The following is a 72,089-nucleotide window of genomic DNA, read 5'->3' on the forward strand; positions in this document are numbered from 1 at the left end:
ATGTATCCAAATAACACAAAGCTGGACAACATTTATTTTCTTTAGATTTATAGTAATATTTATAAGATTCATTTTTAATCTCCAAGTATATATAAAGATGATTAAAATATATATATTATCAAGAATAAAGATTCCCAAAACAATGAAAATTTTCAGGAATATTTTGGAGTGCCAAAATAGAGACATTCTTGATTTTTCTCTAATCGATACAATACCACGGGATGAGATTCTAAACTCCATGAGAAAAAAAAGACATTTTATTAAGATAAGTCATTAGAAATGATCCTCTACAAAATACACTGAATTATTGTTTCTTTCCTCTCTACACCAAATGAATCAGTAATAAACCATAAAATTAGAAGAATTGACAAGATATACACTACATAGTGAAGAGGCCCTCTAAAAGGAAATTTAGGTTTAAAAAAATAAGGAAATTAGATGAATAGAGGGAGGAGTTTTGAATTTTGTATGTAAATATGCTTTAGTTAGCTAGAAATTGTGCAGGGCTTCAATAACCAAAACATGTCCAATGATCTAGCTTCTTTACCAGCACCACCAGCTATAGAAATATTCTTGTTCTTGGATATATCTGCAGAGGACTCCTTAGTGGCTACTCTGTTATTTTGCTCTATTTCTTGAAGAACACTCTTCTCCTACACAACCCAATCACAAAATAAAAATCAATAATTAGTAACTAATTGATCTCGTGATCGGCGTTATCAAATAAAAATATCCATCATCATAGAAAAAAAAAATTTATTTTTCATAATGTGCAACAGAGTAAGTTTCGAGAACATGCGATCAGAGACAAAAGTTTCTCAATGTGCAACAGAGTAAGTTTCGAGAACACACGATCAGAGGGAGTGAAACCTTTTGCTAGTTTTACCGTAGAGATAAGCCTGACTTTTTCGAGAGTTTATATTGCCACACCAACTTTTTTTTGATACACCAAACAATGAAATTAAATATAGTGCAAGTGTTACACTGTCAATTTCTAGAAAGTATGATCTAACACCATCTGATATATTGCCACACCAAAGGGATCGTTTGGTTGGAGTCAATACTCTACCCTGCTTGATGTACTAAATTGAGTTAAACCTTCAATCCAAACAGCCCTAAAGGAATGATTCTCTTGTAGTTGTGTGTGTGTGTATGCCTTTACACCAAGTGCACTAGGGGCTGAAGATTGGTGTAGGCCAAGTTAACTCAATTCGATTACAATAAGCAGGGTAGAGTACTCACTGAACTAAACAATCCCCTTGTGGTACATGATAGCTGGGACATGGTTTCAAAACTCGTCCGAGACTGAGACATATCGTCTGAGTTAACTCGGTATTAGGGCTGAACGATACAAATGCACAAGTCACTTTTTTGACCGAGATTTATTAATTTCACGTTCAATTTCTTGATTTTTTGAATGAGATATCTCAAACGTATCGGAAAACTCATCCGAGACAACTCGGTATCGGGCCTGGACGAGACGAGAAGTGAAACCAAGATTTAAAACCATGAGCGGGGATGCTTGTTACAATAGTTCCATATAGGGCTATCAATGGATCAGATCCCGGACCAGGGCTTGATCCGGAACAAATCCAAAAAGGATCATATCAAACTCAAAACCAATCCAATAAGAATTAGATAGAACCATCAATCTAATTTGATGTACATATATAGTTCTCACATTTATAATCTCGGGGTCCTACCGGATCAGGAAAGGGTTGATCCAAAACTGATTCGATAAATTGTCAAAAATCGAATCCTTATCCAAACCCAAAACCTTGATCCAAATACAAGTTGTCATAAGGGAAAGAAACCAAACAAGGTTAGAGAGTACTCACCGACGGCATGAAATTGGAAGGTTTAAGAAGGGAGGTTTTGGTCGGACGAAGAGGCTCACGAGAGGCCGAAAAGCATTGAGGAGACGGAGGGCAGGTTCGAACTTGCAACAAACTCTTCTCCTCGACTCGACCAATCACCTTTGAATTCAATGAAATTTGAATGTTCTCCGTTCCATTGATTCTTCTGTAATAAAAAATTTCAAATAATCAAATCTCATATCAATAATTTATAGGTAATATTCATGATATTAATCCAATTTAAATTCATAAGAGGCATTCAACTCATCGCATCGAATTTACATGTGAGAGATTTATCATCTTTAATGAAGTTTAATCGCTAAATTATTATATTTTACTTTGAAAAAAATCCCACAAACCATTTAAGAAAATATTCGATACTAAAATGAAGTCAATCAAGCAATTCTAACATGGTTTAAGAACTCGCCCGAGTCTAACATGACTTGGATGAGACGAAATAGAATCGTCCATCATATTGACTCATTTAAGATCTGGGATGAGTTATCCGATATTTCCAAAATATCGAACAAATTTGATGGGATTCAATTGGGTGATGATACCAGAGACCTGGGTTCAAATCCCGCCAACACCGAATCACAAAACTCATTAAAAACAGGCTTACCGATCCAAAATAAAAATAAAAATCTTCTAATCCCTTATAATAAGAAAAATAAAATCCGGTTAGGGGCACCCAACGTATTATTAACGACGCCCATGAACTATTGATAACCTAAGTTTTATCATGATTAGAACACCCCACCGATGTCAACATATTCATGTTGACATCGCTAGGTCAATGACGACATATTCATATCGGGAAAAAAAAAAAAAACAGGGTGCTGAAATATATTGGGGGTGCTCAAATCAAAGAAATAACTTCGTGGGTGCCCTTACTAAGAATTAGGGTGCCTTTAACAAGGCAAAAAAAAAAAAAAAAGTTATTACTTTTAGATATTAATAAATGATTTTAAAACCAATAAATAAATTATTCTCTAAGAGTTGTTTTGGTATTTCTCTTCCAATCTCAGCCGTTGATCAGACATTTTTTTCAAAAAAAAAAAAAAATCTAATATATGTAAATAAATAAATAAAAACTTACATTTTCCTCCTTTGTTTCTCCTTCACATTGTTCTTCTTCTCCCCTGCTTCAGAGTTCTCTTTCTGGACCTCAAGTAATGGTTTCTTCTCTTTCTCTCCCTCATTAGAATCTCCCAAATTTGCATCCGAAAACGCCTCTGAAACCCTCTTTTTTGCCCTAATTGGACTCTTCTTCGAATTCTCACTCTCCTTTGTTCTCGTCACCAATTTCTTCAATTCTTGACAGAACTCCGTTATCTGATTCAAGATCTCTGGCTTAGAAAACAGATTACTCATCGAAAGAGTACTCTTTAGCTGAGGTTTTCGATCTTCTAAAGGAGATTTATCAAATTGTTTCTTCTTCTCTGCACTTGATTTCATGATTTTGCTCTGATATTTCGGATGTGTGGAGGTGAAATTCGGATTCTCGTTCTCTTGATCTTCTTGGAGATTATCTGGAGGTTTCAATGTTGTTGATTTGTTCGATTTCTTAGCATTTGTATCTCTGGAAAAAAATAATTTCAACCGAGTTATGAAACTTGAATCGATTGAAAAAGCTCAAAAATTAGGGTTTTTAATTAGTACCTGAGATTTCGTTGACGTAAAGGGAGATTTTCGGAAACACTAGCAGATCTTAGATGCTTCACCTGATAAAATTGATACAAAAATCTCTCAATAATTAAGATTTATAGAGAAAATATCTATAAAGATTGTTTTTTTTAAGAGATGAGAACCTTAGGATTAGGCGTCCATCTAAGAAAATCTTCTGCGGTCTTCGGGTGCTTGCAATCTGCAACAAAGAGAGAAACAAATTTAGCTGAAATTTAAGAAATCTTTGAATTTGAATTGAAGTACGGGGAGATGAGGTTCAGATCTAACCAGACTTGCAAAACCAAGCTTCATCATCAACAAATTCTTCTGGAGCGGAGAAATCGATCCATTTTGGGGCATTTATGTGTTCGTAGAGATTGTCTTCCACGAATCTGGACTCAATGTTCTTCCAATCGATGTTGGCTGGTTCCATTTCTCTGAAAAAATCAACAAAAAGTAACAAAAAAATACTAGAAATCTAATAAAATAAGAGGTGATGTAGTAGAACAACAGAGGATTATTTGAAAAACCAGGAATTATAAACGAGCTGTGGTGCTAGAATTAGAGATCTTTGATTGTTTGTTGATCGTTAAAATTTCAACAAAGAAGATTGAATCTTCAGTAGATGTGAGAGAGAGAACAGGGTTTTGAGGGATATTAGAGAGAGTTTTGTAACGTTAGAGTTGGTCCAATTCACATGAGTTTTTTCGACCGTTAGAGATTCTTCATTTTTAATGAGAAGTTCTATTGGCACACCAACTTTTACTACTTACAACACACCAATCTGCTCCATATCGTTAATCCCAAGAGATCAAAACCCGAAGTTGACTTCAGAAGTCAAATGGGTATTTTTTTTTTCCACATAAGAAGGCATGAGATGAGTGGGTTTCATTTCAGCTCATCAATCAACTGTTTGAGTTCAACGGCTAGAAATTAACAAGGAATCTGATTATTGGAATGTAGGTCCACACGCAAAGGCCAAAAGTCCATGAGAAACCCTTTTCTTACTAAGATAGTGAGGAAAAATGCCTTACTAAGCCTCATTCATCGTCAAAAAACCTCGAGATTTGTTATGAGTCTCAATGACTTCTTTTATGACTCTAGAGTTCTTTTTCGATGGTGGATGAAGTTTAGAAAACCCTCATCATTGAGGTGGCGAAATTACAAAGATTTGAATTTTTTTTCGGTTCCATTATATCGATTTGATCTGATCTTTTGATCATGTACATTTTTGAGGAATTACATCACCATTCACTTCTCATCTCTCATTCTGACCTCCACAAAGCTCCATCCCCATTTTCTAAAGAGAATCTATTTCGAATGGAACATAAAATCCTCATTCCCTCTCAAAAGTGAAGGGAGAAACTAGATATTTTTTTTTTTTTTACAGAACTACTATTGCCGCACGAACTTTTACTAATGCCACACCAATGAATTGCACACAATTAGTATGGCGTTAGTAATTTGTAGAGAACTTCTATTGCCACACCAACTTTTACAAATGACACCCATAATGTGTGCTATTTCTTTGGGGCGCATGTTAAAGGCTCCTGGCAATTTAGCTAGTGCACCCGCGACAAAGCTAAAGTTGTTTGTCCTATACAGGCTAGAAGTTTCGGAATAAGCTAATTTTTGGTGAAAATGATCTGTATGGTGAGAATATCATCCTCACCAAAAATCAGCCCATTCCGAAATTTCTAATCCCATAAAAAATGGTTTACAAAAAAAGTGAACACTCCATGATTCAACTTGTTTTAATGGGAATAGGAGCGTATAGACCATCCTCACAAAAAAATCAGCTCATTCTTAAACTTTTAACTCATATAAGACAAAAACAATGGTATATGTTGTGGGTGCCCTTACTACGAAGTGGGGTGCTTATAAAAATACGCTTTCTTTGGTGATTTACATATGAACGGGGGTGCTCTTAGCAAAAGTTGTTGTGACAATAGAATCTCTCCTTTTGCCCCATGCACAAGTTTTCCTCTAGAATTTCTGCAAAACTTTCCCAGACTAAAAAATTCATGAAATTTCACAAAACTATGCAAAATTTTCACCTTTTTCTGCAAGTGTGCCTGGCAGAGCAAAATGGTTTTGAAAATAATCCAACAAAAAGAATGATACAAATCCGATATAAACTAAGAATTTAAACTACTTGATACAACAGAGATCTCCTAACAAACTTCCTCATTGTATATGTTGGGGTAAACAAATATAAGCATCGAAACATAGTAAACAAATTTCCAAAGAAATCCCAGTCTTAGTAGTCCATTACATTCATTTATTAAAAAAAACCTAAGACAACCGACTCTTCAATGTGTCGGAAGGTAAAAAGAAGCCACTGCACTGCAGTCCTAATCACCGTCCGTGTAGATGTGTGTGTGTGTGTGTGGGGGGGGGGGGGGGGGGGTGGGGACTGAATTCATCGGGAGAAGCATCTGAGATAGATCAAAGAACGTCTTTCCTTCTTGATTAAGAGTAGTTTAATTCCTGGAATGCTGGCCAAATACCTCGGTGTAGCACACTGGGCAGGCCTGAGAAAATAAAACATACAGTTGAAGTGGAAGAATTAGGTTCAGTAACTACATATCTTCACTAATATAGTTATTGCAGGCATAGTCACAAAGTTGGGGTTCGGGAATAATTCGGCAAGAGAAAGTTTTGGAAAAGTCAGTAAAACTTGATAGAGCCGGAAAAACATCAGATAAATTAAAAAATAAAAATAAGCTTTTATAATATATTAAATGATAAAAATTACACAAAAATGTTTGAAAAATCGTGATTTACTTTTTGTCACTATGATCGCGGGAAAGGATTTTATTAACTGACCTTGTTGATGTTAAGCCATCTGGTGCCGCAGGCAGCGTGGTAGACATGCTTGCATGGCAGAGTGATCTGCCGTTCCCCTCTTTTATATTCCATTTGGCAAATCACACACCTGTTTGCCAACGACATTCAGAATTGTTATCATCAATCTTCAAAATAGTAAACATAGAAGAAACGATTTTTAGCAAAAAAAAATCTCAAGAGCCTCAAAGATCAAAATAGAGAAAGATCCCCCATAAGAAAGCCCATATATTTAAAGGTTACAGCGATCACTCATATTGCACGGAAACTAGTTTTCTCGTTCTCCCTACCATGATTCCAAGTTTTATGCTATTTATGTGGAACATTCTGGTTTTGGTTGACACAGGAATGAAATATTGACCCTGAAAAGTGTTGAGTTTAGTCCCACATGTGACACTCATTGCCTTGTCTCTCTCCTTATAAGCTCTTGGGCCTCTCTACTCTTTGCTAGTTGGTTTTGATTTGGACCCTCAAATTTATCATGGTATCAGAGCAGGCCTTTCTCTCCTCCACGTCACCCAGTACATATCACCACGTGCTTTGGCTCTGTCCGGCCCACACGTGCGGGGGCGTGATGAGTTTAGTACCACATCGGACACTCATTGCCTTGTCTCTCTCCTTAAAAGATCCTGGGCCTCTCCACTCTTTGCCAATTGGTTTTGAGTTGGACCCCCAAATTTATCGTTTCCATGTTTCAGAAGTGTTTCGGATTCTCTCCGAATGTAACTGTTGAGACCATATTGGTTATTCTCCTGACTGAAACTTTGTATGAAAACGAGATTTTAAACCTTGTTACAATAAACAATTTTTTTTTTTTATCGTTTGTTGGTTATTAATTACAAGATTAACAAGAACAAACATGAAACTAGATCATCCTAACATCTCTCAAAAGTGTCAAAACAAGTATTACTGCAAACACCAAATTGCTATTAAATTACTATAAATAAATAGAAAAATTCCTTCCAAAACAATTAAACCATGTCAATTGTAATCATTGCCAAACTTTCTATGATTAGTCTAATCTAAATTTATCTAACCATAAGCCAGAGACCATGTATGCATTAATTGACCAGCTCTTATGATTCACTGTTTCAAGTCAAGGACAACCTGAATTGGATTACCCAAGTCAACAGAAGATCATTTGGGACTGGAATACAAAACCCATGTAACTCGACTTGGCCGTTGGCATGCCTTCAAAGTTTTCTTTGAATCCCGTGAATTTCTTTTGTCCTATTTCTTTATTTTTCCTGACAGTAAGTTTATAATGTCACCTTTTTTTTAATAGGTAAATGCTTGATTAGTGACAGGTAATATGGTTAATGGTTAATGGTTAGCATCAAGAAGTATGGGTTCAAGCCTTCAAGGGGTTTTTTTTTATGAAAAGCCTTCTCTTTCCAAAGTTGAGGCAGAGAACAGAGCACGTTCAACTGAACTATGGCTCAACCCTGGGTGCAGTTGAATAATTATCATATTATAGGCTTGTCAGATAAGAGAAAAGATAAAATCAAGATGTTTTTTTTAACCAAAAACAGAAATACACATTTTAATACATTGACCTATGCTACAGCCACAGTTACCAAAACAGTTTAAAAGAAAGCGCAGATAAGAAGCCTGAATGTTACCGTTCGCCTCTAGACTTCTTTCTTGAGAAGAAGAAACCACTCTTGTACTTGGAGACTGGAAGTAATGAAATAAGTTCTTTAGAAAGACCTCGGCTATGAGTTCCAACTGTCTCACCTAAATCAAGCAATTCCTGCAGACGAAAAGTTCGTTACTTACAGACTATGAAATGTAGCTGCTTTTAAGGTTTAAGGTGATTTATGTAATTGTAACAACATTTTAATATATTTTTTTCACTATGTAGTCATTTTCTTGTAAAAATCATCAATATTTTATTAGTCATTGTCATTGAGGACATGAATGATCAACATCGATTTAAGAAAGAATAAGTGCTTAATATGGTAGATGGACTGAGGTCTTTCATGATGTAGACATTTTGAGAGCAACGATTACACTATTGATGACTTTTTCTTTTGTTTTGATAAGCAATACTAGAAGTCATTGAAAAAGAAAAAGAAAAAAGATTTCCCATCCATTCCCCCATATTTGGTAGTTTGAGGGAATGGATTAGGACAGTATAATGTAAGTGTGGCTGTTGTCTAAGATTCCCCTAAAGAGCATAAAGCAGCTCTATGATGATCGCTTGAATCCAGCCTCAAATCTCCGATGTACTTATAGAATAAATATATAAGTAAATACTCTATGATGCAATCATCGTCTTCTCTCATTTGTTCAATCATAAACGTAGCAATTTTTCAAATACTGTTTATGTACCTAATATGTATATGTATTAGTTAATAAAAACGAAAACAGTTTGTTTCTTGAAACAACGAGGGATAGAATTACATATCCAGTAATCCAGGCCTGGGTAAAAGCCCAAATATATGGTGCAGGGAATGTTGGTGCAATTTCATTGAAATTATACACTAAATTTCTAAATGAAAACCATCACTGTTGAAGTCTTATTCCAAAGATTTGGGATCAGGTTAAGTTTCTAAATGAAAATGCATAAAAGGAATTGCTTCTAAGATACATAACTTGAACAACACAAAGTTTGAACAATTTTATCTTAATTTATTGAAGAATTATTAATAAATCTAGCATGAAGAAACTGCATTTGTTTTAAATTTCATTAAATCAAATTTTTTATATGTGTAGTATATATTAATGAAATGTTCTTTTTAACATATCAAACTATTGAGCTGTCAAGCAAGCTTGGATCACTGTCTGGCTCCATGCCAAATCCCAAACGAATTTCCATGCTTCATATTACGAAGCAGCCATCCAAACCATCAGGAAGTGTATACCTCAATGTATACTAGAAGAGAATGTAGCACATTTTTCACCGACAACGCTATATGACCAAAAATTTACAGTAAATCTATGTCATCAAATTTCAGTATAGACTTCACACATTATTCCCTACTTTATAAACAGCTCCCTTTTAGGATCGCTCCAAAACAAGCAAACATACATTTACATTTCAATTTATCCCATAACGCACCCGAAATGTGATTCAAGATAAGTTAGTTTTAGATGTAAAAACATTTGAGTATAACATAAGGTCTGTATCATTGGAAAAGCATTTCCTTCCCAGAATGTAAGGCCATAGGTTGGTGTTACAATTACTGACATTATATTCTTAAGAAAACCTAAAATGAAATATCAATTTGGCTCTTAAAAAATGAACATGTAAAATAATATATAGTATACCTCGTAAGTCATATTGTCTGGGTCAACATTGTCTTGCCAAGTAGCCTGCAACTCATACAGAAAAAGGAAAACAACTTAATTAATTACCATTGCGAAAGAGATTTATAATAGGTTCTGTAGATTAAGACTTTGAGGAGAAGAAGGAGTCAAAATTGGCTCCAACCCTAACCGCACAATCTATTATATGACAAAAGCAACAACAACAACAACAACAAAAAAAAGACAATACAACTCATAATAATAATAAAATATACTCCTAGAAGATTCTAACTCAGCCATGAGAAAGTCAGACCCAAGACCTTGTTCATACCTACTTAATGGGTCTGGATCCTGTGCTGTAATAGGGTCCATGTTAAAATGGGCCAGTAATGGTTTGGCATTTGAGATCTGACTCATAATCTGGATAGATCCATATCCATAGCTAATATCCATTTTGATTCTTCCTATGATTGAAGTCTCACGTTCTTTACAGTATGTTCCCCTTTTGATGAATACATGCCATTGTCTGGGTATAAGGATATTGGTGGTTTTTTTAACCTTTTAACTTCATCACCACCGGAAGAATGAACCCCATCCCAGAAAATTGGTAAAATAGCATAATGTATGTTCTTTTTCATCTTCAAAACCTAACCTTATTGTATCTAGGACACCATATGATCACTTTCCAACCTAATCCTATCCTTTGCTTTGAGCACATTTTTGTTGGGTTGTCTCATAGGGATTTGAGTTTGTAGATACTAAATCGAAGCTTGAGATGAAAGAGGGGTGGTGGGATCATAGGAGAGTGAAATTGGGAGCGTGAAGTGAGTCGCTGCCTTGTTCCACCATTTATTTGTAGTGGCAAGTGTGTCAATAGCCACATTGGGACTAGAATCTGTGATCCTTCATTATGGAATTCTGTCACTAATGATGTTTGTTTGAGCTTCTGTTTTTAATTTTGTTCTCTAAGTTCTTCAAAAACTTTATTCATTTGTTCTGCAAATATCCCATTCAATTGTAGAATTTGGGGTTGTTTAGGCTCGGGATCTGGATCAGATATTGAATAACAATTTTGAATACAGATCAGATGTCAATCTCGATTGTTAGATCTTAGTCACATTCAGATTAAGGTCTAGTAATGTAGATGCAAATTCGTACTTGGGGCTCCAATTCACCTAAATCCAACCCATTCCATGCTCTAACACTACTGCTCGTCGTAAGCATAATAAATGTTAAAAGAAAAATCAACAAAAACTAAGACAAATAAACATTTAGATTGTGCTGTATTTATGCCGACAAGTATTTATGATCCTTGAAACAGAGATTGGTAATTTATAGATACAAACACAAATATTTCACACTATGACTACCAATATGTAAGATTCATACCTGAGAGCTGCTAGAATTGTGATAACTTCGAATGCCTGCAAAACATGAAGGAGAAGTAGTAAATATTAGACTAGGAATAAAAATTTTAGTTACCAAATAAACACAGGAGTGAAAATAGTAGCATATACTAATAGCTACAAAAAAAAGTCTCAAGATAAGATATCACAACTCCCTGTACAAGCCATTATAGAAAATTCTCAGAATATAATATGAAAATTTTACCTTCTTCTTCTTGGAAAGCATATAGTTTGGCCATATTATTTAAAGATAAAGACCAAAGCTTTTAACTGAGTTCTATAGTACTTATATTACACATATCTTTGTATAAAACAGCCGAAAAGATTGGAACATATAAAGACAAGCTAATTGAAATATACCTCAAAATAAAAAATTAAAACCACGTTTTGAATTGAGAAGATGATGTGTTAAGAATCAATTTGAAATATCACAAGCATATACATTAAAAAAACCAATCTGCACAACATCCACACAAAGTAAAGAAGAGCAAGAAACAAGTAAGACAAAATTTAAAAAGAGACCTTTTTAACTTCCAATTCTTACAAAAATGGATATAGCAATGTAGACTCATCCAGTCAATCCATAACAGCTATGCATGTTTTGGGGACTTGGTAACCCCTCCTACCCCAAACCTTTAGCTGGGCCAAGAAATTTCAATCTTTGTTTATTTCTTTCTTTTTTCTAATCTATTTGCCTTGACCAAACTGACATGAACCCTTACATCTCAAAATGATTCAAGTACACGGGAATCATCCGTTGGCCCAAATTTGAAAAATACAGCACAATGAGAACACATATTCACAAAATTTATAACTGGAGACCACAACCAGTATACTAGAAGTCTCTCATTCTGCTCTAAACCAAAACGATGGCCTCAATGTGGGCTAAATGGCTAGAGGAATGCTTCATCCAAAATACCACACCTAGAAAGTCTCAATTCTAATTACTAAGAAAAATGTGCCATAATCTGGAAAGAGTTGTGCTGGAGTGACCTCAAGCTGGAACCGCATATCGTACTTCTTGACGTGAAGGCAGAGTGGAAGTAGTTCAACACCAAAATTTGGATCCCACAAATGGCCTCACTTCTACATTTAAACTTAACATAATTAGGGTCATTTTGGTCAAAAAGAAAGAAAACTGTGGCCCACAATCCTTGAATAATTTTCAAAATTACAAAATAACCTTTTTACTATGTAATATTCACATACACTCCAATCAATGCTTTAAATTACAGATAAGTCCTTCTAATACATGTGTGTTTCACATGCCACCTTCTTGTATAGTAAAATAACAGAACTCAGAGCTAACTTACATTCTTCTGGGCTGGCATGTGTAGCTGTGCTAGAATTTCCACCCTCAACCCCAACCAATGGCGTTGGCTCTCTGTTATTCATGGTTGAAGAGTCCTCTCCAACCCTCCTGCCTCCATCCATTCTTGGTAGAAGATCATCTACCTCATAAGCATGATTATGGAAATAATATGGAGTACCCCAAGGACTAAATTTATATGAACCCGAATTCAATGTCCAGTATGCATTCTCCTGCATAAAAAGCAGAAAAATCAGATTCAAGAAAAAAAAAGACAGAAATGAATCAAAAATACATCACAAAAGGTGATTTTTTTTCCAGACAATAATTTCAATAATACATGTAGTTCAAAAGAAACAAGCAATAGAATTGCAAATGTAAATAGATATAGTCATCACCATCAAAGCCTTATCTTAAAGAGAAAATCTGTAAACGATTATAAAAAAATGATTAAAAGGCATCAATGAACACAATTGAATCCCCCAATACACATCAACCTTGCCCTGATCCAGGGAAGCTTGCATTTGCTATTTATGGATTTGATTGCCATCAAAAGTGTAAAGATGAACCATGGTTTAAAATATTGTATCGATTGAATGTTTCGGTTAATGGAAAAACTGATACAGAGGTATCAGTCGATACATTCTCAAAATATTTAATGTTTTGGGGTCTATGTTTACAAGAATAATAGCAAATAAAAATACCTGATCATGCATCGCAGCTGAAACCGGAAAATCTGAATGTCCGTAAGTGAGACCTTCAAACAAATCCATAAAACTTTCAGTAATTGTGTATGGGAATCCAGTATTTATGTAATGAAGCTCCATTTGTCGATTTCCGTTCATTGTCGTATGATATCTGCAGAACATCAACACCATGAAAACATTTTTTTTTTAAACAATAACCAAAATGGATGAAACATATCACAAAGATCAATGACCAAATATTAATTCTTATCCAAAAAACAAGATACCAGATTTAATTAATGTCAACTAAAATATAACGCTGGTCCACATTACTCTTACAATTCCAACAACAAAATAGCCTAAAAAGCAAAATTATTGCCATTTGATCTTATTTCACTGTTCATAAATAATAAAATTTTCACGGATCTTACTGTAAGAAAAATTATACACCAAAATTTTTACCTTATCTTCTTGAAATTGTAGTAAAAAATTTGAAAAAGAACAAAAACGGATGGTCAAGTAATCAAAAGTGACACCTCAAGTTACTATATTGTTTAAAGATTTGCTTCAGCCACCTTATGTTTCTATGATTTATACAACAGTAACAAAGAACAGAACAAATTTCTCAAAAAAAAAAAAAAAACATATTTTAATCGAATTTCTAGCAATTAATTCATCAGTGCTCCTGAGTTAAGTAATTTAGTTTTTAAAAAAAATTAAAAATTTCAACACAATTTCTCAAAGCAACAGAAATCTAAACTCCAAAGAACTAAAACCTACATTGATCGCTCTCAAATTAAAGCAACATTGATTATAAGGAGAAACATCAGAACGATCAAATTCTTTTAGGGCAAAACGAAAGGCAGTAAATAATACCTCATTAAACAGTCAGATTTAATAGCCTAAAAGACAGGATTCAAAGACGTCAATGAACTCGATTTCAATCGATCTCTTCGAAATTTTTGATCAAAATATCGATTTCTAGGGCTCAAAAAGGCCATAACTGCAACTCATTGTCCATCAATCTTCATAGAAATGTTCCAAGAAAGAAACAAAAACAACAACAACAACTCGACTTGATCGATCAAAATCAAGAAATCAAATCGAATTGATGGACAATGTGGATAAGTTCTTGATCACTGAAAGAGATTTAAAACAGACATTTTTTTTGTTTTTTTTTTTTGTTCATGAATGTGGGTTTTATTGTTGGGAGCAGAGTTTATAGTTTCTGAAGAGCGCATGTAAAGAAAGGGATGGCCCCTCTCTCTCTCTCTCTCTCTCTCTCCATTAACAAGGCAAGAAATTTCCAATATCTCGCGATATACGAGATATTACAATAGGGCAAAACTGTAAATTTCTGTTCTCATTAAAAGAGAGCTTCTGGAGTGACTGACTCAACTTGTTTACTGGATTAGCAGGTTTTCTTGTAGAAATTCCAAAGTGGCAAACCCTATCCTTTTTTTTATTTGATGTATAAAGGATGCTTGAATGTGAGAATATGGATCCTCTCCATCATCATCAAAGTCTTATCCCAAGGATTTAGGGTTGACTATCAAATTTAATTCCTCATTTCAATTGCAGAGAAGTTTTGCTTGTAGAATTTTTCGTCAAAGCATCGTGCCTATATATTGAGGATAATTTTGTAAATTGGGGATTTCGTTCAATATATGAAATCTCGTCTCGTGTGATTGGTGGATCCCAGATTCTATGACTATTGTGAGCAAAACTAAATTCTTTCAATTCTATCCAGAATCACGTCTTTTGTTGTTGAATGTATGTTTAGTATCATCTGAAAAATATATGTATGTTGTTTTTAAGAATTTTCAATTTAAATATTTTTAATTAGAACTGTAATTAGCCATCGACGAACATAATCGAAGTATTTCAGTCAACTTTTTTCTTAATTTATTGCGTATTGGAGCTACTCCTGCATTTTTTTCAATTCTTTTATTTCTAATTTCATTTTTTATAATATTTCTTCTCATCCATCTCAACTTCCTCATCTTTATTATCATTTCGATTTATTAAAGGTTAGTTCAATTTTTTATACTCATAAATAATATTCTAGCATCATTAATCAAACTAATTTTCATATGTATATAATGACAATATGAGCCAAATATTCATGGTGCATTGGGCTCAAAAGGAATTATGCTAAAAAGCATTTTTTGAGAACGAAGTCGAACTCCTTTGCATAACCATAGGAATTAACTCCATTCTCAAACTCTAAAAATTAAGGCTAATGATTTTCGAACTCAATTTCATTCAATAGACTTGTACTCTCAGCTGACACGTTAGCTGAGTACAGATCAAGTGAAAAATAAATAAATAAAGTTCGAAAATCACGACTCAAAAATTAATTCTCAAAATCAAGCATTGTTTTTTTCAACTTAAAAGTATTAATTGACAATGGATTTCTCCTTCAAAAAAATAAAGAGATAAAAGAAAAATAACTTGCCTAACTCCCATGTGGTGTTCCATTGAGTTGATGTGAGCCCCTTGAATAATAAAAGTGATGTGAAACGCACAAAAACCAACATGTCAATGCATGTGCTTTAAACAATAAAGTTTGATGCCCTCTCCCTAAACTACTTGTGGCACACTCAATTAGTTTACTAATCCCATAATATTCAAACCATCTCTTGTTAAACCTCATCATCATCGTCTTTTGAGAGATGTACGGTGAATTTTGTTCCTCCTTTCAAATTTGTTCATATTCTTTTTTTCTTGGCAAATGAGATGTACGATGAATTTTGTTCCTCTTTCTGTCTCTCCAGAATCTTTTTTTTTTTTTTAACATAGCAAGCAAGATTAATAGTTAATAATTAGCTAGTGAAGGCAGGTTTCGAACCTAATGCTAATCTCAACACTTATGGACTCTAGTCTATTTACCAAGTTGGCACCTTATATTATTTGAAGTATTTTCATAAAATTAGGATAAAAAGACGATCAAATCAATAACTATGAAACAATCTTAAAATCTTATCAAATCTAATTAGAAGAAATTGACGATCAAGTTGACTTTTGTTAATAGGACATACAATAAAATATGTCTATAGATTATTGGGCCAAAAGATATTCCACCATAGATTACAAAGTAGGACATCAAGTTTTTCATGTTTAGATAAAAAACAAAGTAGTGTTAACCAACTAACTACTCTATTTAATCAATTTGTTAGGGGGAGGGGGGGGGGGGGACTATGAATATAAGAGAGTACGGGGCTTGATTGTTAGGGGGAGGGGGGGGGGGGGGACTATGAATATAAGAGAGTACGGGGCTTGATTGAGATGTAACAGACCTCTGAGTAGAGGAAAATATATACTCAACACTCCCCCTCACCTATAAGGGTGGAAAGAATTGAATCAACCTGAATGAAACTATCGTTCTAATTCCATATTAACCGACCAACTACTCCAAAAGATTGATATGGTATGTTAGAGAGGGAGAGAACCATGACTATAACATGAAGAACTATGAATATAAAGAGGGTCACCAGACTTAATTGCGATATAATACATCCGAGAGTGGAGAAAAATATACACTCAACAAATAGTGCCTATGATGATGCATCTATTGATGGGAAGAGTTGACATAATTTTGCAAGAATCCTGATAATCTGACTATCTCACGTGGCATACTCAATCGAGTACTTGACATGACAAGTTAGAGAATCGTAGATCTGCATTACTCAGGATACATGATTCTCTCGAGATACATTTTTTTATAGAGAAGTGCAATCGTGTATCCCGAGAAACACAGATCTACGATTCCTGAACTTATCATGTAAGGGTAGTCGATTGATAGTTCATTTTGCAAATTTAATGGAACCCTTTGGAGCAAGTTTAGATGCTACTCCACCAAAGATATGTGAAGCGTCCCTCCAGAGAAAGCCATGATGTACTTATTGTGTCTCGGCGCGCGTGCATGAGCTTGTTTGAGTTCCTCACGTGATGAATCGTTATAACGGACTTTGACTTTCTCACTCTAGTATTTATCACCTACTGCACGCTGGGCTCCATCCATCTCTTAAATGTGTCAACTCTGCCCATGATTTTAAATAACGGCACGTAACGGCTGTTAAAACGGGTATTCATATAATTGTTGCATGGTTTCGACAACGAGACCGAGTCGTCTCGGATGAGTTTTCCAATACGTTTGAATCATCTCAATCAACAAAGAAAAAAATGAATCGTGATTTTAAATCTTATTCGATGTGTTTGACTTGTCTATCCATCTTGTTATTGGATGATACTATTGGACGAGTTATCTCGATCTCGAAAGATATTTAAAATCATGAATTGTTGATAATAAATCATGGTTTCAAATCTCATCCGAGACCGAGTCAGTTGTCTCAATATCGTTCACAAACCATACAAATATTCGTATCATCTCGCATGTTGTCACATTTAACAATTGAGATGACTTAGGATAATATTTTGAAATTATTGGTGAAGTTGTTGGAACTCGATTAAGTGAATCATGATTTTATATTTTATGATTAATTTTTTTAAATTATAATTTAATATATGAATATACATAATTGTAAATCAAATTAAATGATTTATCTCATCCGAGACAGCTCTGGGTCTCATTCATAAATGAGATGAGACATCAAATCGAGATTTGAAATAATTTAATAAATATCAGTTATTAAAATGTGATAGAAAAACATGGGTGAAATTTATATAATAGTAATATATTTTACCAATTTTTTAAAATCTATCATATGTTTTAAATATTTATAAAATGAGTAGTAATGGAGTGACCTCAGGATTGTACCTCATATTGCACATTCCTAACGAGGAAGTGTGCAGGAACCATAGATGCTTTTTCACTTGTATCTCAATTAAAAACATCTATGGTTCCTGCACACTTCCAAGTTAGGGGTGTGCGATATGAGGTACAATTTTGAGGTCACTTTAGCGTTATTCTTATGAAAATAGGCTCACATCCACTTCCGTGATTATCTTTCATTTTATTTTTAGCCTTTATATACTTGAGTTGAATGCTATACAAGTTCAAAAATGGGTAAATGAGTAAATGATAATGTAATCGTGTATATAAATAAGGTGATATGGACATACCCCTCTATGTTTTTAAATATTAGAGATACCACCTATATTTTGAAAATGATGGCATGCATCCCTTGACCTAAGTCTTCTACATAGATTAAGGGGAAAAGACTCAAACACCCTCATCTTTAACCTCTAGTCAAAAACCAAATTTTTTCTTCTAAAAGGATATATATAGGGTCCCGTTCGCCACCCTTAGTTTTACCACACACTTTAACAAACGTGTTTTGTCTTACATGGGTTAGAAGTTTCGGAATGAGCTGATTTTTGGTGAGGATGATCTCTATGGTGAGGAGATCATCCTCACCAAAAATCAGCTCATTCCAAAACTTCTAACCCCATCAAAATTGATTTACAAAAAATGGACGATCCACGATTTTTCAACGTGTAAACATGGGGCTAAACATTTCGGAATGGGCTGATTTTTGGGGAGGATGATCTTCTAATCAAGAGATCATCCTCACCAAAAATCAGCTCATTCCAAAACTTCTAACCCATGTAGGACAAAAAACGTTTGTTAAAGTGTGTGGTAAAACTTAGGGTGCTGAACATTTCCCATATATATATATATATATATATATATATATATATATAATATATATATATATATATAATATATATAATATATACTGAAATTTTAGGATTTTCTACAAAAGAGGAAAGGTAGAAAATAATGGATTAAAATAAGGTTGAATAGGTTAAAGTTATCCTACATGTTGAAGAGCTTAAAGATTACTCATTTTGGGAAGAAAAAATAGGTAAGATTTTTGAAAATGATGAGATTTTGGATAGAAAAATCTAAGATTTTATGTAAAGGGTTAGTTCTAGGTAGAAAATGAATTGAAAATTAAGTTGAGTAGATATACCATGGAGGTTGAAGAACTTGAAGATAACTAGTTATAAAAGGAAAAATCTAAGTTTTTGGCTAAAGGTTGATGACGAGGGCATCTGAGTCTTTTACCCTTTGTCTATTTAGAAGACTAAGGTCAAGGGATGCATATCATCAATATAAAAACATAGCGGGGTGTCTCTAATATCCAACAAAACATAGGGGGCATGTTTAATTCACCTTAATAATCATTTTGGTAAAAATAAATAATTATGAAATTTAATATATGATTATTTTTGTGGAATGTTAAACAAAATGACTAAAATTCAATAATGTTTGTAAAAGACACGAGCCATTTTAGTAAAACACCCAAAAAGTTCTTTTGAAATTTTATATTTTTGAAAATGACTTTTAAACTTATAACTCTTTTAATTATAGAAAATGTTTTATTGTTTGTGTTGGACACTAGGTCCAACACTGAGTTGACTTGGTAATACAAAGAGAACTATTGATTTTCCAACTTGTATTTTGAGGAAATAAATCTATGGTTATCTATAAGGGTCTACACTGGATTGAGTAAATCCAAGAACCGAACAAATCCGAAGTCTTTTGGATTGGGTTGGTTCAGATTGAGTATGGTTTGGTTCGAGTACGAATTGTAAAAAAAAAACTAATTGATTTGATTTGGTTTGTATTATTTAAAAATAAAACATAATCTTAAAAGATAAAAGTTAAAAACATTCAAACAATATAATCTTAAATGAATTTATTTATTCATTTAATATTTTTATTTACTAATATATAATATTAATTAGCATAAATGCATTATTATCTTCTCTATGTTGTTGTAGATTGATGTATTTCCTTGATTGATGATAGATTCGATTTTAAACAAGTAACATTTTGATTCAAGTTCTTAATATTGGTTTTAAGAATGACTTTAATCTTCAATTATCCCTTACAATGTAAGTGTTAAAATTGACTTTCTTACTTTATTTTCTAATTTTTTCATAATTTTTATTTTTAATGTGTTATGAATGATGCTTTGTTTATATTGAAATAATAAGTATGTTGATACTTTGTTTATGTGTGTTATATGTTATGTGTGATGCTTTGTTTAATATTTATTTTGCTTAATTTTAAGTTGTAACTATTTTAATTTTACTATTGAAAATAATAAGTATTAGAACTGGGAATCGATTCGAAACAAAGTTGGTCTGAATTGGTTCAGTTCTATAAGGTTATTGGATTGGTTCGATTTCGAATTTGTAGAATTGATCATATTTAGTTCGATTCGATTTTGGCACAAATCCGAACCATGTGCACCCCTAGTTATCTGTGCACTACCAGGTCAACTTAGTTTTGGACCCAGTGTCCAATGCAAGTAGTGTAGCACGACCCTTTAATTATAGCTATCATTAACAATTATTTTTTTAATTTATTCAAAATTTTAATATTAAATATAAATTATTACTCTTATTATTTTTGTCCACTCAGCCAAATGAGAGTATGAGATGATGTTTTTTTGGTCTATAAATATTCTAAAGTGGGCCCAATTACTCTACTATCCAAATCAAGAAGAATGTGCACAACTAATAATCTACTAGACCCATGGTATTTTAATAAGCATAATGTCAAAACCTTCACATGTTTCCATCTATTTTTATTTACATTAAAACTAAAACCATCATCAATAATTAATGGAAAATGTTTTTCCACTAATGTTTTGCTCATGTGCACTAATCATACCGAAATAAAAAATAAATGGTAGACCACTTGTGTTTGGTTGTCAACAAATATTTTCTCAAGAAAATTAATTTTCATAAACATTCTCGAGAAATTGTTATCTAATAATTGCACTTAAGAAAATGTTAAAAAGATTTTTTTTTTCTTTATGGGTGGAGTAACTATGAGAGAATGACATTAAGATTTTTATTCTTATGAATCAATAACTTTCTTTAAAAAAAAAAAAAAAAAAAAGACATGGTTTTCTTACTCCCCTTTTGACTTACTTCCCCTCTACTCTCCTGACGTGGCATGTGCATAGAACCATAATTTCCTCGAGATATACAATTGCACATCTTCATAAATATGTGCAATTGTGTATCCCAAGAAAAAAAATATGATTCTATGCACATGCCTTGACAAGAGAGTAGAGGAGGAGGTTTTTTTTTTTTGAAAAAAAAAAAAAAATCTCAACTATGTTTTGAAAGAAAAAAAAAAAGGGTTGACATGTGTAAGTCTCAACTCAACTCATTCTTGTAATGGTGATCATGTGAGATAGGTGTTAGTTAACTTAGTTGGTAAAATCGATACCGAAGACTTGGGTTCAAATCCTACCAGCACCGAGTTATTGAACTCATTCAAATAGGTATAACGATCGAATAAATAATGACCACCTGGAACAGGTGCAAGTTGACTTAGTTGGTAAAATCTATGGGTGATGATACTAGAGATCTGTGTTCAAATCCTGCCAGAATCAAATTACTAACTTCTTTAAAAAAAAAAAAAAAAAATTCTCCATATAAAAAAATTAAATAGTGACCACATGGACATTTTCCCATTGGCCCACCACATCAGGTGATGTATCTACATAAATGTATTTTGATTTTTTTTATATTAAATATTTTTACCATATATAGCAATACCTATGGATCCATCATTTCATATGAGGGTCCCATTTAGGATTTTTTTTTCAAAGGTGTCGTTTTGTTAGATAGGTACATTGGTAAGCTGCTCTGACCCAAAAGCATGGGGTGTGTGTGTCGGTTGAGATTCGTTAGGAAGCGATTCTCGTCCACTCATGTATAAAATATGCTTTTTAGAAAGAAACGCTTATCTACTGAGACTAAGAGGGTGTTGTTTGTTTGGTTGGGGAGATATGGCTACACCTGACGTGGATATCTATGCTTTCTGACTCATATTAAATTACAAAGCAAACTAAAGTAACAACTTCTCAACCTAAATTTCTTACTTTTTGGTGTGTGAAGGATGACCCACCCCACCTGATTCATCACTAACTCTCTCTCTCTCTCTCTCTCTCTCATGTATTACGTGGGGTAAGCAACCTGGCGTGTAAGGCAGGGATCCTTAATTCTCCACTCCTTTTGTGCAGTACACGTGGCACACATGCATGAGAGACATTTTTTTTTTAATATTGAGAATTGTTACAAAGCAATTATGTATTAACAGTATGACTTATCCACGTGGCATACTCAGTCGACACCCCTGACTGACTACGATTCTAATAAAAAAAATATATTTTGTATCCCAAGGAGATCAGATCTACGATTTTTGAGCTTGTCATATTAAGGGTGTCGATTGCGTATGTCACATGAATAAGTCAGATTATCACGACTCTATATATTATTACATGTGTAATTGATTTTTGGTTAGAGGTTGTAGAAAAGGATATTTAGGTCATTTTTTATTAATTTATAAGAGAAGACCTAAGTTAATCGACAATGTCATCAGTGGGGGTGAGGGCAATTGCCAAATATTAACCAAACAAAAAGATTTTAATAAATCCAAAAACTCTAGCAAGGGTAGAGGGGTATTTTCGTAATAAAAATGTATTGACCTTGGATTCACATTTGCAATGGTTGCTAAGCAATAGTAAATCTTTCGTCACAAATTATTTGCAATGCAAATCATTTGTAGTGTGCTCTTATAGTCTCTGAAGTTTTTTCAAACGACTTATTATCACTTTGTAATGAGAATTTATTGACTTTTGGATTCTACTTTGAATTTCTACTTCGATTTTTTGTTGTCTTTTACATTCTTCCATGTAAAACCTTCTTTTATTTTGTATGCATTTTTTACCACATTTTCGTGATTTATATTCGAGATCTGATGTTGACAAAGAACTTCAAATATAAAATCAAAAAGAGAGTTTTTGAGCAAAACTTGGAAAATCAATCATCTTATATCGATAAAAAAAAAATTAAATCATTATACTTTACATAAAATATAAAATCCGAATAACATAGCTGAATTTTAATAAAATTATTGGTATAGAGGATAATAATGATAAGAGAAAGGATCTTTTGGCCAGGAAAATAAAGGCTGAAACTAGTTTTCTTTAATATTGTTATTTCTGCACCTTTAACTTGGGCATCGAAGGATTATTGACAGGTACCACACCGGTGCTTATGGGAGGAACTTAGGAACTACTTTAGATTAGTAGAGCAGAGTTGATCAAGATAAAACTTGATTCTGCCTCTACAATTGGATTAGTAGATACTTAATCACAAAATCTTTTTTTTTTTTTTTATAGATAATAAATATTTAAATCCTTATAGTTTATATGAAAAAAAAAAAACATAAAAATTCGACAAACAACTTGGCCGAATTTTTATAAATTAATCCAATATTTTAAAAATATGTCATATCTCACATAAATCAATATGATGGGTGATTCACATTGACTATCTTTCTTGGTTGGCTGAGTTTATAAACCATGACATGGGGAGACAAACAAGTGTTCATAAGTTCTTAGTGAGAGAAGAATAATAATGTTTAAAAAAAAAGTAGGTAAACTAAATATATTATTGGTTGCTTTCAAAGGCTTCTCTATTACTACAATGGCCACCTTTTTCATAGCTTGGAGATCAAACAATGGGTGTGAGAGAAAATAGCATCAAACACTTTCCTCAAAGGGGAGATCTAAATGTCTTTAATAATAAGGCCCTCATTCTTTCTTTCTATAGTACAACTTCTCATAGAAAGCTGGTCAAAAGCTTATATATGGAATAAATCAACAACATCTTTTTCAAGTCATTCTTCTAGTGTGTCCAAAACCCTAATTAAACAATTACATCAAGTGTGAGGGATCAATCCAATACATAGTGACAAAAAATCTATGATTTTTTTTTAAATCACAATTTTTTTCAAAAAATCATCTATTATTTTGTTTTTAGCATTTTTTTAAGTATTATTATTTTTTTTTCATTTTCTCTAAAAGACCATTTTTCTTGAAAATTTGATATTTCAAAGAAAATATTTTCACTGCAAACATACAAACAACAATAACAAGAAGCCTTTGGGATCTTCTTTCCACTCTATTCACATGTCTATTCCTATTGAAAATTAGTATATAGCAACCTCTTCTATCTCTATCCATATTCTTATGTGTCTTTTTATCAACCATGTCCTGATCCGATAATATGTTAGAAACTATATGAATTATATTATATTTCTATTGAGATGTATGGAGTTTATTTTGATTTTGTAGATAAAATTGAAGTTGGCTCGATCCGATTGTTAATGGATTGGATCTAGATCTTTTTTTTATTGAGTTATGATAAAAACCCGATTCAATAAGGTTCTGATCTGATTCTTATCGGATCAGTCCCACATCCAATCTAATTCGATCTTTGTTGGATCGGTAGCAAATAAACATTGATCCAATCCAAACCCGATCGATGGACTGCCCTAATCTAACGCATGTTAGAATCATTCCTACATTTTTTTGGCGTACAAAAGTAACTAACTTTATCTTTCCTAATCACTTTACGTATTCGAACTAGGGCTACAACTTGGGCGGGTTGGCCAGGACTCAACCCTATTGATAATATGGGGAGTCTGGGCCAAGTTATGTAGAATATGAGTTGAACCTAGGTTAGAATAACTCAACGTAACCTTAATTTAGCTTGATCTTGGGATGAAGGGCAACCTAACTCAATCCGATCTGAGGCTATTTAATAAGAGAAGCTTTCAAACTTTGAAGGGCCTAAAGAGAGCCAAACATTTTTCAAAATAGGGGTTAAAAGTTTCAGAATGGACTGATTTTTTGTGAGGATGATCTCTATGGTGAAGATATCCTCATCACCAAAAATCAGTTATTTTCTGAAACCTTCAAACCCTAATTTAAAAGTTGAAGAATCATGGAATGTCCAACTTTTGTAAATCACTTTTGATAGAGATAGAAGTTTCAGAATGGGCTGATTTTTTGTGAGGATGATCTCCTCGTCATAGAGATTATCCTCACAAAAAATCAGCCTATTCCGAAACTTCTAACTCTAATCGAATCACTTTCGACTATCCGATCAATCATATGGGTCAATGATAGGTCCAATTTTTAAAACATTGATTGAAAAGCTTTTAAATCATTTTTTGCTACATGTGTAGGGGTGTCAATGGGTACCACCGATTGAAATCAGTCTAAAATGGAACCGAATCAATAGGAACCAAAACCATTTGGTTCTATCCAATGGGTACCCACGGATACCCAAAACCGATTTATTTTGTCATTACTTTCTATACTATTGATGATTTAAGGTATTTTTTATTTAAAAAATAAATGCATGTTATATAAAATTCTTCAATTTTTCATATAAATTACCAATTGAAACTTAAAATGAATTACAAAGATAAATTTTTATTTTTGAAAAAAATAATTAATTTGTATCTTAAGTATAACAAATTACAACTAAATTAACAATTTTGTTAATAATATATTAATTTTTTAAAAGATTTTTTTTTAAATTTTTTTATTTATAATGATTTGAAATACATTTTTTGTCATTCAATTCTTGAGAAGGTACCCATGATTTTTGATAGTTTGGATTCCAATTTCATTTATTTTGGAACTAGACCCAGAACCGACAAAAATCGTAATCGTACTAATATAATGGTTATGATTCTAAGTTGCTTACGAACCCGACCCATTGACACCCCTACACATATGTATACCAAGTGTAATGATTTTGTAACTCAACCCAAAAAACTCAACTGATGTGTACCCTACAAGAACCTTATATTTTTTCCCTTGGGATACACAACTACCCATCCCCATAAAATATGTAAAGTGGTATATCCCAAATGTTAAAAACTAAACAGTCTTGCACCAGCCCGTTAATGAGTTTTTGGGTTACCCTGTCAGGACTCAAGGGTGAAATCAGCACTCACATAGTAAAGTGCTAGCCTATTGAGGCTCTCCTCGATCATTGAGATGTAAGAATTCCAAAGAAAACAATTTCCCTAGAAAAAAAAAAAAAAAGCATTAATCCCAACATGATCGTAATTGATCTCTGGGAAAACTGCATTTTCCGTGGTTACGTTGATGGAGGGATTTAAGGCTCAAAAAGTTCATTCTATTAAAGTGTTCTTTAACAAAATCAGTATTGTTTAACCAAATAATATTACTATTATAATAATATATACATAAACATAGCTGATAGTGCAATTAATGAATCAAAGTTCAAATCAAAGAAATTCTGATTCAAAATTTTGAATCAACCCTAGAATTTATGTAAAAATTTTAATTCTAGAGTGAAATCCCAAAAATTACCAGTAAGGAAGAATCTCTATGTCAATCGAAACAAATTAAAAACTTAAATCTAGATTTGAAATTGATTAAAATCAATCATACACACTATAGTTAAGAATCAAAATCACTCTTCCATTATATTTGGATTGAAAGAAATGGAGAGAAGAGGAGAGAAATCATTTTAAAATATTTTATAATTTCAAATCTACCCTTAGATCTCTTTTAAGATATTTTAAAATTCTAAAATTGTTTCAAGTGCTCTGCTGTCAACATGGTGGAGAGAAATTAAATTCTCTTCTCTTCTCTTTAATAAGTTTCTTTTCTCTCCACTTCTCTTCTCTTTTAATGAGTTTCTCTTCTCTCCACTTCTATCAATGTAAACCTGCTAAAAAAAACCAAAGAAAACTCTCTTCCTTGTTCTTTTATTAATCAATGTTCAAAAAAAAATTACTGTTAATCCATTTATTTGAATTCCTTATAACAACTTAAAAACCTTTAAAATACTCAAAAAATAACTTCCTAATATTTTTATTACGTATTATCATCGTCCGAATCCTATTAGAACTCAATTTAGACATCTAAAAACTTTTAATTATGACCTAAAAAATATGAAGACCTAAGAGACGCTGGGACTTGGTCTTAAGAATAGGTCAAAGATTTTGAATTGAGTGGTCAAACCAAATTGACTCAATCAAATCAAGTAGACTCTGCCAAACAGATTTGAATCAGTCAATGTCTACAACGGTTCTTAACTCGATAAGTAACCATATCCCGATCTCATATAAACCTAATCAAATATGAGAACAATAAATAAATAACATATTCATATTGCCTATGTATTAAGATATATTTTCATCAAATCAAATCAAATCAGGCAGGATCCACAACACCAAAGAATCCAATCAGGTCCACATCTAACTAATTGGTTTGGCACCAACCTTACGCAAGCCTGATCCATTGGCAAGAATCAAGTCGATGTCATCACCAATTCACACTTTCACAAACAAATATTGCCGGAGGCATCTAGAATAATCAAATGTGTCAATGGCATGTAAAAAATCACATTACACATCTCATTCAGTTGCCTTTCAAGACCAGGACAAGCCGCCCATTACATTTGACTTGTCCAAGATCTAGGATGACTCGCAAAGGCCTCGTTTTCAAGAGCCAACACTCATCGCTTGGTGTTGAGCAGATGAACACCATGACAACCCATCGAAATATTTGACTAAATCAACAGCCAACAGCAAGCAAGGTAACAAGATCGCTAATGTCATAAAATTAAAATGCTTAATTTTAAATTAAATAGTATAATGGGCAAAATAAATTCATTACCCTTGCATTAATCCATTAAATGCAGAGGCGGCACTTGCGATCGATCTCTTTGGCCAATAAACAAGTTTACGAAAGAGCAAAAAATCCTCCCAACAAAAAATCAAAAAATGTTTGGGAGAAACTCATTATTCAAAAAGGAAGATAAAATCTCACCTGACAGTCTAAAATGGAACTCAAATTTTCATCACTATCCATGGGGCTTTGATGGGGGGTAATTAGCCGCCGCCAGATCCGTACTTCTTCCCGAACACGATCAGCTGAAGTTTGTCATAACCAGCAAGCACACCAGCACCTGCAACAGCACGGAGAATGTTTGCACCAGCACCCTTGAAAAGAGACTTGGCACCCTCGTTCTTCAGAATCTGAGAAAAGGCGTCTAGTGAGCTCTTGTACTTGACAGCTTCACCGGATGTCATCATCATTCTTCTACGTACAGTGTCGATAGGGTAAGATGCAAGGCCAGCACCATTGGTGATCAACCAACCAAGGGCGAAACTCGCAAAGAAACTATCCTGAAATTATCCAAGCACAAGCAACGAAAATATCGTCAATTACAACATTATAAATTAGAGAACTGCTACTGGCACCCCAATTAAAGATTACACCATTCAAACGTTACAAAGGTTTGGTTAAAATTATGATCTCAACATTTGCTTCAAACAATTTCAGTAGTTCAATTAGAGGCTCATATAAAATCCTAAACCCCAGATATAGAAATCTGGCAAAAAGGAAAAAAAAAATGAGAGCTTCTATGAGGACCCCAAACTTTACTTATTATCAACCATTCACGTATTTTTTTATTATTTTGATTGGGTGTAATAAGTAAAAGTGGGGGTGCCAATAGCAGCTCTCTTAACTAAACTAAAAAGAAATTTATACAAAGATTCTAACAATATTATTTCCGTTTTCGTAATAATTTTTTTTTTCCTTTTCTTTACCTTTGACTGCATATGCTATTGTGCGTTCACACAATCGAACATACATGTTGATCACAGATCAATATAGCATAGCACATGCAATTTAATAAATCAATATCTACTAAACCATTTCACAAGGTTTGGAAAGAGTGGACAACGAACATCTTACTAACCTGTAAATCTCCAGTCAGCAACACCGGTTTTAGAGAATCATACATTCCAAAGTAGAGACCTCGATAAACAATGATCCCAACACATGAGATGTTGAATCCACGATAGAGTCCAGCGACACCATCTGTCTTGAGTGTCTTTCTGTAGACATCAACCAAACCATTGAATTGCCTCTCTCCTCCTTTCTTTGCGGCTTTTGCGTCATTAGCAAGACGGGTACGGGCATAATCCAGAGAATAGACAAAGAGGAGAGAAGAAGCACCAGCAGCACCTCCAGATCCCAAGTTGCCAGCGAACCATTTCCAGTATCCATCCCTATCTTTCTTGAAGTTAAACAGCCTCTTGAAGTAATCCTTGAATGCAAAGTTCAAGGCCTAGTGCAAGTTTCATAACGTAAGAATTAGCATGAGTATTCACGAAAGAAGAGAAAATATTAAAGAACCAGACTAGCTCACCTTTTGGCATCCAAAAACATGACCTGATGCCAGTGTGATAGAGGACAAAATTCTATGAACTTTGAAAGAAAAAAAAAAATCAAAAAACATTATTTTTCACCGATGGATTTTGTTCGGTAGCCACTGCCAATTTTCAAAACTTTTGACCAAGCCCAAAAAAAAATTTATCTGAGATTTTTAATGAATTCTAGAGGGCTGTGGTATTGGATTGCCAATGTGGTAACTCATTTGAGATTAATGACCCTTTAAAATCTTGCTAAGTAAGGAAAGTCTTTTTCAATATATAATCAGAAGGCTCATAAAAGACTGAATACCAACCTGAGTGGGGAAATAACGGATCACATTAGCAGTGTTTCCTCTCCACAATGACCCAAACCCTTCATCCTTGATGGTTCGCCTGAAACATTCTCCAATTCCCTTGTATGGTTCAGAGAGTCTGCCAGTCTTAATCATCTCATCTTGGTTTTGGATCAAGAGCTTAACACGTTCGATGGGAGCTGCAGCTGTTTTGGATACGGCGGCAGAGACTCCACCCATAAGGAAATCAATGGCGAAGCTGGTAAAGCCTTTCTCTGAAGGAGCTTGAACAAAGACAGGTGAGGCAGTGTAGTTAATCATGGATAGATCTTGGCTAGCTCGGCAAGCCTGTGTCAAGGGGTATTGCAATCCTGCATTGCTATAGTTCCCATATGAAAAACGCTTTGTCTGATACATGGAAGGTCCGTAGAAGCCACCTTTGTGAGTCATCACACCTTGGGAGCTTGAACCAAGATGAAACTGACCCGCTACCTTTTGAATGACATTTGGGTGCTGAGGCCGTTCAGCCATCATGTACTGTCAAAAGCAGAAAAACCTACAACCAGAGAAAATAATTTTGATCAGAAAGTGATGGGACTAGCAAAGGCATACCATTTACGTAGATATCATAAACTGAGACCAATTTACAAATAAGATATTTTTTGAAGTACCAAATGTATCTATAAACACTGGGAAACCAGGAAAAATGAGGTGAAACTTGGGTGGGCTCAACACTAGCCCAACCTTGTGTTTTTTAGAGCTCAGATTCAATGTCTAGGAACCAAGTAAAATTGGGTTGATCTTAAACTGGTATGGGCTTCAGGATGATCTCTCAAGCAACCCAATCGGGCCAAGCATTATCACCATCTTTAATTAAGAATTTCTTATTATCATTTATCATAAATAAGTAACTAATATGTAATCTAATCTGTATAATATGAATGTATCAAACATACAAACCATGAATTTGAAAATTATGACCATATATATGCCTAAAGAATCACTGTAATGGATATCAATTTCCATTGGCCATCTATAGTCAATTACTGAAAAACATACTATTGAATATTGTACATTATAACATGTCTCCACACATAATTATACATGCTATAATGCAAAAGAACAAAAAAAAAAAATTTAACAATCAATATATCTTTTTTTTGGAACCAAGGTATCCGGGCCTCTTAGAGCACCCCAACTAATCCTTGGGGTATGTGCAGTCCCTTCCAACCATAAGCACTAAGTTATTTTTGGGATAAATCCCTGAGAGAGCCCCTAAGGGGGGACTCGCACCCAAGACCTCCGCTTTGGTCTCAGTCATCTCACCAACCCTTGGGAGTCAACAATCAATATATTTGTTGAGTAAAATAACACAACTTTGAAATTTTAAGTAATAATAAATAAATAAAAACCATAATATCAAGACATTATCATCAAATCCCACAATAACCAACATTCATGAGAACCAAATCACAAACCATCATAAGGCCACAAATTAACCACAGACCCCTAAAAAAAAAAATGTAACAAAATGTTTAAAAAAATCATCTACTCATTTGATTTGCTAGACGACAAAACAGGCTTCAGATGTGAGATTATATATAGCACTTATCTTTTGGCCTAAATTTAGAGAGTGAAGTAAGATTATCTCAGATCTGGGTTCGGCTAATCATCTAAGACCAGAAATGGGTTGGGCTTTGCCAATCCCTAAACCTAATCCAACCTACATAACCCACCTTGGGTTTAATGTCAAACGTCACAACAAATCAATATTTGACATTTGCCACATGTACTCATTGATTAACAGTCTAAACCAAACATGAAGCAAAGGATGCAGGCAGCAAGAGATAGGAGACAACCAATCTATTACCAGGATCCTTGAAGTAACAAAATGTACAATGCCACCAATTTTCCAAATACAAATCTAAATGACAGGCCAACCTTAAAAGTAGCATGAATAGGAAAAAATATCAACAGATTGAAAAGTAAGAAAACCACGAAATAAACAAAGTTAATCTGGAGGAACTCAGAAGTAAACCACAATGAGCTACACCTCAGACACTAACTATGTATGGAGATGTAAAGTGTTAAAAATAAAAAGATAATAAAATAAAGCATCTGACAAAGGGTTATCTTTACATTGAGTTGACTTTCTGAACTTCATATTTTATCTTTCAGTTGCACATATAGATAATTTCAGAGGGCAAAGGGAGCTAAATGAATGAGATAAACGAAATATCTCTAGATACATTAAATGGCAAAAAAACAAAAGATGTCACCAACCCGAAAATTATGATTAAGAGTAGATGATGACAACACTAAAATGAAAAAAGAGGTACTCAACCAACATACTTCACAGATAACAGTTACATAACCAGCTGACCCGAAAATCAGGATAAAGAGTTGATGATGTCAGTAAAAAAACAAAACTACCAGAAAAAGAAGATTAGTTACAGGACTCATTGTCCTCAAGGTACTAAACCAACATACTTTACACATGGCCCATAAGCACAAGCTGAACCTGATCTTTCAAGTGGTGGGACACCTCATAAATGAACATGAAGGAAAAGTTAAATGAATGGATGACTCAATATATAATACCAACCACTCAAGGGATGACACACTCATTGCATTTCCAAGATAAAAATAGGTAATAGCAGCACAACAACATCGTTCAGGAAGGGAGGTGATGCAACCCTAACTATTTAAAGGAAAATCACTACTAGTTAGTAGTAAATATAAGATCCATTTACAGTTATTTTAAATCTTGGACAAGATCAATATGAATTGGGCAAGTCATCTCGATCTTGAAGGCATCTGAACAAGATTTCCACGGACTTAGCAATCTCGATGATTCGCATGAGACCTGAGCCATCTCCTTGGGGATTTGAAAATTTAGGCGGAGTTTTGAAAACAAACCAAGTTGGCTGGTTTTGGAGTTTTTCATATAAATATACGGGTATTTTAGAAATATCCAAAATGCAAAATTAGGTTTACCCCCATTGACCGTAAGTCAAGGTTGCATTTTCTTGATGATTTAACGGTGAAATTTTATTTTATTTTTTCAAAATGCTCTTCAAATACTTAAATTACAAAATCAAAATTTAGAAGAAAATTTTTAAAAAAATACGGTTAAATCATCAAGTAAAAAAAAAAAAAGCAACGTCAGCTTCCGACTGGAAAGGTAAACCTAATCTTGCATTTTGCAAGGGAGAAAAACCTTATATCACCAATTTTACATGGGGGTAATTCTAAAATACCTTAAATATATTTGATTTTTAATAATTTAAATTAAATGTTTTTTTCTCTATACAAATGAAATTTAGAGATTGAGCATATATTAATCCCGTAAATAGTATAAAAACAATTATTATTTATTAAAATATAAATGAAACGAAGAACCGATTTTAAAACCATGAAATTAAGAAATTTATAGATCTATTATACAAACAGTATAAACAAATATCACAAAGACAACAAGATAAAAAAAATCCTAAAAGATCAGATTCTAAACTCAGATCCATAACTATACAAGCACAAAATCAACAAAAAAATAGATAATCGATGGTTTCCTTCCACGGAATACGTCTCCTCCTTACAAAGTTCGAAACTTTGGATGGTCCAAACGGATCCGTAGAACCATCCAATAATGTGAACCCTAAGGAGGACGGAACATCATCGCAGCTCGTAGATCTAAGAAAACAGAGTTAAATATTACTATATCCAACAAACCTACAATGGATCTGATCAAACGTCACTCCAAATGCTTAGAAATAAAATAATAATAATAATAATCGAAAACAAAAGAAAGAAGAAAAAAAACACAGATCTTAGAAACTAAATAACTAAATTTGAACAAAAAAACCCTAAAAGCTAGCCTACGAAAAAGAACAATTACGAAACTCAAATCAACAACACCAATCGAGATGAAGATCAAGATCCAGATCGAGCCACTATAAGGCTCTTTTGATCTAACAGATCGAACAAAATGAGAGAGAGAGAGAGAGACGGGTTAGGGTTTGCTTACTTTGGAGCTAGAGAACCCTCTGCGTCGCTCCGCCTCTCGCTTTGTTGAAAATCGAAAGGTGGAGAGAAGAGCGAGAGAAATGGGGAGGAGGTCTAACTGGACGGCCAAGGTCTCATTTAAAAGGCCAAAAGGCTGCCTTTAAGGGGGTTGATTTTGTACTTCGCGAGATACCGAAGTAAATGGTATTCGACGTTAACTACCATTGATCTTACGTCCTTGACTGAGTCCTAACCTACCAAGACAAGTATAAATCGCCTTTGGGTGCTGTTTTTCAAACGTTACAAAATTGACTAATTATTTTTAAATTTGATTAAGTAGGTGTAGGTGGCATATTATTTAGTATGATCAAATTTTTTTTAATAATTATTTTAAAATAAATATTTAAAAAATTTAAATAAATAATATAATTTTTTTTATTATACTAGACTTTGCCCATCCACATTGGTCTCATCTCTGAACTTAGGAGGTAAAAACGAAAATATAGGTACACTTGAAAAAGGAGATAAAAGAAGAAAGATACTCTTCGGGGGACAAAAATAAAAATAAAAAGGACAATCCTCAAGATTAAGATTAAATCTCAACCTTTCTTCGTGTAAGGACTGGAGAGTGTGAATACACCTTTGTCTTTTATTATATAGACTAGCGTTCACCTGTGTTTAAGGTTAAAAAAGTAAAAGATTAAAGGTAGTAAAATTAGAGGGGTATTATTGAAAAAAGAAAATGAGAATGAATATAATAAAATGAATTTTGATAATATGACGCATTTTTTGGTTAACGTTATTTTCTGTCTCTTGCCCCATAGTGAAAAAAATAAAACTTTCTGATCTGATTACTTGTGATATTCAAAAACATCATCCGATGCAATGGAGTTGTAGAGGACAAAATTATATGAATTTAAAAAAATAAAAAATGAAATAGTTATTTTTCACTATTGAATTTTATTTTTAAATTTGGGTGCTCACTAGTTGTCCATTTTCAACGCCTTGAAAAAAGTTCGAAACACGTTTTTTTTTAAAATATAAATATGCATATTTTTATAAAAACTAAAAGACTGTGTTGTTGGATTGTAAATGTGATAATCAATATGGGCCCTTCGACCCTTTTTAAAATTTGAAATCTAAACAAATAAATATATGGGCAACGAGCAAGAGTAAGAATCTTTATATTGTTGATGTCATTCGCACCACATATTAAACATTTGTTAGGCTATGAGCAAACACATCAAGGTCATGCGTCAAAACCACGTCATATTATCAGCACTCTAATAAAATTGAAGGGAAATAAGAGGAAAAACAATAGAATGAAAATTTTTGAATCTCATTCATTTGTCTCAATCTTTATACTCACAAAATTATAATTGAGTGAGGTCTACGTTCTATTTTATTATATATATATATATATGTATTTTATCATTTAATAAATATAAAGACTTTTTTTTATATATAATTTAAAAATATTAAGTAGGGTGACTGGGAAATATAACATAATAAAAGAATAATTTGTAATAGAAAACTAATGAATTGTAATTTAAGAAAATTGGGAATAATATTTATATTTCTAAGAAATTTTTTTTCTTCATAATAGTAAGGTTAAATATGAATGTGGTGGCATTCTGATTTTCCAAATTTTGGTGTTGTATCATACTTTTTCTTCTTATATGGAAAAGTTACTGATGGATTCCTTTAATTCATCATTTGATTGATAGTTTATTGTATGAGTTTTTTTCAAATAAACAATAATAGTAGGTTGGGACATATGCCTCAAATAAAATAATATTAATTAATAAAAATAATAATGAAAACAACTTCCATAGTGCATGGGAAGGCTCTTACAAATGTTGACCCACTTAACGATGAGATAATCCAATAAAGTGGACGATTTGGGAACATGACATTAGCATTTGACTTTGAATCTTCATAACCTAACTATTTGCATATGGCAAACTCAATCAACTACCTGACGTGACAAGTTCGAGAATCAAGGAGTGCAGATCTACGATTCTCGAAGTTGTCACGTTAGGTAGTCGATTGAGTATGCTATATGGGGTAGTTAGATTATCATCACTTGCTAAGAAGAGATAGCCCAAGCCAATAAGGGAATAGTCAAATGTCTACCTTGACGGAATTACACTTGACGATGCGACCCTGGCGGAACTACACTTTAAAGGAGTAGGCTGAAAAGTCGACTTCATCCAATGGCTCAAGAAACAAAGATTTGCTGGATAGAGAGGTGAGGAAGTCTTCCTTGGCAGTGGGAATAAAGGCACCACTCTTGCTAGCAAAGAGAGAAGGTGATATGCAACGAAACATCGTGGATCACTTTCTGGATCTGATCTCCCTTATCGCGTCAATCGACTCCAAGTTCAGTCTTCGCTTAAGAGTTCTTACTAATAAATGGAGAAGAAACTTCAGTAGAATCTATCTTGACGTGACAAGTTCAGGAATCGAGGAACGCAAATCTACGATTTTCGAAGTTGTCACGTCAAGTAGTTGATTTATGCCACATGGGGTAGTTAGATTATCACGACTCTTTGACTTTTTGCCCCTATTAGTGAAGATGCTCTCAAATTTTGAGAGCATGGCAGATTTACAATGGAGGCACTTGCCCCTACAATAATTTTCAAAATCTAAAGTTTAATTAGTTATTGCGACAGATAAAAAATTCCACCACTATTGCCCCCACAAAATAAAAAATTCACTCTTAATTGTCCCTTCAAAAAAATTTCCACTCTTAGTTGCCCCTATGTGGGCAAAATCTTGGCTCCGCCCTTGTTTGAGAGATCTTATTGGCTAACCAATTTGTACTTACATCAGACCAATCCTTTTGAAATTAAAGGATTGTATATCTATAGATTTTTTTTTATAAGTAAAATTTTGTGTGTTAATAGAAGGTCTAAAAAATTTAACCTCGAGAACAACTCCAACCCATCTTCCAAAACCTCTTCCATTTCCCTCAACTGCCATTTTGGAGTGCAGAATTGAGTAAAGACTGTAAAGTGGTCTCCAATGTAGTCTTCCAAAATCCCTTCCAATTTTGGAGTTTGGATCATTTTGGAATTTCAAGTTTTCAAACTCCAAAATGGAAGATAGGTAGAGCTATTCCATTTTTTTGGTTCAAAATTTTTGTAAGTTGGTTAGGATTTTCATAGGGGATTGAACTAAAAAAAATACTAAAATATTTATGGATCACCATTTTGGAAGACACTATTGGAATGCAAACATCTTGAACATCTAAAATGGTGATCCATAATACTCACATCCACCACTATGAAATATCAAAATGGTGTTTCCCCTTAGAGTTCCTCTAAGAAGTGTAAGATTGAAGATAAGCTTTTCTTTTTGGAAATAACACTTTCTTAGAATGCTTTTCTTTTTTGAATGTTAAATGGACGTCGTTTTTGGCAACACCCCATTTCTCTCTCCTGCCCATAATGAAAAAAGCAAATTTTCTGATTTGATCACCTTGTGACATTTAAAAATATGATCTGATGCAATGGAGTTGCAAAGGACAAAATTATATGAACTTAAAATGATAATAAAAAAATAATTATTTTTCACCATTAAATTTTATTTTTAAATTTGGGTGCTCAATTGACTGTCCATTTTCAACACCTTTGATAAAGCTCGAAAAATAATATAATTTTTTTGTTAATATGAATATTTTCATGAAATCTAAAAGATTATGTTATTGGATTGTCAATGTGATAATCAATGTGGACCCAACGACCTTTTTTAAGATTTGAAATCTAAAAAAATAAATATGTGGGTAGCAGGCAAGAGAGAGAAGCTCTATCTAGTGTTGATGTCATCGTGCCACATGTCAAACTTTTGTTGGGCTGTGAGCCAACATGTAATAGGGTGTGCACCAAAAACAATGTCCATTTAGTAATTTTTTTTTCATCAAAATTTATTTAAAAAAAAATTCGACACTTCAAGTGCCGATTTGATAATTATAAAAAATGTATTATATTTTTATAAGAATTAAAAAAAATTGATAATTTCCCAAGGGATAAAAAGAAAAACAGTAGAATGGGATTTTTTAAACCCCATTCATTTGTCTCAATTTTTATACTCACAAAATTATAGCTGAGTGGAATCTACGTTTTATTTTATTACATATATTTTATCATTTAATAAATTATAAAGACTTTTTTTTATAATTTAAAAATATTAAGTAAGGTGATTGAGAAAATATAACATAATAAAAGAATAATTCTGTAGTAGAAAACTAATGGATTGTAATTTTAGAAAATTGAGAATAATATTTATATTTCTAAGAAAAATAAATATTTTCATCATAGTAAGGTTAAATATGAATGTAGTGGCATTTTGATTTTCCAAATTTTGGTGTTGTATCGTAGTTTTTCTTGTTATAATAGAAAATATACGGTTGATTCATTTAATTCATCATTTGATTGATAGTTGATTGTATGAATTTTTTTTTTCTTCTAGAACTTCATTTGTTTATACTTATTCTTTAATCACTATTTAAAAAAAAAACAACAATGGTAGTCGGGATACATGCCTCAAATAAAATAATAATAATAATAATAAAAATAATAATGAAAAAAAATTCCATAGTGCATGGGAAGGTTCTTACAAATGTTGACCCACTTAACGATGAGGTAATCCGATAAAGTGGACGGTTTGGGAACATGACATTAGCATTTGACTTTTAGCCACTATTAGTGGGGCCAAATTTACAATGGGGGCACTTGCCCCTATAAGAATTTTCAAAATCTAAAATTTAGTTACACTATGTTTGGATAGAGTTTCTTAACGACTTCTGTTCTTAGGAAGAATTAACAAACGTTTAGATAGATTTTTGCTTTTGTTGAGAAAGGTTTTTTACTCATTGTCGAGAAGCTCCAAAAACTTGTTCTTGCGTAAAGAGATTTTTTTTTCTCTTGCGAGAAAAGATTGGACTTCTGCTCTTGTGCCGAAAGGTGTATCCACATAGGGCCTTAGTTATTGCGATAAATAATTACGACAAATTAAAAATTCTACCACTATTGCCCCCACACACAAAAAAAAAATTCCACTTCTAAGTTGTCCTCATGTGGGCAAAATCGTGGCTCCACCCTGTTTGATAGATTCTATTGGCTAACCAAATTTTACTTATATCACACCAATCCTTTTGAAATTAAAGAATTGCATATCCATAGATAAGTAAAATTTTGTGTGTTAATAGAAGGTCTCTAAAATATTTAACCCCAAAAGCACCTACAACGCATCTTCCAAATCATCTTCTATTCCTTTCATTTTGGAGTTTGAATCATTTTGAAATTTTAAGTTTTCAAACTCCAAAATGGAAGATAGGTAGAACTGTCCATTTTTTTGGCTCCAAATTTCCGTAAAGTTGGGTAGGATTTTTTTAGGGGATTGAATTAAAAATAAATATAAATAAATAAATAAATAAAAACTAAAATATTTATGGATCACTATTTTGGAAGACACAATTGGAATGCAAATGCCTTGAACATCTAAAATGGTGATCCATAATGCTCACATCCTTCATTATGGAAAATCAAAATGAAGTTTTCCCTTAGAGTTGCTCTAAGAGCATGTAGGATTGACAAGAAACTTTTCTTTTTGGAAAGAACACTTTCTTAGAAATGCTCTTTCGAAAAAAATGGATTTACAGATCATGTTTGCTTGTGGTACACACCTAGGAAAATGTTTTTAAAAAAGGGAAAAATTTTTTGATTCTCAGTTTCGAGGGCAAGCGTAGGTGTGAAAGAGATACATTAGAATTTTTTGGCAGTGACGAGAAAATCATTTTCCGAAGGAATGTGTCAAGTTGAAGAATATTTTCCCACCAATAAAGGAAAGTTGGTTTTTAAATCAAAATGACTTTCAGGCAAACTGTGCAACCATACACATACAAATCACATTTTACTATAAAAATCATCTTTTCCAAAATAGTCATTTTCCCACCAATTTTCCATGTCGATGGAAAGATCTATTTGATTGCATGAAAAATTAATTTTCATGGAATTTGAAATCCATTGGAAAATGAGTAGCATGGAAAAACAAATTTCAATGTTTGATTACATCAATAAAAATACCAGAAAAATAATTCAGAAGAGGAATCACCACACCATGTCAGTATTGTATTGTGTTTTAATATTTGCATAAATAGAAGAGAAATCCATGCAAAATGGAGAATCACCACACCATAAACCTTCCTAACATACTTGAATCCAATTGAAATGGATACCATATTTGAAAAGGTTTCTATATTTAGAGCATCTCCAACCCACATCGTCAATCTTTTTCCGTCAAAATGGCTTCTTTTTAAAATTTGAAGATGGAGGCCCCCTCCAAACCACTTTGAACTCCAACCAATCCTCTATTTCACTCGCCTTCATTCTTTAAAACACAATACTGACATGGTGTGGTGATTCCTCTTCTGAATTATTTTTCTGGTATTTTATTGATGTAATCAAACATTGAAATTTGTTTTTCCACGCTACTCATTTTCCAATGGATTTCAAATTCCATGAAAATTAATTTTCCACTTTGGCATTTGAAGTTTGCGAGAGAGCTCCCTATCCTCACACATAAAGTTCTTCACTTTCTTCTATGGCCACTTAGTTACAAAGATCAAAATATCAAAAAGAGATTAGAAATATATGGGCAACATGAAACCAATTTCGCCATTCAACTATATCTTCTATTTCCTTTAGGTTTTTCGGCCTTCCTCTCAGCAACCTCAGCTTGCACCAAACTATTACTCTCACTTGCACTCTCAATGTTATTGGACCTTTTTTTAAAAAAAAATCTTCTAGTAAGGATATTCCTAGATAACCCCAAACGTGCTTGTTTTTAAAGATGTAATTCCATCCATCCATTCGACAACATGATTTCTATTACACTCACTAAACAAACATCTTCCTTAGTTGCCCAAAATTCAGCTCCACAAACTATAGATGCCGTTATTATGATCTACTTTATAAACAATAAACATCAAGATATTGGTAAGGATGTCACATGTCAAACTAACGTTGGGTGGCTAAAGTGCAGAGTTCTTCAAAAATCCCAAGTGTATGCAACAAACGAAATCTGATCAAGCTACAGAGAAAATCTTACAGGACATCCACTTTATAGGGCTATGTGTTGAAATTGATTAATTGTGAGGATAATCTCCATGTTGAGGAGAACGTCATCTGATTCATCTCTGTATAGCTTTTGTGCACCGACACCTATAATAATTGCCTAAATGGTTTTGTTGACAAGCACAATAAACTTTTGTACTTAAATTGAATGATTATAAAGTGGGGAATTATTACTTGTAGAGGAGCTGATGTCAGGAAAAAAAAATCATGAACCACCAAGTGTGCAAGAAGTCCATTGAGAATCACAAATGAAAATCAAACTCATCAAGAAATTATAAAGGGGAAGACAATTATGTAACCAACACGAACATGTTAACCCCAGAACAGAATTCCAAATAGCTTATAGAAAAACAGAAAATAAGTAAACAATGGAAAATTTCTCAGGGGAAAGTGCACTGGTATTAGAACATGAATTATAATATAATATCTAAAATAGGACCAAAAGCAATTGGACGACAAATGGATGAACTAAGGTTTAGTTCATTTACCAAACAAGACAAGGATTGAGCAAATGTGGAAAGTACATGACAAAATAAACTTTTTATTTGCCTAACAACCGTAAATCAAATTTTCATCCAAATTCTTCAATCTCAAAATAAATTCAGTAAAATGAAGCTTGAAACTAGACCGCTTATGCTTAGTTCTATACATAGAGAACCATGTAATTAAAAGATACTCACACTACATCCGCAACTTTACAGCAAACATCTCGGTCTCAAAAAGAAGGTTTTGGGAATTGGTGTCTAGTGGAAGCACCCAATTGCCTCGGAAAGTTAGTCCAATCTTTAATGCCTTAAATATTAAAACAGAAGCAAAATTGTGAGTCTTGGTATTGAAGAGCTACTGAACCCTGCCCAATTCGATTTGATCTTTCTCTTGCGGTCTATCCATGCCAAAAGACATAATGTTTAAAGACTCTTCCGACATCTTATAATCAATCTCCAATTCCTTCTGCTTCATTTGCAATGCCATCCGCTCATTCTCTAATCTCATCCTCTCATTTTCTAGTCTCAACCTCTCCAATTCCCTATCTTTCTTGCTTCGGAATCTCTGCCACTTGAAAACCCGTTTCTCTATCTCAAAAGCTTGAGCTTGGAAGCTCACTCTTTGCTCGTTGAGCTTAAGCATCCTTTTCTTAACCAATTCCCGATACTCCCAAGGTGACTTTGTTGTCATTTCAGCACCAAAAGTTCCATCCTCTTCATTCAACTTCTTTTTGAAAAACTCGCCCATCCTCTCGGACTCTGCGTTCTTTTTGTTTTCTTCATTATCCGAATTGTCATCATCGCAGTCCTCACTGTCGTCGTCGTCGTCGTCGTCAAACCCATCAATGTCCTTGGAGTACATAGTAACTGGTTGAGAACACCCTTGTAGATCGAGATCATGAGAATCAGGTATCCTTTGTCCATTGTGGTACGCACACATTTCCTTGTAAAACAAATGTTTTGAACTCAATATCTTCCTAACGTCATCCTTCATTTTCGCTGAAATCTGTGGCATTGAATCTAACAAAACAGGATTCTCCACCACTCTACAAGTAGTCCCTCTCCCGAGAATCTCATTCAACCGTTTGTACCTCTTGTTCAAGTCATTGAACTTATCCTCACATTGTTGAGGAGAGACATAGCAACCCCTCTCCATCATTAACTTCGAGATGGTCTTCCACTTCCCCTTCTTCTGCAAAATCCCAAACTTCCTCTTCATTCCATCAACACCATCGGGAACACCATCATCTCCAACGCAAGAAACCAAAGTTATGAGAAGCTTAACAATATCATCAGTCCATTTCATTCGATGCCACGGAGAACCCTTTTTGCCCGTGACCCCATTAAAATGTGCATCATTTCCATCTTCGGTAAAACTAGGCTCATCCTCTTCGCTTGTATTGTTACTAAAATTATTATTATTTGTAGCGGCAGTGGTGACAATTCCCTTCTTCATGGAAAAGCCCTTTGTTTCCATAAGACCCATCGATGGATCGCTCTTAAAACCAGCCATCGAATTCATTGCTTGTTGTGTGTGATGGTGATGGGATATCTGCCCTAAATGGCCTCGTTCATGCCGATGAATCGAAGGTTGGAGATCTAAAATCCCAGCTGTCGGACCCGTGAAAATCCCACTCCCCATTACAGAATTATCCATTTTACTGCACTAATTACTTACAAAACTCCAATAATCCTCACTCTTAATTTATTTATTTTTAATTCAAAATCACTACAATCATAGTTTCTGTTACTGGATTAAAGAAAATCCTAAAACAAGTGATGGAGTTCTTGGTGTCTTCGTCGATGTAGTAGAAACTCTAGATGCCAAAACAAAAGCATCCCCAAAAAAAAAAAAAGCAATCTTTCCGTACAAAATTCTCCAGAAATTTACGTTTTCTAGGGTTTCGGATACCGTAGAACAATTTAATTGTTCAAAGCTATTGATTCGAAAATCGAATCAAAACCGACAATTATAATGAAAAACAAGTGATAAATAGCGAAAAAGAAAAGGCGAAAAAGAGATTTGACGCTGACCTCCCAGGATCGATAATGGCGTTTTGCGTCTGGAGAGAGAGAGAGAGAGAAACTCACCATGCGACTTGACTCGTAACCTCTCTGAGTTCACTCCATTATATTATGCATGGTTTCAAACCTCGTCCGGAACCGATTTGACTCGGGAAATTATGAGCGGAATCGGAAGGGACGAGTTTTCCAAAGTGAATCGTGACGCTTCAAACTCGGGAAACACTATGACTGAAATTGTAAGGTTTTGGGAAATTTAGTGTGCATTTACAAAATTAGCCCTACAAAGCGATTCATTACATTAGAGAACTACTATTGGTACCCCAACTTTTACTTATTACACCCCATTTACTAACGGGCTTCTTCCCAGAACGTGTACAACTTATGTCCAAATTCTGATTTCAGTATAATGTTCATTTTAATTCCCAAAACATGCATGAATTATTTTCCAGTGAGTTCATTGGTAGGTATTTTTAATCATTTTTCAGCGAGTTTGCCGGTAGGTATTTTTTATTTAAAGTGACGAATTCATTGGTAAATTTAAAGTTAAAATATCCTTGATTTTAAAGTGACGGATTCTCTAATATTAAAAATGCATACCAACAAGTTCGCTAAAAAATAATTATACATGTTTTTGGAATTAATATGAACGGTGTACCTGACTAGGAATTTTGTCGTAGTCAGCACACGAAATGGTAATTCACCCATTAAAAATAAAGAAAATAAGTACATGATTGAAAATAAGTAAAAGTTGGGGTGCCTATAGATTTCTATGTTTTGTGTTTAAGATTCTCGATGAGCCTAATCATAATTATAAACAACTATTGAAATTGTTTGAAAGAGTGTAATAAGATTAAGATTATAATTTGAAGAGAGTGTTTTAATCTTTAATTGGGATGTGATAAGCAATTTAAGAAATTCGGATGTAACAATAAAAGTTGGGGTGCCAATATCAATAGTCTTATTTGTAATTTAAAATGTTGATTAAAGGTTTTAGAATATTACACGCTAAATGATATTTTTTGTAATTTTAAAAATTAACCAACGTGATATTAAGTTAGTGGGCTGCAATTTTATTGGTTTTTGACCAAAATGATCATGACTAGATTAATTTTAAATGTAAAGGTGAGGGCATTTTCCGAATCCAAAATTTGGTGTCGTACCACTTCTACCCCGCATTCTCTCCTTGTAGAGTAAAGATACATGATCAAATAACACTTCGAAAGTCTAATCCAATCTGTATGAGTGCTTAAGAATCAAGGCTGAATGGCACATGGTTTTGCGTCTTAGGTCACAAGTTGTTACAGTTCAATGCGTAGGTCGTTGTACGGATTTGTAGCTCAATGTGCAAAATTTTATATGTCAGGGACGACGATTTTGCAACTCATTTTGTGGGGTTTTGCAGCTCAAAGTGTGAGATTTTGAAGTTCTAATATTGGATTTTGGAGCTCAAACCCTACAATTCTGCAACTTTAAGCATGAATTTTGTAGCTTGTGATATAGGCTTTTGCAGGGATTAATGAAACTTCTTTGGTGGATTTTTGTAAAGGAATTAAGTGGGATTTAAGTGACATTTAGCATAAAAAAGTGTTTCTAAAATTTGCTCTTGTGAGGAGCAAATAGTACCGTCAAAATAACGGTTCACTTCCTATTTTACCCTAATTTTTCATATGTAAATACTCAAAGTATCCCCGAATACCTTTTACATCTTTGTTCTTATTTTTGGATAATATTCAAGTGACCTCAAGATTGTACCTCATATCTCACTCTCCCAACGTGGAAGTGTGTAGGAACCATAAATGAAAAGCATCTATGGTTCCCGCACATTTCCACGTTCAGGAAAGTGAGATATGAGGTACAATCTTGAGGTCACTCCAGCACGACTCGTCTTTTTTTTATTTTTTTTCATCAAGTTCATTCCAGAGAGCTTGTTGAGCTCAAAAGAGAGAGACGATGCCAATCACAAGTTATCATCCCCAAGAAAGTCCCTGTCAATCACAATTATCATATCCGTTAAGTCCAATGCCGATTACATATTTTTTTTTTGTTTTTTTCTTAATTACATTTATTTTTAAAACAACCAACCCTCAATCAAACCCCCAATTACAAATATATGATCTATGTTCACCATGAACGACACAAATCTGTTGTCAGTAGGGTTTCCTGTGATTTGTCCGATCATTCCTATTTAAGTTTCACTTTAATTTTCCCTCCACCCAGGATAAAATTTTGGTCTTGGAATGATTGCTTCAGGGTTTGGATGTTATGATTTTGATTATTTTTATTATAAGCTTCGATGTTTATAAGCACTCAATGATTGGAAATGCTTACCAAGAAATCCGACAAATATATTTTAGTCAAGTAGTAACAAATTAAATTATCGATGAAATAAATTGCCTTCTTTGTTGTTACTTGTTATTATTTTTAAAAATTTTTGACGGCTTTCTTGAGTTATTTCGACAATATTTCACAAGAAAGAGTTTTGTGTTAAATTGATATGGACCTATTGTCCGCATTCGCATATGGACGAACAAAATTGAAACAATGGAGTTATAAGGCTAAAAATAGTACCTAGTACTTATAAGGGCATTTTGGTCATATCAAGAATTTAGGATAGTACTGAAACAGAAAAGCTATCTTAGAAATACTTCTAACAGAACTTCTTAGAATTGATTCTCAAATGCACTTGTAGACAGTACTTATGTTTTATGTACTTCTGACTCCTACATCTTAATGGGCGGGCTCTTAACATTTAGATGATTTAAGTAGATGACTTGAGGCCATATTTAGGCCATCCTCTCCCCAACTTGGGTCAGGCTTGAACTTAGATTTTGGAAACAAATTCCTCTGGTAAGTAACCCAACTTATGTAACTCCTTTTTAAATTTTTTTTATTTTTATTAACAAGTAATATCTGTGGCATATTAGGCCTGTCAAGGGGCCTGACCGTAGACGACCCAATGCCAATTGGGCCTCAAAATCCTAGTCCAAGCCCAGACCAACAAATGGTGGAGGCAAATAAATATTCATCTATGTCCAACCCTGGTCTAATCAACAAATATTTGGGCCTATTTATGGGCCAGGCCTAGTTCCCAAGCATGAACACGACAGGCCCTATGAGTGTGTATCAATGTTCCAGTTGTCTACAAATCTTTATCTAGTGACATGGGGTTGGGCTTACAATTGATTAATAGTGGTTGGGAACAATATTTATGTTGAGGTTGATTTGGTTGGGCCCCAAGCATTGGGCTCGACCAAATAGGCCCACAAGCTTGTCAATTAATTTGGAATTTGGAACTCTGTCCCATTGGCAAATCATTTAGTTAGACCCAGAGACAGGCCTGGAAAAAAGCCCATTTGTTAGAAATCACAAATTGAAGCGCAATCTCACCAAGCCTTGAGTTTAGGATTTTGATTTGTCGAAGTTGACGGAATGTTTTCTTTTATTTCTTTCTTACTTTCTTTCCTTTTTTCGATAGGGCGGCTACGTCGGGCTAATGGGCCATTCGTGAAAATACGAAACAACAGAGAGGACAAAAATACACTAAGGATTTACGTGTGGTTTGGTCTATCGGGATCTCTAGCATAGCCCGGCCCAAAGTTATATCACAATTTTAGTGAGTTACTATTGCCACACCAATTGGGTGCAATTCTTTTTAGTGATTTACATGGGGGATTAGTGTGGCATTGGTAAAAGTTGGGGTGACAATAGCAACTCTCTGATTTTATTTATAAATTATCATAATAATAATAACATTATAAAAGTGAACTTATACGTTCACATATAATTCCAACTGTGTGTATGTGAGATTCAACGATTGGTATAAAAGATAGATCTCAAGAATATATTACAGATCTCTAAGATAAAGCTCAACTATTGGATCTCATATATACACGGTCGGGATCGTGTGTGAACATATGAGTTCACTTTCATGAGTCTACAGATCCCAAACCATAAAATAATACATAGAGGAACACTTGTGGGCCAGGCTAGCCTAAGAAATAGGTCGTTTTTTCGGCCTAATGCGGGTTAGAATTGGTCTACTATTTTAATGCCCACGCCATTATAGCCCAACCCATTAGTAACCTTAGCTACTAGGGGTGCAACTTGGTTCAGTTTGGTTCAATTTGAGATCAAATTGATATCGAACTAACATAGGTCGGCTCCACTAAATAAGAACCAGAACCGAACCAAATTCCATTGGAACCAAACCGAACTAAAGTTAATTTGGTTCGGTTCGATTCTACGGGCTGTCAATATTCTATAAATTGTAAGTAATATTTTTTAATGTAAAAATAAACATATAATAAACATAAAATTTCATATAATAAATCACTAATCTATCCATAAAAAACCATTAGTTAATCCATAAAAGATGATTAATATATGTCCTAACTCCTAAAATAATTCATAAAAATTATTATATATATATATATATATATATATATTTATTGCATAGGGGATCGGTTCTCGGTTTGATTCAGTTCTATACAAACTTGATCTGAGAACTGAACCAAATTGATCGATTCTCTATTTTTTGTAACCCAGAATTAAATCACAACTTGTTCTAAACCGAACCAAATCACCTTAAAGTTATCGGTTTGATTCGGTTCTCGACTTGAACCAGACCAAGTTGCACCCCTACTAGCTACCATTCTTTATGGACCTCTCCAATGTGGATGACTTATGACACGTGTGAACTAATCTGTTGAGGGAGAAGACTTTGGAACTCCACATTCAAGCTGATGGCTTGTTACCCTCATGTCATGTTCTTCACAAATAACAACACCAATAACTACGACATAAAGGAAATGATGAATATTACAACCCATCACATTAAAGTGATCATTTCAAGTTTGAAAAGTACAAATTACAATAAAAAGTCAAAAATAAATAAATAAATAAATAAACTTTTTCATAATTTTTATTTAAAATTTATTTTTAAATATTTTTAGTTTTTAAATATTATTCATGTCACATTTAAAATAATTAACTAATTTTTTTTTTCTGAAATCGAGATATCCAAGGTTCTTACAACATCGTTTTATCCTCGAGACACGTGCAATTCCCACCCCCAACATGCATCAGGTAAAGGTTAAAGATGAATTCCGATGATTTTCTTAACATGTGGTCTTGGCCATCTCACTAACCTTTTGAAGTTAAAATAATTATATTATATTGAATTTAGAATCAAATTTTTTACTTCCACTTATTAAATCAAAACGCTTCAACTTAAAAAAGAGCATGGTAGAAATAAGGATCTCGTAACTCTTCATATATATATAAAATAATTTTCACGAGCTTCTATTAACACACCAAACTACATGTAGATAATCATCTAATTTAATAAGGATTGGTGTGATGTAAGTAAAAGTTGGTGTGCTAAAAGAATCAGTCTAATTTTTTTTTTCATTAAAAATTAAAAAATAAGAAGTAAATTAAGTCAACTTTCCTATAAAAAAGGACAGAAGTAAGTCAAGTTTCTCAATTCCTACTCTGTAAAAAAAAATAAAAAATAACCTGACACAACCTAACACATCACGACTTGATAAGAATTCTTCCCGTGTTAAGTTCAACAATTAAATTCTTGACTAAAATTTTATCTTATATGGATTAAATTTTTGGGAATCGATTGATTTTTTTTATGTGAGGATGACCTTCTCAACATAAAGATCATCCTCATAAAAAATCAATCCATTAAAAAACTTTTAGCTCGTACAAGACAAAAACACTTTGACTAAGAGTTTAACTATCGATCGCCACTCTTCTTCTCGATTCACAATTTCTTAATGTTGAAGAATATAAATTTTTAGAAAATATTTTAATTTAAATAAATTTAGTAGATTTTTGAAAAAATGAAAAAAAAAATGGACTTTTTTTAAATTTTAAAGGAATTTAGGAGAGAATCAAATAAGAATGATCATTACTAGGTGCCACGTCACCAAAAACTTGATAAAATGAAAGACGGACAGGTGTACAATTCGAAAGACAAAACCACAAACCAGTCTGATTGGTGTTAAATGCCTCACGTGCAGTGGACATTTTAGATGATGTCATGTCTTTATCTGAACAGTAAATATCAATCATTAATGCTCTCCACGTGTCACGCATGAGATTCACGTTGTTGCTTGCATGTTCATCCATGATACATGCACGCAAGCATGAAATAGGTTTATCGCAGCCTAAGTAACGTACTTAGAAGGATATATTGAAAACGAGAAGTAGGGAGTAAAAGAATAATAAAATTGGAGAGGAATTATTATAAGATATTTTATGTTGAAAGAGGTAATAGAAGATAATATAGTAAAATTAGAAGGATTTATTAAAATGAGTTGTGTTAGAGTGATCTCTTGCTGGACCCTCATATCGTACTTCTTGACGTGAAAGTGGATAGGAATCATAATGCTTTATCATTCGTATCTCGAAAAAAAGTATTTATTGTTCTCGTACACTTTCACATTAAGAAGTGTTATATAAATTCTAGCATGAGGTCACTTTAGCATTATTTTATTAAAAAATAGAAAGAGGGAAGAGGGTAGGAGTAAAATAATAAAGTGAGGTCATTGTAGTTGATGGGATGTTTATCCTTTACAAGTGGATCCTACTATTGTGTTTTATTACACAAATTAAAGTTGTTGTTAAGAACAAAATGTACTAAGCTTCTGAACCAATAACATGCCTTTACATGTATAAAATAACATCACCCGATATTGTAGGGGTGGAGTCAGGATTTTTCTTATGTAGGGGCAACAAAGAGTAGAAAAAAATTTGTGGGACAACTTAAGAGTGAAAAAAAAATAGTTTCTTTTTTTCTTTTAAAGGGGGGGGGGGGGAGAACTAAGAATGAAAAAAATGAAAAAAAAAAATTGTGGGGGCAATAATGGTAGATTTCTTTATCTGTCGTTAAAATCTGTTTCAATAGCACATTAAACCATAGAATTTGAAAACTCTTGTGGGGGCAAGTGTGGGGGAGAACTAAGAATGAAAAAAATGAAAAAAAAAATTGTGGGGGCAATAATGGTAGATTTCTTTATCTGTCGTTAAAATCTGTTTCAATAGCACATTAAACCATAGAATTTGAAAACTCTTGTGGGGGCAAGTGTGGGGGAGGGCAACTAAGAGTGAAAAAAAAATTGTCGGGGCAATAGTGTGATAGATTCTTTTATCCGCCACTAAAATCTGTCTCAATAGCACATTAATCCATATAATTTAAAAACTCTTGTGGGGGCCCCTACTCTAAATCCGCCCTTGTCCGATTGGTTAGTTGGAGAGAAAATTTTAGGAGAAGATAATTATCCTGTCAAGGTTTTATATTTTACTCTTTCTTTTGTACATATGGCATTGTGCAATTGATTTAACAGTTGTTAACAATAAATTGAAATTCCATATACATGATGTTACATGTCACATGTGGGCGTTGCATGTGCTTGGGGGAGGGTCCCATATGCCTTGGTTCCTGCCTTAGCTCATATGTTTCGCCCAGTCGAATGTAAGTCGGGACACTTCAAAAAGAAACAAAAAACAAAAAAAAAAACCCCTATGATGGACGTAGATAATACAAGGTTTTAAGACTAGTCACTTAATTAAAACTTGGAATTCTTTCCAAGAATGAGATTTGGGAACAACAAATTTTATTAAATAAAAATCTAATTCAAGATTAGGTAAACCTCATAAATCCATAAATGGAAAATGCATAAGATGAGATCATTATAAATTGATGTCCCACCTTGTTCATTTATTTTCTATTTGGAAGTTTGTAAAGCTAAAAAATCAAAATATTTTAAAAATAAAATAATCTAAAAAATCCCAAAAGTAAAAAAAAAAAGTTTTTAGAATTTAAGGTTTGACTTAGACTTAGTATAAGTCAGGCCACTACTTGGGAGAGGACCTCTTGGAGCATGCCAGGACCATGAGCTTACACATGGTAGAAAAGACTCAGAACATCTAATTTAAAAGAGTCCTTTACTTAAGAGTTATTTGGTAGATACATAGATGTATTCACTTGGCCTTATATATATATATATATATGGGTCACGTTATTACGACCCCCTTTTGGACCCCCTTTGCGACACACCTTTTTGTCTTATATGGGCAAAAATGTTTGGAATGGGCTGATTTTTTGTGAGGATGATCTCTATGGTGAGGGGATCATCCTGGCAAAAAATCATCCCATTCCAAAACTTCTAGACCGTCCGATTTTCGTTGAAAAATTATAGACCGTCCAATTTTTGTAAATCAATTTTGATGGGGTTAGAAGTTTTGGAATGGGATGATTTTTTGCCAGGATGATCCCCTCACCATAGAGATCATCCTCACAAAAAATCAGCCCATTCCAAACATTTTTTCCCATATAAGACAAAAAGGTGTGTCGCAAAGGGGGTCCAAAAGGGGGTCGTAATAACGTGACCCTATATATATATATATTATATATATAATATATATATATTATATATATTTATTTATTTATTTGAAGATTTTTTTTTATACCAAAACATGATAAACTTTTGATAAATTTCAATTTTGGGTCACTATTTATTCTAATCCCCAAAATGTGAATGTGCAAATCTCACGTTTTAAAAGTGACAATCTCACAAGTTTACTACTTTTAATGAGATTGTCATTATATAAACAAGTGAGATTGTCACTTTAGGGAAAAAATCCATTGAAATTATCACTTAAAATTTGCAAGATCGTCACTTGAAAATTTTGTGATCTTGCACATTCACGTTTTGAGAATTAAAATGAATAGTTTGCCAAAATTGAAAATTTGTCATATTCAGCATATGAAATGACAATTTACCCTATATTTAAAGGTTACACTTAAATCAAGTTGTCTAAAACTTAAATTTATTAGGTTAAGCCTCTTAAGAAAAATATAAAATATTGAGCTTAGAATCGATTCTAGAGATCATCAAGAAAGAAATCGTCAAAAGTGACAACGTTAACTTCTTTGTGATCATACGCTACCATGATTAGTTGGCTTACATTATTCCGCAACAACAACAACTACAAAGCCTTATCCAAAAAGATTTGGGGCCAACGACTAAACAATTCACATTTTCCCATTTCACTCTATCAAAGACAAGTCTTGTGTTATTTAGAGTAAGTTCATATTTACTTTCATTGCTTGAATCCTATTACTTTTGAATCTTCACCTTACTCTTTCAGGACATTCAACTTAAATATTTCTTTGAACTAGGGTTGCAATCGGCTTTTATTGAACATACCCAAACCATCTCAATTGACTTTAAATTTGCTTATTTATTGTAATTTTTGAATCTCTGATTGACTATTACCCTTTTGTTACACTAAAAAAAATGTCAAGGTCCATATGCATTGACTTGTAGAATCTCTAAAGATGCAAGTTCAAAGAATTAATACCTAGTCCCACTCATCAATACCCTCGTAACATGCCAAATCATGACCTACTATAAGTCATGGGTAGTTCTTCCAACTACCATAGATCAAAGCGAGAAGACAACATTTACCGAGCCAACAAGGATCCCCTCGATAAGTCTTAACCTCGCATTTAATCAAAATTTCTACAATAATGTAAGAAATATAATAAGTTATAAATAAATAAAATTCCAAAATCTATTTCTACTCTTCTACTCAATCCACATGACATTTTATTGTGTGAGGTACCACAAATAACAATCACTTCACACACATGCTTTACCTAAAATTTCGTGCCCATGATTTCATATATATATTTTTTGGAAAGAAAAAATCAATGGTTTTTGTCACAAGCCTGAAGAGGATGGGTTGAAGATGACATCAAATAGATTTGAAAAAAATAAAAATAAAATAAAATCCTACGGGCCTAAGATTTTGATGATGATGATTTTTGGGAGAAAAAATAGGGGTTCTGGCGAGATGTTGAAGATGGGGGTTTTTACACCATTTTACGTTAATCTCCATGGAAGACCACTATCAAGAGGGTATTTCATCTAGGGTTGTCAATGGATCAGGTCTGGATCGGATTGAGGTTGATTTGGTACCGATCCAATAAGTATCGGATCGAACCCTTCTCAGATCATGTTTTTATCAGATCTCAATATTAAGATCTAGACCCGATCCATTAACAATTGGATTGGGTATGGATTAGGCTAAACTCGATTTTATGTATAAAATCTAAGTAAAGTTTATATATCTCAACAAATATATAATATGATTTATATACTTTCTAACATATTATCAGATCGAGATATGATTGATCCAAATCCGATCCAATAAGATATCGGATCAAAACCTTATCAGATCGGAATCTTATCAGAATCCAAAACATCGATCCAGACCCAAGTTATTGAATCAGATTTTGGGTCGGATCCGATTCATTGACAGCCCTAATTTCATCAATTTGAAAACACTTGGATATCTAAAACATTCACCAAAACCTAGTGGGATAATGTCTAAATTTCCCTTCCTATATCAAAAAGGGCTCCTCATGAACAAATGAAACGTGCGTTTTCCAACACACATGAATTGACTAACACATATATTTGTTAATTAAACTCATAGTAAAAAAATAAGAAAGGTTGATATTAGTCTTCGTGGGAATTCGTGATTCTTGAGGCAGAGATGTTTGGAATTCTCACAACAGGGACAAGGACAGAGGACATGGGCATTGAGAGTCTCAAGACTCATAAGGTGTAAGTACACACTCGTGCTGTCTTGGAAGCACAAAGGGATAGAAGAAGTAAGGAACTTGTTTAGATAAAAAGACTACTTTTGCAAGGAAGTTGATTTGTTTCTTGGAATGGGTTTTTAGTTTAATTTTGTTTACAGATCTCTATACACACCTGATATTATTTAATAATTTGGTGTGAGAATTCCTATTGAACTGCTATTTGTTCCAATTCCCAAGAATTTAATTTAGATTAATACACATGAAGCTTTGAAGTACGTAAACCAAGTTACACTTTAGGACTTGTTTGGGAGTCTAAAAATAGGGTTCAGTCAAGGTTGGTTATAGTTTGAACTTTTTAAGCCTTATTTGGTAACTCTATTAGTAGTGATATATGGGTGTCAATTTGGTTGGCTTTTGGCTCGGCTTCGGATAATTTTTTTTTATAGTTCTTGTTATAGAAATAGAATTCAAATTCAGGTCTAGGGGGGTTTGCATTGAAAGTCGAACAAACCTTAATTAAAACTTGTTCAATTCTTGCTATGGAAAAAAAAAAGAGTCGGGCAAGACCTCATGTCGTCGTACAATGAGCGAGAGCACATAACTAATTCAATGTTGAAATCAAGCTTAAGAATTAACTTCGAAATGAACTAGGTTTGGGCTTGATATTGACAAGTCCATCCAATACATGTACTTGCGAGTTGAAATTTTGAACATTATACTCAAACTTATAGGTATTCGTTATAGAATTGCTATTTTTTTGTAAACTAATTTACCGGAAGTGAAGATGTTGAATCAACCTCAATTCCCTCTTATTCAATAAGTGGAACGTGTTACCTATCTGGATGAGTAGAATGATTCAATGAGAGATCCACCACTACAAAATTACATGCAAGAGGTGTTGTGTAAATGTCTTTGTATTTTGTTATGCTATGCAAAGTTGTGGGGGCAGAGCTCCTAGCCCGAAAGTTTAAAGGATATGAAAAGGACAATTGTGTAATATTTTTTATTTTTAAAGACTTCTTATTTGGGGGGAGATTTACATGTTTTAGTAACTCCTAGTTTTATAAATAGAGATCTCTAGAATTACGTGAAAATTAGAAAATTCAACAGAAATAGAAATTAAATTTTGACGGTCTAGGACAGTTAAAATTCTAGAGATTCCCAGATTTGATGGCTTAGAACTGTCGAATTTCTCCTATCCTTCATTAATTTGGCGGTTTCAACCCATCGAAAAAAATAAATTTGACAATGAAAAATTCAACCCCTTTATTCGTCAAATTTGGGTTTTTTTTTTACATTGTGTAGGGCTGTAAAACATATGAGAAAATAGTTATTGTTTTTGTTCTATTCCGTGGATGTCGACACATTGCTGAACCATGTAAATCCTTGTCTTTGTTTGATTTTTTGTTTTCTTTATCGTTTTGATTTTTCACAAGAGGATCTCTCCAATTGAATTATCATAAATCCGGCTTAACATGGGAAAAGCCATGGCACAAAGAAACCCTAATTTTTTATAGTAAAAAAGGACTGCTCATCTGTCATAGATACGTGACATTTTTTGGGTGGGGGACTGGGAGGGGGGGATATATATTTCAGGCATATTGACCCGTAAATTTTTGGTTTACCTTTTGTTGGTCCAATGAAGGTAAAATCAGCCTAATCAGTGAGTTCTAGCTCTATTGGATTTAAGCATTAATGTTCTATCTTGGGCTTGGAACCCACTCAATATTTTATTTATAGAATCCATGCATGGTAAAAGTTAAAATAGAATTCAAGGATTTTAACTCACAAAATAAGATGATTTTTGGTATCTAAAATCAGCTTGATTGGTGATTACTAGTCGTTGGATTCGACCATTTTTTCCATCTTTTTTCCCCTTTGGGCTTGAAGCCCATTTAATAGTCTGCTCACCAAATAAATATTCTCCAAAGTTTGACATTTTGTTTTAATGACAACTAATATTTGACAAACTAGTTCAGGGTTGGATTCAAAGGTATGAAGAATATGATCCTGTGTATGAGGTAAGCTATGAGGACAAAGAGTCCTAAGTTTGAATTGTTGAACTATTCTCCTTGTACCAAGCTCTTCAGACTTTCTTTAAATTCCTTCTGATGTATTGGTAGGGGAGATGATCAGCATTGAATGTCTAGACCATAATAAATGTCTGAACATTCTAAAGCTTTACCAAGCTCAGCAAAAGCCTAGTTTGATGCTGGAATCATTCTTGTTGTTACCCATTTCATAGAAACTACCAATCATCCAACAAATTGTCTCCTTTGCTTTGCCACATAATTATTTCCCTTCCATGCATTTTGCCTACAATCTCATAAACCCATTTTATAGCTTAATAATTTATAGCATAGGTCCCCACCCAAAATGCAACAGTGATCTCTCTCTCTCTCTCTCACACACACACACACACACACACACACACACACACACATATGAAAACTACCAATCATCCAAATTATCTTCTTTGTGTTGCCCCTAATCCATTCCATTCCATTTGCCAACAATCTCATAAACCCATTTCATGGCTTGATAGTTTATAGAATAGGTTCCCACCCCAAAATGCAACATTGATTGTCTCTCTCTCTGTCTCTCTTTCATGACAACTACCAATCATCCAAATTATCTCCTTTGCTTTGTCCCGTAGTTCATTTTATTCTATCTGCCAACAACATCATTGTTATTGTTTGAGGAGTTTGATAGTACTGATTAACAAGGAGTATTGTTCATCATTTAACATAATGGAGGCATCAGTCAATAGTACTGGTCCCAAGGATGTTTTTGTAATTCCATTGGTATAATGGAAAACTCTATCTAGCTACGTTTTCTTGGTAGAAAGGTATAATATGTAACTGCAACTTTTTTCTTCATAATGGAATCGGTGTGATTCATGGATGTACCTCAATCTTGAGGTAACCACATAAAATCTTTATGTTTTTTTTATGTGTGATTGCATCTTATTTTTTACTTCTCATTCTCTGTTGCTTTTGTTTTTCTTAGTACTCATAATCCCAATCATCCAAGTAGATCTTTGCTTTGCCCCCTAATTCTATCAATTCTATTTGCCAACAATCTCATTAGCCCTTTTCGTGTCTTAATAATTTATTGAATGGGCCCCCACCCAAAATGCAAAAACCTCTCCTCTCTCTCTCTCGGCTGAAAAGAAGGATCTAGGGGCCTTTTGTATGGTGAGGGTGGCTTGATAGTACAAGAAGATAGTGATTTGGGTGGCCTTGTGTTGCAGCAAGTTGGTTCCTGTATTTATGTTATAATGTACTTGGTCTTCATAAATCTCGCCCACGTATTTGTTTCTTTCCTTCTCAAGTCTCGACCCTGAAAACATCATGTGGAAGCAACCAGCTGTATAGCTCTTGGCCATCACTTTCTATGCTGGGTACTCCCACAAAACCTTCCTTTTCATTCTCTTGGCAGATATATAGCATTCGTTTTCTCACTAACTTCATGTTTTTTTAGCTTTCATTTTGTTTACCCATTGAACCCTCCATGGGTCAACACCACTTAAAGGCGCCTCTCCAGGTACTATTACCCTACAGTGTCCACCTATTAAAACAGAGAGAGAGAGAGATTTAATTTTCATGGAATAGGGTGACACAAAGGGAGACACAAGGGTGACAAAAATGCATGGTGTCGTGCACATTACCGTAGATGTTTTTCCACAAGATATGAGTAAAAAGCATCTACGGTTATATGCGCCCCTTAACATCATTTTTGTCACCTTTGTGTCTCTGTTTGTGTCAATCCAGCATTTTCCATATTAGAAAGGTGTGTTACATTTTCTAGTGTCAATTATTCTTGTTATATGGAACAAGGGACACCAAGCCGACATAGTCAGCCGACTCCTAACTTTTTCCCAAATTTTAGGGTGAGTTGTTTACTCAATTCCACAACTTTTGCCTAAGAAACAATTTTTCCTTCTATAAACTATAAATTCATAGCCAACTCATTTTAGGGTTCCTACGAGGGGTTTTTGATTTATCTAGAGAAAGTGAGATTTTAGAGATTGTAACCCTAGTTCTGGTGGTTTGTGAAAGGATCTCATCCTTATTTGGGGTTGTAGAAAATCTTGCCAAACTACGTAAATTCAAGGTCATTCTTTTTCTATTTTGAATTGCAATTCACTTTGATTGTAACATTTCTCGCACATGATTTTCTCCAGCTCTCTTCAAAGTTTTTGAGTTGTGAGGCAAGGTGTGCATGGCTCACCAATGCCGTGAAGCATAAGGGTAAGCTATATGTCTCTCTTTTTTTGCCTATCAATATTATTATATATATTTTGATAAGTCAGCGGTTGACGCAACATGAATTTAAAAAAAAAAAGGCTATGATCAAAATTGAGAGTATTAGAATCCACCAAAAAATAGAGAACTCTCAAGAAATTTTATTGAGTTAAAGATATCTTTATATTGGAGATACAATACTATTTATATAAAAAGAATCTTATTCAATAAAACACAAAAAATAATCAAAATAGGAAAAATTACCAAAAATAATAAATTCGACCTAAGAATGAAAATAGATAATATTAAACCTTAGAAATAAGGCATAATCTACGGTTTGTAATTCTAACTTCTATAACTAAAATTATTAACAAAACAAAACTTTTTTAATATAATAAAATTTCCTAAAAAGGAGGGTAAATGAAGGAATTGGGCCATGACAAAGCTATGGATCTTGAAGATTTCTACGATTCCATTAAAGAATGGGTTTTGTCGCATGTTTTCAACTCAAGGGTCCATATTTCTAGTAGTGTTTGTTGCTTGGACATTTGGAGATCCAAGCACTCCATGAATGTGGATGGATCAAGAGTATGATGATTTTGAACATCTCCCGTTTGGAATACATTGAGTGATATTTTTTCTCTTGTGATGTTGATGATGGTTAATTTTGTAGAATGCATGCTTGTATGAGACATGATTGATGATGGTGGTGGTGTTGCTGCCATCTTAGCCACACAATGATCAAGGTCTTGAAGTACAACAAGATCTTTGAAGGTTGATAAGGATTTTGTAGATCTAAAAAATGAGAATACGGCCTCATAAAAAAAACATGACGAGTGATAGGGTTATTCTTTTGGTGGTGCAATCCAAACGTTGAAAATTCTTTTACAAAGTTCTTAGACAATGATCGTACAAAGAGTGCTCTTTGAAGCATGTTTATGTGGAGAGTAAACATGAAGATAATAGTTACCAAACAAAACTTATGAACATGGATAGAATGTAGCTAGGTGACTGACAAAGGAGAACGGAACAAGGTGATGGATGCTTATTGCGTTACAGTAGTACATGATTTGTTGATGATGCACATGGCTATAAGCATTGCTCAAAATTTCATTCCATTCAGAATATCTTGACATAACATTTCGATTTTTCTTGGAATTAGAATGGAATAATTAATCTGAAACATTGAATATTTGTATAATAAAACATAACGATTCTCTTCCCAATGTTTATCCCCTACATAAGTAGGGGTTGGGATTTAGTCTCCCCACAAATATCAAGACTAATTTTAATTTTATTCTTTTTCTCTTCCTTCCTTTTCAAGAAAATCTCTTCAACTTTATTGTATTATCTCTTCTACCCTCTTTCCAATAATACCCCTTCAATTTTATTCTCTTTCCTCTTCTACCTTTTTTTAATAATACCTTCAAACTTTATTGCTTTTACCTTTCTACACCTATCTCAATAATACTCTTATAATTTTATTATCTTTCTTCTTTTACCTCCATAATCTCAATGAAGATAATTGTCTCATAGGCATGAGCAAATAACTTACATTGTAAAACACAATGGTTGTCTACTCTCAATATTTATCCCCCATAAAAAGTGGTTTAGATCCAATCTCGCATGTATCTTGAAGAATTCAACTTTGTTCCTTTCTCTCTCCTTCATTTCCAAAAATTCTCCTTTTAACTTTATTGTCTTTTCTCTTTGACTCCTTTTTGAATAATACCCCTACAACTTTACTACCATTCTTCTTCTATCTCTTAACCTAAAAAATGATGACCATGTCGTACGCACATGCAAACTCTAGTTTTTGAGTATTTTAGAATGTTCTAATCACTACAAGAAAGATCGTTTATGGTAATGACTTTCAATGAAGGCCACAAAATGATCATCACTATATGGTATTGTAGAGACAACTATTTTGTGACCATCGCAATAGAGCATGATATATTCCCCATTAAATAATTAATATGGAAATTAAGCTTTTAAGTGATGAGCTATAGCAATGGTCTTGATTGAAACATTGCCTTGAAATGAGATTTTAAACCTCGATGTAGGTGAATGATTGTGAAATAGAAGGATGTATAAGGCCCAATTAGTGTGTGACTATCAATGCTTTGTTAAGGGTGGGATATATCCCCATTTCTTAGGTAGTTGAGGAGAAACATTTTGTTAAGGTTTTTAGGTTAATAGGGTGAGATTATTGGAGCTTTACATTTGGAGTCATTCTAAATTGACTTCCTTTGTTTTTACACTTAGCATTGGGTTGGCATGGTAGTGATAGAAAACCAAAGATTTTTTCCCTCGAGATAAAAATAAAAAAAATCTATATTTCTCTTCCATTGTCTCGTCAGATTAGTGTTGAGCGCAATGTCAAAAGAAGTCAGTTCAACATTTTTCTTATATGTTTATTAGCAAATTTTATAATTGCTATTTCTTTCTTAAGAAATTTCTTGACGTAAATCACGCAACGTAGAATCATATTGTGGGTAGATGATGAGGAAGGATTTTACAATGCGATTTAAGTCTGATGAAGATCCAAAGATTGATCAACTTGATGGCTCTACTCTACACAAGTTGGAGAGCCAATTAGAGAGAAAAATATCCATTCAATATTGGACCCCAAATATTTAAAATCAAGCATCAAAGGTGATAATGATGTCATAAATGAATTTTTTTTTATTTTTAAGAAATAAGATTGATGTTTGATGTATTAAGGGCATAATAAATAATGTGGGATTTGGGCCAAGTATAGTACTGGTAAAATAGAAGTGCTACATATGATATACAACTTAAAAGCTGAATGTAACATTATTTGTGGCACATAATTGCATGGAATTGAAGCCGAGCCAGATTTGTTGCAGTGAGCTGAGGGTGAAAAGAGAGAGAGAGAGAGAGAGTGACGGCAGGAACAGTAGCCTGGATGTGAATGTTAAGTGTGCTCACTGCACAGGCAGTAAGTGTATAGATATAAAAGACAATGATGATGAGAGTGTTTAGACAGTCTCTCTACTGGTACTGAGCCGAGCCGACCAAAGCTCTTGCACCAAAGCATTTGCCGGAATTGAGTGCAACCCACCTTTCTCTCTCTCTCTCTCATATAATACGCACAGGGATGACAAACAACCTCCAAGCCTAATCTCTGACTTTGTCCCAAGGTTGTATTTATTTATTTATTTTTAAAATAAATCTTCTATATTTTTTATTTAATATTTCACAGCTTGGGGTGGTGTGAGTAATTTTTATTTATTTATTATAACACACTCTCCTATATGGAGCTTGTTCTTTCAAGTCCCAAGATAATTATCTCATGCTCCCACTATGACTATACCCCATTCCCCTTTGCCTCTGATTTGTTTTTGTTTTTTTACTCTCCTCTTTTTTTATTTTCCTTTATCTTTTGTTGGTTAACTCTCTCTCTCTCTTGGTTAACTCTCTCTCTCTCTCCAATGGGTTTACTTCATTTTTCTTGGTTTGGTGATTTTTGACTCCCTACTACTTTATTACTTCTTTTATTTTGGTGGTTTTTATTTACTCCTACCCCCCTGAACTTTTTGAGATCTCTCTCTCTCTCTCTCTCTCTCTCTCTCTCTCTCTCTCTAGATATATAATAGCCTACCAATCCACCCAACCCATCTTCCCTTCTCACCTTTCGCCATGACGGACCCCTACTCCAATTTCTTCAATGGATGGTTCAACTTCAATCCTCACCTCCATCACTGTACATCTTCATCCTCCAAGCCATCTCCTTCAATTCCTCATCCTTATACCTATAACTTTTACTCTAACAACAACAACAACAACAACAACATCAACCAATCTTATATTCACTATCAATCCCCACCTTCTTCGCCCCCACTTAGAGAAGCTCTTCCCCTCCTAAGCTTAAGCCCAACAAGACATGATCAAGAAGAACCCTCATGCAGTGCCATGGAAGAAGACAAAAAGAAATCCAAAGATGAGATCTTCTTCTCTAGTACTTCTTCTGATGTTGAAACTGTAACCGTTGCTCTACACATAGGGCTTCCAAGCCCTAGTTCTGCTGATTTGGTTTCTATGATCTCTCCCTCTACAGAGATGATGACAGACAAAGAAGGAGTTAATGTTAATGTTTCTGGTTACCCTACAAACAGACTCAACAAGGGTCAGTATTGGATCCCTACACCTTCACAAATTCTCATTGGTCCTACACAGTTTTCATGTCCTGTTTGCTTCAAGACCTTCAACAGATACAACAACATGCAGGTATATATATATATATATATCTTTCATTATATGAACCATATATAAGATCCCCAAAGCTTTCTTTCTTTTCTATTTTTTTTTTCTTTTAATTGTGAAGAAAAACAATTTGTTTCTTTTCATTTTTACTCTTTCTTTCCAGCTTTAGTCTCCACATCTCTCTCTTTTCTAATATGAGGAATGGTGGGTTGTTTTTTTTCTCCTTTTATTCTTTCAATTATTTTTCATTTATTTAATTTTTTCTATTTTTTATTATTTTTTTTGCATGGTTTGTGGGATTTTGGGATTTGAACACTCTACTTATATCTATCTGGTCCAACTGAGACTGAGATGATCAGTACTTCTCTTTATGTGATGGAACAACACAAGCAATGTTCCTTGTGCTTTTAGAACTTTGAAGTTTGTGTTCTACACATTTTGAAAGTAAAAAAACTGAAAAATTTACAGTTCTTACATGTTCTCAGATGATCTTCATCAGATAACAGGACCTCTCAATCTGAAAACTCCACTCTTTAAATAAACCACCTCATATGCATGAAAAACATACACATAAAACTCACTTCCTTTAGAAATTATTTTCTTATTTAAGCAAATATTTGTCTTCTTTTCTTTAATTGTGGACCTTGAAGGAGAGAAATAACCTAAGTTATCCATATCAATAGTATAAAAGAAAGGAAACCCATTTGTTGAAATACCAGTTCTATAACTCTAGCTCCAATTTAAATCAGTTTGATATTTAAAAAGTCTACTTTGGGAACCTAATTTCAACAACAGTTCATCATTCAAATTCAGTAACAGTGAGAGAAATTTATTGTACCCAAAAGACAGACTCATTGTGTCTTTAGTATTCATGAAAGACCCTTCAATCTGTAAGAGAAATGCTATTTGTTCAAACAGTGGGATCCCAATTTCAGCAAATTCGTGACTACTACAAAAAATGCTAGAACAGGTGTTTAAGACACCAATTAGATGAATACTGAATTACTTTTAGTGGAAAAATCTGCTTTGATCATTTAGGTCTCCATTTCTTTTCTCATTCTTTCTAGTCTTCATAGGAACCTTATTTATTTATTTGTATGTTATTTTACTTATTTTTTTTTCTTTTTTTTTTGGATTGTGGGTATTGCTTGAATTCAACAGATGCATATGTGGGGGCATGGATCTCAGTATAGAAAAGGGCCTGAATCACTAAGGGGCACTCAACCAACTGCCATGCTTAGGCTTCCTTGTTATTGCTGTGCACCAGGGTGCAGGAATAACATTGATCACCCGAGAGCGAAACCTCTTAAGGACTTTAGAACACTTCAAACCCATTACAAGAGAAAGCATGGAATTAAGCCCTTTATGTGTCGGAAATGCGGTAAAGCGTTTGCGGTGAGGGGTGATTGGAGAACCCATGAGAAGAATTGTGGGAAGCTTTGGTATTGCATATGTGGGTCAGATTTCAAGCACAAGAGGTCTCTCAAGGACCATATCAAGGCATTTGGTCAAGGCCACGCCGCTTATGGCATCGATTACTTTGAAGAGGAAGATGAACCTGCTTCAGAAATTGAGCAAGACAATGAGTTATCACACTGATATAGGTAAAATCATGAGGTGTTAAAAGTTGGTGATGAATTGTCACATCTACTAAGTTGAAATTCACCTTCACAAAGTTGTGGCTCTTGATTAAGAACAATTTGAACATCAAAGTTAATTACCTTGAAGAGTCATTTGTTTATCTTCTTTCTTTCTTTCTTTTGTCTTTGCTCTTACTTACTATAGTAGAATCTCAAACACATGTGTTAGGCCAACTTGTTACAAATCCATTTTGTTTCTGATGAATGGATTCCCTTTTCCCCCATTTTACTCTAGACCACCTATATAGATATCTCTTCTTCTTCTTCTTTATAAACATTTAGCCATCCTATCTCCTATATATCTTTCACTCTTAGTATCTTGAATATTCCACTAGTTTTTTTTTTAAATAATTTTGTAAAGAAAATGCTTACAAATTAACAGTTGGGAAAGGAATATAGATGTGAGGTAATCATCAGTAATGGAAGAGCTCCTTAATCTCTTCCTTCATATAAGATTTGGGTACTTTATACTCATATCTGCATGTATGTACTGACTACTGTGCTCATAAAAAACATCAATTCCCAATGCTTCCCAACAAAAACAATGGATGATATAATGTCAATTTGAAAATTGTAAGAAAATAAAGATGCATTTTATTAATTAGGTGTATATATAAGAAAGTTGGAAAGGAAGGTTGTGGTAATTGTATTAATTTTCTTGATTGATATCACATGAACTCTTATAATAAGCCGTTTATAGAAAAAACAAACACAAATCCTAACTATAGATTAACTAACATAAACAATAAAGAAACCTAGTCACTATACTTTTTGTTATAATGCATCCCATTTAGTATTCTAATTAGTTGTGATGTGGGATCCATTTGATATTATTCTAACATTTAGATTTCCTTTTTTTTTCTATAGAAAATAATTCCATGAGAAGGTTTTCTGCTCTAAAATATCAGATGTTTTATATGGATAATGGTATTATCAACCCTTTAATTGTTTCTCTTATTTAAAAGTGTTTTATATAGTCTACAAATCTACAGCCTTGATAACAAAGGTAGTATATTAGGTTCCAAATGTAGTTGGGATAGGCTTTTCAACCTGCAAATGCATCAGCTTTTTGGGTGCATATGATGCCCTTACCTTTGGATAGTGGTGTTTTGTGTTTGTTGATGGATGGAACATATACCATGTGAGATTCACTATGACTTGGAAATTCAAACCAAATGATTAGCGAGCCAGAGAGAGAGAGAGAGAGAGAGAGAGAGAGAGAGAGAGAGAGAGAGAGAGACTGCATTACAATATTATATACACATCTCTCAATTTTGGTGAATATGTGAGACATGTATTTTCAAACTGATGACAAACCCTTTGACCTTGGCCTTCAATGAGAGACTAAAAATCATCAACGTCTTTCCAAAAGTCCCTCAAACCTCTCCCCCTCACCCCTCAAAAGAAGAAAAAAAAAAAAAAAGCCTCCATCTTTGACCTCTTCGATATTCCAGGATACTTTGATTTATTTGACAAATCCTTGATTTTCCCCCCCTAAAAATCCTTCATTTATTTCACAAAAAACCATTGCCTTCGATCCTTGATTTATTTGAAATATTTTTCCAAGATCAAAATTTATTTATTTTCTTCTTATTGATTTAAATTTAAATGACAAAACAGTTTAAAATTCTACTAAACAAATATAATAACTAGGAGATATTTAATCATTAATCACCCAAATCAAAAGTTGAAGATGAATGATTTTTGGAAAGAGATTGAAGATGAGGTATTTAGTTATTTTATTTTAGTTTTCTTATATATGTATCAAAAGCTAGCTAGATGGGTATATCTAAATTTCTCTGGTTCAAATATTTCAGAAGATATGGGATGGAGTAATAATACAAAAAGTGTATAAGGTTGGAGAGGATGGAATGGATTTTGTCGCAGCTTTGTTGAGAGAGAGAGAGGATTTTGTGGCAGCTTTGTTGAAGGAGAGAGAAGAAGAAAAAGAGGATGAGTCAAAAGGGCTATCGAAACGTCATTTCAGACTACAATACATCCATCAGTGAGGTGTTGTATGTACTGAAGGGGGCATCAGCATATGTCGCAAGTATGCCATACTCATACAACTTGCCCTACTATTTTGCCTTCCACACCTTTTGCCCATATCTCTTTCTCTTTCCCTTTCCCTCTCTCATCAATCTTTCATGACTTTATAACGAGTTAACTATGACATGTCTTTAATGAGTGTTATTTATGGGTAAATTAGTGAAAGAGTGTCAAATATTTTCATATTTACACAATAACAACAACAATAGTAACAATAACAATAATAATAACAACAACAAAAAAAAAAACTTATTTCTTTTAAATAACAAAATAAAAAATTAATTCGATGGACTATCCACCATTTTAATAACTCACTGGATTGTCTAACATTTTAAATGGAGGTTAGTTAAATTGTTGAAGTGCTAAAGTAAGTTATTAAAACACTTGATAGTTTAGTGATTTAATTTGGAAGGTATTTTTGATAAATCGATATATTTTAACCCATTAAAACGTTATACAGTCCAACAAATTACTAAGGACCTGTGTGGATGCAGGAGTCAAAACTACTTAGAACATACGTACTCCCAAAAGTAATTTTTGAAGTATTGTCTGGAATAGTTCTAATAGAGTTTTGTGTTTGGATGCAGATTCTGAGAAGAATTTTTAGAAGTACTTTTGATAGAGTTTTATATTTGGAAACTATTTTAAATTCTGCTAAATGACCAGAATGCCTTTAGATGTAACAATTACTATTTCTAACATTATAACTCAACAACTTGTGCTTCAAAATGTAATAGTTACTGCTTTTATTCAATAAAAATATTATAACATCATTTTAAACTCAAAATATATATTTTTTATTATAAAAAAAAATCGACAAAACCTCCATTAAATATTGGACATATGAAAAATAAAACCTGTATAAAATAAGACAACTATCAAATAGATTAAGTAAAGTATGATAAAGTAAGGCAAATAATACGAAAATTGAAACCATATAAATTCAATTCAACAATAGAGGGTTGGCAGGTATGGACTTTAGTGATTTTATATGATTTTGTTAAAAACCTACAAAAATTCATTAATGGTGTCACCATGGACGATTGGACTTGTATTATTTGTGAGAGTTTTAACATCCATTAATGACGGACAAGAAGAAAAGTTGATGCAAGTTAATCATTAAGATTTTTTATGAATATTGAACTAGTTGAGAGAGAGCGAGAGAAATAACGAAAGAGATAAAAAGAGAGAGAATTTACATGTTGAAATGGGTGTCACGATGATGATAACAATAAAGGAACGTGGAAGACGAGAGAACTATGTCTTTGTTGATCTGCAATCTTCACGATAGAGAGTTCTTAACTCTCACTTCCTACTGTGAAAGTTAGAAACCCTTTTTGTTGAGGGTTTCCAAGGGTGAACGATGAGACGATGAATTCACTACTGCAATCATTAGAGGGATCGTCGCCAAAGTCGCTTGAGAGATGAGATGCGAAAGAGAAGAGGGTTTTTGTCGAAGGTGTCGAGGGTGAAAGGTTTCTATTTTGATGAGTTGACGAGGGACATATCGAGTAAAATGTAAAATTTCGTGAGGGTATAATTGGAATCGCAATTGATATTTGACGAACAAAATTGCTCCGTGCAAAAACAGTTTTGAGAAGTATTGATCTCGATACTTCTCTTAGAAATACTATTTTTACTCTTTTGCGGAATTACTTATCCAAGTGCTTATGTATCCAAACGATTTTTGTAGTGCTTCTGGCTCCCCCTGCGGGGAGCTAGAAGCATTTGGAGAAGTCAATCCAAACAGACTTTAAAACGTTGAATTGTCCACTGACTTAATTTGTTTTTTATATAAAAAAATTTAAAATAATAGATACATTTTTTGAAAATATTAACATATTTAGCCCTCTTTTAGTGATTTTCCCTTTATTTATTTAGGCCAATAAATTTTCCTTTCTATCAAAAAAAATTGAAGATTTTTTTATTATATTAAATTAAAGGAAAGTAGTATAATAATTTGTGTAAACCATTCTGAGTTATGATCAATATTTTGAGATACCTGTATTATAAAACTGTCGACATACCCCTTTGATTGTAGTGTTCTCCAAGTGACTACTAAAAATGACATAAATACCCTTATATTCAATCACCTATGAAAAAACCTATATTTTTTTTCCAAGGACCTGCCATTTTCAACGTATAGCATCATTTTTTTTTATTCAAGTTTTCAAACTCAAGAATATGTCTTCCTCAACCTTCAAATCTTAAGAATTAATAAGATTAATTAGTTTTTGAGGAAGTTTAAGATGATGGATTTTATTGATAGAAAAATCGTCGGTTTCTTGCATGAGGTTAAAGTTAATGTGGGGTGGGACAAAATTATTTACCTTAGAAATTAAAGAGTTGGAAGACAAATGGTTTTCTATGAAAGTAAAGAGTTGATAGGTTTGTTGACAATGGAATGGAGGAACATTGTTTCTATGAGGATACTGAAGATAGTGGCATTTATGTCATTTACAATAATCTCTAGAAGAAGACTGTCTTCAAAAGGTATGTCATATATTTTGGAAACACAGGTTGTATCTCAAATATTCACCAAAAGCTAACTAGATGAGTATTTCTAAATCACCCAAAATAATATTACCATCATCAAACCTATATGTTCGGAACATTTTGATCTTTTTGAGATTTTTGTGGTGTAAATCTCGAGGAGATTTCACTGGACCTAGGGACCATAATGATGAGGACAACCACTTGTTGAGGTGATTCCAACAATTCTCTAGATCTTCAAGTCCATTTTCTGACCTTAGAACTGCAATCTAATGATGATCATGTGGGCCCCGGGGTGGGGTGGGGGTAATTCACTTGTTTTTCTGTTATATATAAACACTTGATCAGTCCTAATCACACAATTAAGAACCATAGTTAGCAAAATCTCTTTTAAAATTAACACTTTTTAAAAATAAGATAAAAATTGAGTATATTAAAAACTTCTTAAGATTCAAGAATTGGAAATAATATCATATAGCTTTTACATTTGAGGAAATAATAAAACAGCTACGTAGTTTCTTGGAATTATTGAATCGTGTTTTTTTTTTACTTCTAATATTTATGAAAATTACTGTGTATACAATTTCCTAACTATGTTTTTTATTTGCAAAAACTAGTAGGTGGCATGAGCAAACACATGTATTAAAGAAATTATGATTAATGTACGAATTTTTTATAATTATTTTAAAATTTTATGTCATATTTTATCATTTTATATACATTGAAAGCACGTTTTCGTAATTTATAATATTAATAAATTTTCTTTTGAAAATAATATAATAAATTTTTTTTTTTTGTAATGTAAGAAAACTAATTTGATTAAAGGATTTGTGGGATTGTAAGGGTTTTTCTCTAATTTAATATATTAATTAAGATGTTTTTGAAAATAGCATAATAAAAAGATTGTGAGATTGTAACTTCAATTTTTTTTTTGTTGAGAAAAATGGCCTTGATAATAATAGGTTTTGAAACAAATGTGGGAGCGTTTTAGGTCATCCAAAATTTGTCGTCGAACTACTCTATTCCACCTTCTCTCATTATACTGGTAAAGATGATTGATTGATCGAAGCTCGTTGTACATATATTTTGATGAATTTACGTTTATGCCCTTAAGTTGAATTGTAGTTTACAAAAAGGGTAAATAAGTCAAGAGTAAATGTGACCATGTAACAATGTTTCGATAATTATTTTGGTAAATGAAAATAATTATGAAATTGGTTTATTTTCATAAAATGCCCTTAACATTTTACCCAAAATTCTTACTTTTAAAAAGTTTTTTATTTTTATTTTTATTTTTTTTAAAGAGAATCTACTTTATAAATAACTCAAAGTTTAACAGGATCCATTATATAACAACATGATGATGATGGGCTTGCATTACCGTTATGTGTTGGTGGGATACCTACATTTATTGTTATATATAAAACAGTTCAAAAAGATGTGTTTCAAGAGAAAAGTTAGAATTTTGTTTTTGATTAAATTTTTGAATTTTAAATTTAATATATAATAAATTACAAAGCCATTATAAGCTTATAGCAATCATTGTTTAAAATAATATAATGTTACAATTATTAGATTTTTATCTAATCCTAATTAAGATAATAATTTGGTGCATCATAATACACTTTTTGTATTGGATCATAATCTAATACTTTAATCATTTTCTATCTTAAAATTATTATTTTAGAAAATGTATTCATGAAAAATAATTGAACAAAAAATGTCTTAGACTAACTGATAAGCTCCTCAGGAAGGGTTCGAAACAAATGGTATTACGGCATTCATGGTAGACAATTATTTAACCTAGTGGCAAGCCTAGCCTTGATAAGCTCCTCAGAAAGGGTTCGAAACCCCAATATGAATTCCTTGGGGTCACCCTCCAGGGTTTGGTTGACCTTGGACTCAATCAGTTGTATGTAGGACTTTTTAAGGGGGTGATATTAGTCTCACCCGAAGGGTGGGGATACCCATGATTAGCAAAAACTAAAATAAAAATGATAGACAATTAGATGGTGAGATTAATTCCTTTACTTAAGATAAATTCAGATAATTTTTTTAGAAGAGGGATTATCTAAAAAAAGATTAGAGGATGGACAAAGTAAAATGTTGCCGATGATTTAAGTCATATCGATTCACTAATGGTATGATTTTATAACCTAATCATTTATGGTTTTATTCATATTTTTATGGTGCGGTGATATCACAACCTTTATTTAAAAAATTAGTATTTTTTTTTGTTATAATCAATGATTTATTTAAAAAAATGTCTATTTTCAATGTTTTTTTAATAGACCGTGATGGATCTATTAAATAGTGATTATTTCAACATAACCCTGTTCGAAGTCTTTATTTTCTTTTTTTTTTTTAAATCTTCACCAAACTATAAGCTGAGAAGGAAAAACACATATTTGAATAGAGTAATTAAGTGTTCTACATGCGGTTAAGTTGAGGTTGAAAACTATTGATTGAAGATGAGGTTGAATAATTTAAAAAAAGGAAAAAAAAAAAAAAATTACAATAGAGGTTGAAGATGACTTGAGAAAATCTTCGGTATATAATGCTGTTTTAATTTTAAATGGATGAGTGTATTGCTCATTGGCAATTGTGTACGGTAGAGCAATTGATGATATTGTTTAAATTTTAATCCTAGATTAGAGTCAAGGCTTTTTTTATTAGACAAGATGCAATTTAGCTTAGTTGGTAAAGTCTGTGGATGATATTACCATACACATGAGTTCAAATCCCACCATCATAGAGTAATTGATACAGTTAAAAATAGACTTAACCAGTGGAACAAACACCAAATTAATTTTAAGAGTCGTGATTTTCTGACTCTCTCACGTGGCATACTCAAAACACTCTCTGGACATGGCATGCGCTAGAACCATAGATTTTTGCCTCAGGATACACATCTGCACATCCCCATAAATATGTGCAGTTAAGTATCCCAAGACAAAAAGATCTATGGTTCTAGCACATGCCACATCAGGAGAGTGTTTTGAGTATGCCGCATGCGAGAGTCCGAAAATCATTACTCTAATTTTAAAGCATGTGCATGTAATTTTAAATTGGTGGTGATAGAATACTCTGAATCCTAGACACTTAAGATGGAGGATTGAAACCCTTCTCCCACACCTCAATACATGTCACGTAAATCATAATATTAGAAATTAAAGTCTAAAATATCCCCTTTTCATAATTTTCTTGGATCATGGCTCACGTGACATGTATAGGAGTGGGGGAAGAGGGTTTCAATCCTCCAGCCTAGGTGTAAAAGATCTAGACCCATTGGTGATAATACCATAGATCTGGGTTAATTATTGCTATCACTAAAAATAGGCCTAAAGAAAGGGGAGAGGTTGAAGATGAGAGCATTTGGGTTATTTTTCCTTATTCAATGAGAAACATGATTTATTGTCTCATTTGCAAACAATGTCAAGATGACCGGAATGAGATCTCTATTATATTTGTATCTTTTATCCCAACCATAAGATCAATGAGATCTAAATCTAATGGTTAGGATAAGTTTATCTTTTGATACATTATAAATATAATGTTATGGGATTTTTTTATGTATCAAGATTAGGGTTTTATTCTTTTAGGTTTAAGAGAGAAATGAAATGCAGTGTATAAGGGTTTTAGGACTTGGGTTTGGGATTAAAAACTTGAGTATTTTTTCTTGATAAAGAAGATTGGATCTATCCTTGGACGTAGAAATCAACCACTTAAATCTTTGTGTGCTTTGATTTATTTCTTGATTTTCTTTTTAATCATATTGAAT

The 72,089-nt window shown here is 33.3% G+C and overlaps 5 protein-coding genes across 10 annotated transcripts; 1 reads left to right on the forward strand and 4 right to left on the reverse strand.

The window, feature by feature from the left end:
* Window positions 1–239: 239 nt before the first annotated feature.
* LOC147383862 (interferon-activable protein) lies at window positions 240–4,222 on the reverse strand. The gene is made up of 7 exons (XM_086425506.1): window positions 4,055–4,222; window positions 3,813–3,961; window positions 3,668–3,723; window positions 3,519–3,580; window positions 2,956–3,438; window positions 1,839–2,022; window positions 240–653 (listed from the first exon to the last, which is right to left on the reverse strand). The coding sequence occupies exons 2-7, from the start codon at window positions 3,955–3,957 to the stop codon at window positions 486–488; spliced, it is 1,098 nt and encodes a 365-aa protein (XP_086281632.1). The 5' UTR covers window positions 3,958–3,961; window positions 4,055–4,222; the 3' UTR covers window positions 240–485.
* Window positions 4,223–5,642: 1,420 nt separating this feature from the next.
* On the reverse strand, window positions 5,643–14,229 carry BB (RING/U-box superfamily protein). 2 transcript variants are annotated; one of them, XM_086425507.1, is made up of 8 exons: window positions 13,901–14,229; window positions 13,043–13,196; window positions 12,343–12,571; window positions 11,013–11,047; window positions 9,645–9,689; window positions 7,994–8,124; window positions 6,354–6,462; window positions 5,643–6,058 (listed from the first exon to the last, which is right to left on the reverse strand). In XM_086425507.1, the coding sequence occupies exons 1-8, from the start codon at window positions 13,903–13,905 to the stop codon at window positions 6,008–6,010; spliced, it is 759 nt and encodes a 252-aa protein (XP_086281633.1). In that variant the 5' UTR covers window positions 13,906–14,229; the 3' UTR covers window positions 5,643–6,007. The 2 variants fall into 2 exon arrangements, with proteins under 2 accessions (XP_086281633.1, XP_086281634.1); XM_086425508.1 differs by lacking the exon at window positions 13,901–14,229 and adding an exon at window positions 13,312–13,362.
* Window positions 14,230–27,467: 13,238 nt separating this feature from the next.
* Window positions 27,468–33,555, reverse strand: AAC1 (ADP/ATP carrier 1). Of its 2 annotated transcripts, none has more exons than XM_086425214.1 (4): window positions 33,399–33,555; window positions 29,393–29,927; window positions 28,622–28,993; window positions 27,468–28,043 (listed from the first exon to the last, which is right to left on the reverse strand). In XM_086425214.1, exons 2-4 carry the CDS (start codon window positions 29,903–29,905, stop codon window positions 27,747–27,749), a joined length of 1,182 nt encoding a protein of 393 aa, XP_086281340.1. In that variant the 5' UTR covers window positions 29,906–29,927; window positions 33,399–33,555; the 3' UTR covers window positions 27,468–27,746. The 2 variants fall into 2 exon arrangements, with proteins under 2 accessions (XP_086281340.1, XP_086281341.1); XM_086425215.1 differs by lacking the exon at window positions 33,399–33,555 and adding an exon at window positions 33,104–33,122.
* Window positions 33,556–41,031: 7,476 nt separating this feature from the next.
* On the reverse strand, window positions 41,032–43,101 carry LOC147383865 (uncharacterized). The gene has a single exon (XM_086426688.1). It carries the CDS (start codon window positions 42,655–42,657, stop codon window positions 41,356–41,358), a length of 1,302 nt encoding a protein of 433 aa, XP_086282814.1. The 5' UTR covers window positions 42,658–43,101; the 3' UTR covers window positions 41,032–41,355.
* Window positions 43,102–56,922: 13,821 nt separating this feature from the next.
* LOC147383866 (zinc finger protein WIP2-like) lies at window positions 56,923–63,971 on the forward strand. 4 transcript variants are annotated; one of them, XM_086426719.1, is made up of 4 exons: window positions 56,923–57,055; window positions 57,839–57,905; window positions 61,981–62,150; window positions 63,288–63,971. In XM_086426719.1, exons 3-4 carry the CDS (start codon window positions 61,983–61,985, stop codon window positions 63,723–63,725), a joined length of 606 nt encoding a protein of 201 aa, XP_086282845.1. In that variant the 5' UTR covers window positions 56,923–57,055; window positions 57,839–57,905; window positions 61,981–61,982; the 3' UTR covers window positions 63,726–63,971. The 4 variants fall into 4 exon arrangements, with proteins under 4 accessions (XP_086282845.1, XP_086282844.1, XP_086282843.1 ...); XM_086426718.1 differs by lacking the exon at window positions 56,923–57,055 and adding an exon at window positions 57,151–57,198; XM_086426717.1 differs by lacking the exon at window positions 56,923–57,055 and adding an exon at window positions 57,327–57,544.
* Window positions 63,972–72,089: the final 8,118 nt, after the last annotated feature.

Source organism: Akebia trifoliata, chromosome 15 (assembly GCF_017979445.1).
Source record: "Akebia trifoliata isolate Shusen 1 chromosome 15, ASM1797944v1, whole genome shotgun sequence".
In the NCBI taxonomy this organism is placed as follows: Eukaryota; Viridiplantae; Streptophyta; class Magnoliopsida; order Ranunculales; family Lardizabalaceae; genus Akebia; species Akebia trifoliata.

Bases quoted from the DNA above. Each gene is read 5' to 3' on its own strand.
- LOC147383862 (XM_086425506.1), bottom strand. From the start codon at position 3,957: ATGGAACCAGCCAACATCGATTGGAAGAACATTGAGTCCAGATTCGTG. The intron at 3,724-3,812 runs GTTAGATCTGAA...TCTTTGTTGCAG, and splicing joins AGCTTGGTTTTGCAAGTCTG to ATTGCAAGCACCCGAAGACC. The intron at 3,581-3,667 runs GTTCTCATCTCT...CAATTTTATCAG, and splicing joins GATGGACGCCTAATCCTAAG to GTGAAGCATCTAAGATCTGC.
- BB (XM_086425507.1), bottom strand. The intron at 6,463-7,993 runs GTAACATTCAGG...GTTGGCAAACAG, and splicing joins AAGAAGTCTAGAGGCGAACG to GTGTGTGATTTGCCAAATGG. The intron at 6,059-6,353 runs GTCAGTTAATAA...TTATTTTCTCAG, and splicing joins GATGGCTTAACATCAACAAG to GCCTGCCCAGTGTGCTACAC.
- AAC1 (XM_086425214.1), bottom strand. From the start codon at position 29,905: ATGATGGCTGAACGGCCTCAGCACCCAAATGTCATTCAAAAGGTAGCG. The intron at 28,994-29,392 runs GTTGGTATTCAG...AACTTGCACTAG, and splicing joins TCCGTTATTTCCCCACTCAG to GCCTTGAACTTTGCATTCAA. The intron at 28,044-28,621 runs GTTAGTAAGATG...GGATAATTTCAG, and splicing joins TGCTGACTGGAGATTTACAG to GATAGTTTCTTTGCGAGTTT.
- LOC147383865 (XM_086426688.1), bottom strand. From the start codon at position 42,657: ATGGATAATTCTGTAATGGGGAGTGGGATTTTCACGGGTCCGACAGCT.
- LOC147383866 (XM_086426716.1), top strand. From the start codon at position 61,563: ATGACGGACCCCTACTCCAATTTCTTCAATGGATGGTTCAACTTCAAT. The intron at 62,151-63,287 runs GTATATATATAT...TGAATTCAACAG, and splicing joins ACAGATACAACAACATGCAG to ATGCATATGTGGGGGCATGG.